General features: G+C 31.4%; 4 protein-coding genes, 1 non-coding gene and 1 pseudogene across 5 annotated transcripts; 3 read left to right on the plus strand and 3 right to left on the minus strand.

The window, feature by feature from the left end:
* Positions 1-30,759: 30,759 nt before the first annotated feature.
* LOC120084986 (uncharacterized) lies at positions 30,760-34,850 on the plus strand. The gene is made up of 4 exons (XM_039040800.2): positions 30,760-31,303; positions 33,481-33,638; positions 33,723-33,925; positions 34,484-34,850. The coding sequence occupies exons 1-4, from the start codon at positions 30,760-30,762 to the stop codon at positions 34,848-34,850; spliced, it is 1,272 nt and encodes a 423-aa protein (XP_038896728.2).
* Positions 34,851-37,729: 2,879 nt separating this feature from the next.
* On the plus strand, positions 37,730-38,133 carry LOC120084987 (uncharacterized). The gene is made up of 2 exons (XM_039040801.2): positions 37,730-37,921; positions 38,002-38,133. Exons 1-2 carry the CDS (start codon positions 37,730-37,732, stop codon positions 38,131-38,133), a joined length of 324 nt encoding a protein of 107 aa, XP_038896729.2.
* A 2,009-nt stretch (positions 38,134-40,142) lies between these two features.
* On the plus strand, positions 40,143-42,589 carry LOC120085366 (uncharacterized). Its single transcript, XM_039041313.2, has 3 exons — positions 40,143-40,349; positions 40,439-40,578; positions 42,268-42,589. The coding sequence occupies exons 1-2, from the start codon at positions 40,277-40,279 to the stop codon at positions 40,570-40,572; spliced, it is 207 nt and encodes a 68-aa protein (XP_038897241.1). The 5' UTR covers positions 40,143-40,276; the 3' UTR covers positions 40,573-40,578; positions 42,268-42,589.
* A 5,054-nt stretch (positions 42,590-47,643) lies between these two features.
* On the minus strand, positions 47,644-47,714 carry TRNAG-CCC (transfer RNA glycine (anticodon CCC)). The gene has a single exon. It is a non-coding gene; the product is annotated as a tRNA-Gly (tRNA).
* A 5,055-nt stretch (positions 47,715-52,769) lies between these two features.
* On the minus strand, positions 52,770-53,579 carry LOC120084988 (putative protein phosphatase 2C 55 pseudogene; annotated as a pseudogene).
* A 9,841-nt stretch (positions 53,580-63,420) lies between these two features.
* Positions 63,421-65,268, minus strand: LOC120084989 (transcription factor-like protein). The gene is made up of 2 exons (XM_039040804.2): positions 64,840-65,268; positions 63,421-63,796 (listed from the first exon to the last, which is right to left on the minus strand). Exons 1-2 carry the CDS (start codon positions 65,266-65,268, stop codon positions 63,515-63,517), a joined length of 711 nt encoding a protein of 236 aa, XP_038896732.1. The 3' UTR covers positions 63,421-63,514.
* Positions 65,269-72,089: the final 6,821 nt, after the last annotated feature.

Here is a 72,089-nt window from a genome sequence, read left to right on the forward strand (position 1 = left end):
AGTAGGATGCATCAATAAATAATGCGGGCAACAACGCAAATTTGGGGGTTGTATCCTTCCCTCACTTTATTCCAAATTTTGTTATCGCGCCATATTTTAATTTTGAAAGTTTTATCTCTGCATCCTCTTTGGTTACCGCAATCATTTAACATTAACCAATTTAGTAAGTCATCGCATTATTTCTCTTTGTCAATTATGATTTCAATGATGAAACACATGCTTCTATTTTTTCATATACACTAGAGTCAACTTAATTTTAGGACAGTCACCTCATGAAATATTTCTAGAAGTTGGTGGTTTGCTAGCTTTCTTTCAAACTGACCCTTTACCAAACTTCCTAAAAGCATCGCATGACTTCTTTCAATCTTTTGGCAATGAGGATATTGTCACATTTTAAATTTGGAGGTGCGGTATTTATTTTCGACCTTACTATTTTTAGCCTTGCAAAAAAAATCATAACGTTGCGATCGGATCCTACTCGTAGTTGGATGTCTGCATGAAACGTGTGGGGGCAAGCCAAAACGAAGGTAGAAATCGTGATCAACGCATAAAAAATGACCGCAACTTCGTTGCCAAATGGGTATGAGTTTAGTCTGAGAAAGAGCACCCTACTTGTAGTTGGATATCCGCATGACACACGTGGGAGCAAGCTAAAACGAAGGCGAGGCACTTGGATCTGCGTAAGTTCAGAGGAAAAAATAATAATGTCTAAAATAAGTAAGGATAAAAATCATTTAACACCCCAGTGAAAAAGTTTTTTTGAAAAAAATCATGCAATGTCCTGGAATCTAGTAAAGTCCTTTTTAAGGTTAAACTTACGGTCCCTAGATTTTAGAAATATTTTAAGAAGAGACCTGGATGAGAATTAAGGAAATTTTGGTGTATAGGATTTGAATAAGGCATTCTTGAGAAATCTAGGAAAAGAGATTGCGGTCAATTTTCTAAAGAAAATCTTTAGCTTAGGCTTGAGGACAAGCATTGTTTAAATTTGGAGGTGTGATAACGAGCAGAAATGCACGTTATTACAGTGCTAAGTTATTAAACAATGAAGGTTTGCGTTGATAAAATATATAAGATTGCGTCCAAAAAGCATTAAGTTCATAACATTGCGGTCGCATGCGTTCATCGCATGAAAAAAGTTCACTTTTGTATTTTTTGTTCAAAATATGCATTGATGCAAGGCAGAAAATGCGATCACAAGAAAGCAACAGTCGAGCGCAGCGTTATCGCAAGGCTTTGCGGTGATTTGTGTTTGCAAATATCTGCTTAAGAAGGATTGCCGCATAGAGCTGGTACAACTTGGTGGCGCATCTGGGTGAAAATCATAATAAATCACGATGGGACAGAAAGCTGATGACGGTCAATTCCAAATTAAGTTGATATACCGCTAACGAACTACTATAGGAAGTACACTCAACTTTTCGGTGGCAAATATTCAGCGCATCATACAGAGAATTAATGTCATCCCATCAGTGCAATCATAAGAGAGAAGAAGCATTTCATCCCGAAGCTCTATAAATACCAAAGGCAACCTTCAATGAAGGAGTTCAAATAGTTAGATAATTTTCCCTTAGATAGAAGTAGCCTTGTTCATAGTTTTTCTTTCAATTAGAAGGCAGAGCGACAAAAGGGAAAAGATGCCAGAAGATCGCTCTGGTCAGCTCGAGAGAGAACTCAGTGGCGTGGAAAAACAGAGAGAGGGCCAACTCTCGCGAGAGCGTGACTATCTTTTGAACAGAATAGAGAAGAACAGTGTAAAAGTCTTAGGAAGCAAGAGATTGTTACCAGGCTCTTTATTCTCATTTCGCATTGTTATTTTGTATTTCAATTCTATATCTATAAAATGGAACTTGCTTATCTACATCTGTTCACTCTCTTAAAAGCACACATGAGTAGCTAAATCTATCGAATGGGTTGAGAAGAACTAAGCTAACATGATTTAGGATCTTAATTACATGCGATTATCTTGTCTTATGTTACGCCCAACATCCTTTTAGACTACTCGAGAGAGAGTCTAAAGAAAGAACCTAAGACTTGAGAGAGCTAGGTTAGAATCTAGACTTGAGAGAGCAAGATTAGATCTGCATAAGCGAGAGATAGAGACTTAGAGATGAGCTCTATTTGCCAACGTGCATCGCATGCACCCTAGAGATAGGTTATGGTATTATGCAGTCGCCTTGTATGTGTGTATGTCATTTGTCATCACATAAACAAGAATAGAGGCTTATGTGTAGGTCCTATAGACTTTATCACATATATCGCATGCATTCTAAAACTAGAAGTCGTAGCATTTGCGTTGAGAGATGATTTGCTATTGTATGTGTGTTGCATGATCGCATAACATGAACGCAATCCTAGGAAGTGTTAGCTGAACCCCTTCTCAACCCGTTTCCCGCATATTCATCGTATCTTCCATAGTATTAACTCTTTTCTTAACTTCGCCGCATACATTTATTTTATACCGCAAACAAAAACCCAAAAACAACTCTTTGATTTATTGGTTACCGCAAAGTCTTCTTAAAAATTATCACCGCATACCGTTTTCCTTAGTCCCTGAGTTTGACCCTGGACTTGCTAGGAAACTCAGTAGGGTTTATACTTGAATTCTGCTGAAAAAACTGGTTGCACAATGCATTTCCATCACTGCAATTCCTTTCATTAATTTCACTGCATAAAATAACGCATCAACCTCCAGCACCTACGCGATCGGGCAACCAACGTTATGCAATAGAGTAAACGATTTACCCCATCGCTTAGCATTAGCTAAACGATTGTTTAGAAAATACTACACGATCATCTAGAAAAATCTAAACGGTCGCTTAGTTAAATCCCAACGATCGTTTACCTGAGGCTACACAACATGACCAAAGCTTGGTCTTCTTCTTCGTTGAGAACTACATCTCCATGCTTCGAAGCTTCATCACGAATGACTCGACTAACTCAAACATTTTGAATTACAGACTCAATTGCAAAGTTAATTATGCCCAAAAACACATGGGCCTTTACAAATTAACAATTTGTAATACAGAAAGTTTTAACTAAAAGGCAATTAAACCCGAAACATTCATCAACTTCACCACAAATGCAAAAAACGATTAACCACCATTGCAGAAATCTACCGCGACTGTAAAATGAGTTCAAAATAGAGTTTTAATTTGGAACATTAGAACAACCTGGCTCTGATACTAATTGAAGGAAATCAAACTCGAGATTTCCATGAGCAGCGGAAAAAAGATCACTCCAATTTACAATCATGAATGAACATTACAAATTACAGTCGTAAAAAAAACATACAATTATGCAATCAACACATAATTACAGCATGAATAACTACAAATGAACAAGGAGAAATCTCTATGAACATTTATAGACTCGTCTCCACGCTTCTTGCTCATAAACGCTCGAACACAGCAACCTCGAACGCTCGAACAACACGATCGCAACACTTCACAAACACTTCGCACTCGAACTCAGTGATCTCCTCAGTCATGAACACTCTAGCAAGAACACGAATGGCCTCCATAGGACCTCGACGGTGTCGAGTTGAGTAAGACACCACCAAGAAGCTTACCTTGGTATTCTCGGTGTGAGAATTCAGAGGGTGGGCTCTGTTCGGACTTGGAATGAGGCAGACGAAGGACGAATGAATAATCGTGTACACGATTGGGCAAGTGGGAGAAGACAGAAACCTATCGCATAGGTCAAGGCCCAATCGTTTAGCTAAAGCTAAGCAATCATCTAGCAAAACCTAAGCGATCGTCTAGCAAAAGCTAAGCGATCATTTAGCTCAGTGTCTATCGCCTACAAAACACTACACAATCGTTTACTTCGCTCAAGTTGTCGCTTAGTAAATTCGTATTTACTTGACAAGCTTCCATGACTTTCTTTTTTTTTTTTTTTTTTTTGAGAGAGAGAGAGAGAAAACTCAAAACAATTTCTCAAACTTTTGTAAAAACTTACTAAAAGTAGGAAAACAATTTTTTTTTAACTCACGGTTACCATGAACCACCAATAACCTCCCACTCAATTGGTTATTAGAGAAAAATAATTAATTATCCAATAATTAATATTATTATAAATATAAATGATAACCATCTTATCATACTATATTTATAACCTATAGTTTTAATATTTCATCTCATAAAACATATAAACCATAGTTCTTTTTCTATTCCATGGTACTTAATGTAAATCTTATTTACATCAATCCTCCACTAGATGTAACTCATACATCATACCGATTATATCATATATAATCAAAATACCTCTTGTCAATTTGAACTGTTCAAATCAACACCAAGAATTGATTCTCAACTGAATTCATTGAGCTACCAAGAGAACCTTATGAACCTGTATCTCGAAGCTCCAATGGTACGTGAATAACTGACTAAACTCTTTAGTCACAAGATCCACTATCCGTTAACTGTCAAGCACTCCACTAAAAACCGACAGCTGAACTCTTCTTACCATAGATATATTATGTGTCATCTTAACCAATCAGCAGTGCGATAACCATTTACAGATCGCTCGTAAGTACAGTTCGACCAATGACCGTTATGCCCTTGTAGTTACATCTAACTCCTTAAGTACCACTGATCCCTCTAATGAAAATAAGTCATAGTCTTACAATGACTGATTCTTCTCTTCTAAAGAGAAGTTGTGGCCACTATGTTCAAGCCCCGGAATCAGTCCTTCAGGGAGCAATCTCTCTACTTATCCTTGCTTCGAGAAAGAAGTGAATTCCATCTTGTGGATTGAGTTTCCAGCTCCCAGATCAGATAAGTCTCCAAAAAGGTAGGCATGTTGAGTTGGCAATCTGGCCACTCTCACCCATACTAATCAAAGGACCGCCCTCAAAAGCAGGAGTTCCTAAAACAATCAGGATTGAGATCATGTCACCTATAGTCGTTTAGGTGAGATGCAAGTCTCTAGTATCAATGGTGTTATATACAGAGTCTAGTCATCTCGTGGTCTAGGTCTTATACAAACTCTTTGTATAGGACACCCCCGCTTGCATGTCTCCACATGAATGGTCAAGATCTACCATCTGTAGTAGTTTACAACACTTGTAAACTTCTACAAAGCGAGCCGTATCCGTAGTGTCACTAGGATCAGGTATCTCACCTTAATTCTTATACTACAGACCTATTTAGGTTAGTTCAGTTTAATATATCATTTTTGATATTTATATATAAATATCATAGAAATCACACTTGGGAAGGGGGGACAATTAGCTAGAGCAGTAGGTCACTTGTATATCACATATACATGCTTAAGTTCACATAAGATAACCATGGAGTTTTGTCTATTGGATATGAGTAAATGTCAAATTAAATAACACTTTTTTTATTCATCAAACAATGTGTATCTTTACAAAACAATGAGACTCCGGGAGAATTAGGACACCAATCCCAATAGAAATCGTGCGAAATGGGAGTGTTCAGTTGATCAGCATTGCGACGATACTATCGCAGCGTTGCAATGTTGCCCTTAGCATTGCAACGCTTTGAGTTTGGATGGAGCGTGATGGCACGCGAGCAAGATGAGATCGGCTGCTGCTTTTAACCTAATTCTTATATGTAATTTTTTTTAATTGATTAAATTGATATATTAGTTATATTAATTTTAATCAATTAATTTTGTATTAGGGTGCCAAAATCAGTCCAATTCTTGCTGCTTAATTTAATTATGCATTGGATGTATGTTTTAAATTTTTTTTGAATTCATATTACATATTGTATGTCATATATATTCAAAAATACCCACTTTAGGAGAAACATATATATGCATCATAGTTAAATATAAATGATTATATTTTATAGATGCATGATCAAATTAGTATGCTCATATTGTCGGTGTTAACATTCAACATGCGGAAGCAAGTAAGATCTTAAGTACTCTAATTCCATCAATTTTAGCAATCAAGCAAGCATGTTCACAATAAAGAAAATAGGGTTTCAGAAATTTACCTTAGAAGAACTCTTCAAATCTTCAAAATCCAGCTCGAATTTCATCTCCAACAAGTTGTAGACCACCACTTGATCTTCCCTACTATTTTCTAAGCCCTTAAATCGGATTGTGGGATCCAAAATGAAGTTGAGTTTAAGGGATTTTTAGAGGAAAGCTGGTTTTTGTGTTCAAGTGTTGAAGAACGCTTCTTCGACCCAAAATTTCAAAAAATTCAGCCTTGCATGTCTCTCAATCTCAGCAAATTGACTTCAGTTTTGATTAGCCTTTAGCATGCATTCAAAATGCATGAATAAATGACACCAAAACAACTTAATTTTAGTAGAAATTTGGTGTCCAAAGTGGAAAAACCCACTATGGATTTTTCTATTTGAATTTCCAATAAAATTCAATAAATCAATTTTTTAATATTTAATTTAATTTTCCAAAATCAAATTAAAACAAAATTGATTTATATATTTGAATTTTCATAAAACTCAAATTTTTAATTTTAAATAAAATTAATTCAAACAATTAATTTTAAATAAAATTTATTTAAATAATTGAATTAATTGAATTAATTCAATATCAAATATTAAATTAATTAAATACCAATTCTTGAATCATGAATCCCTATTCATGTAATTAATATTTAAATCAAATTTAAATATTATCCAATTCTTCAATTTCGCTTAATTCAATAATTAAACGTATAATTATATCGTATATAATTACTGATTCCCTTAATTCAAATTTAAATGTTTCAAATTTACTCATCACGTTATTCTAAGATTTAATTTGTTTATGAGTTAGTAAGGGGATCTAATGGACCTACAGATCATGAGATCCAATGATCCAAGATTAATTGGTCAAACTCAGTAAACCAAATTAATCAACATTCGTTAACTACCGAATCAATCCACTAAAGCTCAGTAGTTGCATTCCCCTCACTGTAGATATATTTTTGTCTACTTGATATAACGATAATCAGAAGTCAATCCTTCACAAGTTGTTCGTAATAACGGTTGGGTCAAAAGTTGTTTTACTCCCGAGATTACATCTTGCTTCTTAAGTCCCATTAATCCTCTAATGAGCAAATTTTTTGTGATCCAATCAACAAACTGAGTCCTTCTCGGGCCAATGAGAGGGTGGAGCCCTTTGTTCAAAACCTGGAGTCAGTACTGAAGGGAACAAGCTCTCTATTATCCATAAAAAAGGGTAGGAATAAATTATGTCTTGCACCCTATATTCTCAGCTATCTATCCGATCTTACCCCTGAAATGGGGACTTAGAGTCGGCGCTATTAGGTCAACCCTCACCCATGAAAATCTAAGAATAATCCCGAATAAACAGAAGTTTATAGCTAGCTCAAGATTAAGGTCAAGTTACCTAGGTCATCATTTTGAAATAGGTTAATCATTTTAATTTGTTTAAAATTGACTTATGTAATTTCTAATGGGATTAGAAATAGGTTAATCTTTTTAATTTGTTTTAATAGGATTAAAATGAATTTCAATAAAAGATTACATTTATAAAATAATTGCCTATAAGGAACCTTTGTCTAAAGAAGATTAAGTTGACGGAAACGGAACATCTCCACTTGAGAACCGACCTGAAAGGTGAATTGGGCAAATATTTTATAAGTATTCAATAAACGATTGATTTTATTAAAAGAGTTTAATAAATGAAATTAAGTATTGTTAAATTATTCAATATAAATGTTATATTGAGAAAATGTAAAGGATTTAGATAAATTCATTAGTCGGCCTTTAACTAAGTATAATAAAATCCTAATAAAATATTAGAATACTTTAGTGGGAGGAAGTTGGTATATATGGTATACCAAATTTCAGCTCTCATGTCCCCAAGAGTTCACACAGTGAGATCCATGCTCCGTTTCATATTTCCCTGGATGCGACCTCCCTTCGAAAAGTGTTTGCATAGGTCAATAACAAGGTGAATGGGGAAGTGTTCATAGTAAGTAGGAGAGGGACACACATCAACATATCCTACGGTCTCTACCATTAGGTTGCACCTTGAGATTCCCATGGTCCGACTATGTGTTGTCCTAGAGCGATCATCTCTTCAGAGGGCCTCATCATAGGGATTGGAACAACGAAAACTCTGGCAATGGATAGGGTTTTTTAGATTAATCTTCAACAATTGTCTTTCCCTTCGGTAGCCTATTGAAGCATACCTCTGTGATCCGAAAATGGGAGGATCACACTTATAATAGGATGAATTATGTTAGTTAATGAATCCTTGATCGAAACAACGGTAGCTAAGAACTATAGGAATAAAAGTTATTCTGGTATTAATGATTGGCTGAGATTGTCTCAGTTTAGGGGAGGAGTAGTTGATCACCCTTCGATAGTTATTGCTCTAAACCTCTGAAGTATTGTTGCAAAAATTGAAATCAATAGTTTAATTAAGGTTCTATGATTACATGTATTTTTGCTAAATTGATTAAATAATTAAGTAATGAGTTATGACAAAGATAACTAATAAGGTCAATTGATTATTATATGTTTCAGTATGTCTTCCACAATCATATCTTTGCTTTAAATGAGAAATTAACCGGTAAAATCTATGCGACATGGAAATCTAACCTGAATACGATTCTAGTTGTTAATTAGGTTCTATGATTACATGTGTTTTTGCCACCTTGATTCCATGCCAATACAGGAGATCGACCGGATTAAACTAACGGGAAATTCTATTATTGAATAACATGTTTATGCGAGCTTAAGGTTTATATGATTTAATTACGTTAGGTACAAAAACATAGCTTAAGTGGGAGATTGTTAGATTTATTTAAATAATAGTATGTATAACTAAAGTATGGGCTATGTATGTAGATTAATATTTTATCACATTGGGTTGTTTTATTAGATTGGGTCCTATTATGTTATCTAGTTAATTAAGTCCCTAGATTCCTAATTGAGTATAGACTTAATGGTTAGAAACTCATTCCTAGTTAATTAGGATTTAATGGGAACTCTAATTGAACTAGTATATAAATACATCTTAGGGCTATGGTCCATTATATACCAAAACAATAAGTAATCAGTCTTTCTTGAATCCCATCTAGAAAGAGATCCCACTAAGGGCATTCGAAGTTTTAGTTGAGGAGGACAATAGTCACTTTATATCCATCATCAATTTTTTCAATGGAATCCAGTATATTATTCTTGACAATTTGGCATGAATGATCCCACACTTGACCTCTTAGCCATTTATTGAGAATATATCTCCTTTTTTACCACTGTACCAATCCATCATGGTTCAATCGAACAATTGTATATACAAAATTATATATGGACTAAATTAATTACAACAAATTTAAAAGTACAGAGATTAAATTGTTAGTTTAATAAAAGTATAACAATAAAAAAAAATATTTGGGAAAATCACCTTTCTAATCCATCAGTTTTTGTGAACATGTGCATTTGATATTTAAAGTTTTAATTTGGCCAATTTAGTCCCTCGATTTTGAAAAATAGGTTAAGAAGGTTCTTATTCTTATTTTTTTTAATTATATATTTATATTATTATTTTTAATATGGAAATGACAATAAATTTTAGAAAAAATAGTTTCTTAATCCTTTTAAACCTATTCTTCAAATTGAAGAGGGAAAGTATAAAGAAGAGTGAGAGATTATTTTTTTTATTTTTTATAACATAAAAATGTCTTCTAATATTTAAAATAATAAAAATTAGGTTTAAATGTTACTTTGGTCCTTGTATGGCTTTGTTCATTTTGGTTCCTATATTTTTTAAATGTTCATTTTGGTTCCTATACTTTCAAGTTTTGTTCATTTTAGTCCATGTAATTTTAAAATATTTATTTTGGACCTTGTGCTTTCAAAAAGTAATTATTTTGGTCTTTTCATTTACAGTTCTACTTCATTTTTAAAGGATCAGATGGTCACTTTTTGAAAGTTCAAGGACCAAAAGGAACTAAAGTTGAAATACAATAATCAAAATTAACATTTTGAAATTATAAGGACCAAAATGAACATTCTAAAAGTATCGGGAGCAAAACGAGCTAAAATGAAAAGTACAATAACCAAAATAATATTTAAACCTAAAAATTAAGGTAGAAAATAAGAACAGAGACATTTTAAACATGTTCGATAACTAAATTAGTCAAATTCAAACTTTAGTGACTTAAAAATGTATGTTTCCAAAAACTTAAGAAATCAAAAGGTAATTATTCGCACGAGGTTTCTAGAGAAACTTGTTTCGTGGAGTTAAACTTGTGTTTGTGTTGATTTGATATGATATGGTACGATGTCTAGTACTTGATGCTTTGATTCTCTCTTGGAAGAGTCTTCTGATTGTAGAGAATTCTCCCTAGACTCTATGTCCCCTACAAATGAAAAAAAACTCCTCTAACGAATGAAAAAAAACTCCTCTATTTATAGAATGCTTTGGTGGGTTTATAAAGTTCTTTGATGGACTTTGTGGGCTTGGGTTTGGTTAGTTTATTGACCTAGACCTTTGGACCCAATTGATTGGACTTGGATCTTATTTGACATTTTGATCAAATTAAGCCTATTTTTGACTCAATTGGATTTTAGCCCAAATAATAATATCAAATTAAAAAAATTATTTTATTCAATCCATCGGCACGTGATCGAAATTTTTCAATTTATATCTTCCATTTCAATTTAGGACACGTGCCAACCTTTAATTGGATTTAAATTAGATGATTTAGTAATTTTGCCATTAATTTGATAAATGATATGACAATTTGAGATTCGTCAAAAAAAAATTATTAAACAAATGCTCCCTTTTTGAGATTTACGCACATGTACAATGTGGATGAATCTCGAAAAAAATAAATATGGAATCAAAATACAAGTTATATGTTCTTGACCTTGACTCCAATTTGATTTGCCAATTTAATCAAACTATGAATTTTAGTACATATGTTTGATTTGAATTTTGTGAATATTTGACACGCTATTTTTTGTCAACTTATCAAAATTATAATTTAGATTAAATGATTTTTTTTACATAAATTTTGATTTGAATTTAATTAGAATTTATGATGTACTTAATTCAAAATTCAATTTGGAGTAAGATTTGGACTTCTACACAAGGTGTTTGGCTTGAACTTGGAATGAAGCTTAAAGATGAAATTTGAATTTCACTATATTTTATTTTGGGACAAAATTTTGGATTATATCCCTATTTAAATTTGAGATAAATTGAAGGTATTATTCATAATTTAATCTGACTTGAGGATAAAAGTTTAAAAACTCAAATTTGGAATAAAATTTAAAATATGACCAAATTCTGGTTTGAGATAAGTTTTAGGTTTTATCCTCAATTTGATTTTCTTTGATTTGAGAATAAATTTAGAAGATTTAGATTTAGGCTAAAATTTGGAATATAAACAAATTTTAATTTGAGATAAATTTGAGGATATTATGACTCGAGGATAAATGCCAAAATTTGACCAATAAATTTGAGGGAAAAATTGATAAAACAATTTCCATAACAATTTAACTCAAATCAAATTAAATTAAAATTTATTTCATGAATTTTAGATTTAAAGCCAACCCGATTTAGATTTGATAAAAGAGTGTTTTTCAACGAACTTATTTTTTTTAAAACATTTTTTATAAAGATAGATTAAAATACAGTTAAAAAACTATTTTAAATGATAAATCAAATACTTTAATTTCTTTACAAATGACTCAATTTTTTTTAGAAGTCAGAAACAAAATTTGTTTGAAGCAGATGCACCTTCTTCCATTTATTTTTTAGTTCAAGGTCTGTAGTGGCGTCAGTTCTTTTTTTAGACCTCAACAAATTGCATACCTCGTCAATGGTGGAACGCTGGTCATTGTCCACCGTCGAAGTTCTGTTCACCAGCGTGAAGAAGAAGACATCGAGCGTCGTGGGTCTGGTGGTTGCTACAATACTACTTCGGACGAGGAGCAAACTGTCGTCATTGGTGTAGATGCATCGTGGATTTCTGGTCGAAGCGACGATCCACGATTGATGGCAGTGGCTGGGTTGTCCGGTCAGCAGCTGCGATTTGGCGACGAACCTCTCAAGTATCCGTGGTGGCGTGAACGACGATGGGTTAAGTAGCCAAGAGAGAGAAAATTCAAGAGTATGGGACCGCTAGCGTGAGATTGAGAAAGAATGAGGGGAAATTAGGGCTTCTTCTTTTTTTTCTTTTTCAATTTTTTTCCTTTTGATTCTTTCTTCTTTTTTTTTTCTTTACTTCTTTTTTCATTTTTCTTTTTAATTTTTAATTTTTTTTCTTTTCTTTTTTCTCTCTTTTTTTCTTTTTTCTTTTTTTTTTTTTGCAAGCCCTCTTTTTTTTCTTTTTTTCCTTCCTTTTTTTTCTTTTTTTTCCTTCTTTTTTTTTAAAAATTTTTTCTTCTCCTTTTTTTACATTTACGTTTTTTTTTTCTTTTCCTTGTATATAATTCCAAATTACCTCTTTTCCTCCTCATCGGGAATTACAACTTTTTATTAACTTGCCCTCATTGTTTTTTTTTTTTTAGGAATTCAAGTTACAGACAACTTGCATTCAAGACATACTTTATAAAAGGTGTGTGGTTTTTGTTCTTTCTTTTTGTAGAAATGCTTCGATACTTGACACACATAGAGATGATCCCAAAAAAGTCTAAACAACCCTATCATATCTAGGAATGATGTCACACCCCCAGTTAAACTAACATCTTATTAACCTATTTTGCTTATGCTTCAACCTATGAACCTGTATATCAACAAATCCATCATAGAATATAATTCAATTCATCTCCATCATTACTCTATTAACTACCTTACCATTCAGAATGTAACCTAATGCAAACCAAGCCCTGACTCTACCTCGTAGAGCTTATTTAATTACAAACCAAACTCAGGTTAACACCTGACTAAGGAGTATTTTAAGAACTCTTCTATTACATGGGGGAAAACAAAAATATATGAAAGCATGAGATGGGATGTTCAGTGAATGATATGTTTAAAGAACATAATTTTTTACTTTGGAATTCCATTTTGCAAAGCAATATCATAAATCATTTAGCATGTTATTCAAGTTTTAACTTAGAAAACCTTTTGGAACATATAGTCAACATAACACATGGTTTTTGTAAAGCAACTTAGGGAAAAACTGAGATCACTTTTACATTAAATTATAGGGTTTCTCAAACCTATGCTCCAATAAAATAAGGAATATCATTTAACTAAACAAATCATAGTTAAAACCAAAGCTTTCGTTTATAAGCTTTTCATAACAAAGTCATAACATATCTTTAAACATCGTTTCATTAAAATCTAGGAAAACATACTTCAACTTTACAAGACTAAACCATTCATACTGAAACATGAGAATAATACTACATAATTTTCCAGTAAATCCAGAGCTTAAATACATTTATCCATATAAAACCAAAAAGACGACAGTCATCTAACAATACTTTCATAAATCCAGGGTTACACATCAAACTTAGCTTAAGCATATAAATTTAGCACTTCAAAATACGTCATTAACACATTGCAAACTATTTAAATAAAGCATAACTTTGGCAAATCTTATAGAACATTCATATTTTACTTTGTACTCTTTTACCTTAGTTGAGGTAGAGCCCTTTTTGCTCATACTCTCAACGTCGATAATCTTACCTAATGTAATGTAGTTGCAATACCATCAGCGTCGTATATAATCGTATGTGCACGTAGATATGCCCCAAAGGCAATTATAACACTTTCCTCGGTGTCAAGATCATTTTTGTTAGTTCAAGCTTAACCCAAAACAAATAAAATTTGTAAAACACATAAAAACAACTAATTTAACAAGTAATAATAGTGGAAGCATGAGGTCGATCCTCAGGAAACCTCTTTTTACTAGCAAATTTGACTCTTGAATTCCTAATTGTGGGAAGATTTTGTTGAATTTTTAGAAACAAAGTAAAAATAAAACTAGGATTGATATGAATTTTGTAAGAGACTAATATTAGAGAGCATAAAAGTACTCTTGCTAAGATTTCAATGTAAAAGATCTTGGGGAATTATGTTGGTTAGTCTAATTCAATCATTGGCTTAATTGTACTTATGCAATTTAATTGTTCCATAACTCATTGGAGAGATGTTCTAGTGTCCCAATTAGTTAATTAACCTAAAATTGTCAATTAACCCTAATTTAGTTCTAAGATGCTTCCTAAAGACATTCCACATCAAATTCCTAAATTGCATTAATTCTAGGGTTTTCTGGGCTATGACATGCTTGAAATACTATAGAGTCCATTCAAGAATGATTTATTTGAATGTTCTAAACTAGTCATACTTTCAAGAAAACAGGAAAAAGTCCAAATTTTCATTCAAGATTTCTAGCTCTTGCACCTTCATTACAATTATGCTATAGAGTCATGTAATTTTGCATATAAAAATCTAACAAATTTGAGGTGTCAACTCATTTCTATCAAATCTTATTGAATATTAAAATCAAGAACAATCAATTACACAAGATGAAAATACAAGAAAAACCCTCAATAATTTACTAACCTAACAATTTCCCCAAGAAATAAGATTACCTAGCCGTGAAGTGGTAGATTCTTGAAGAAATTCTTTGAATCTTAAAAGAAATTGATACAATGATTGAAGAAATTATAGAAATTTCTCTCAAAACCATAAAAACTGATCCCTCAATCATAAAAATGGATCCTTCATTCGTAAAAATGATTTTTCTGCGTGAAAATGGCTAAAAAACTGCTTTTATGTCAAGGTTAATTATAGTGTTGCGATAGTGATAAGAAGCGTTGGAACGTTCCCATGCGTAGGCACACGCGTTTTTTTATCTTTCTATCAGTATCCGTAGCATTGCAATGTTGTTTTTCAGCGTTGGGACGCTGCCCTATATATCAACATTCTACCTTAACCTTTTAATAGGATAAACAATGACAGACAGAAGAAATCTACTTTTAATGATGCACAAAAGATGTCGGTTGGCAAAGAATCTACACATATTCAATTTTTTTTTTTCCTTCTTTTCTTCTTTTCCTTTGATCCATTGCTCGGTTTTGACTTCTTTGGCCATATTTTTTGTACTTTTTGCTCCAATTTAGTCCAAATTTATTGCGATGATTCCAAAATTCCTTCAAGACTATTTTACCTATAAAATTGACATATTAAACAAATCAATAGTATAAAATTGAGAGAATTATGTACTAAAATATAGTTCTTTTCAAGACCGATCAAAATACCCATAACTTAGCTATTGATCGTCTCGAACAAGTAAAATTAGAAACATGCATTCAGTCAAACAATATATGAATCACTTATTTGTTCATTCATTTGTATTATTTATATGCTCACTTGACTTACACAAATTTTGTTTTCATCTCCTTTTTCAATAGTCAAAGAAGTAATAATGCAAACGAGCAAAAAAATTAAAATTTTACCAACAAACAATTGGAACTTATTTTTTAAAAGAAAATTATTTTACTAGCAAAATCATAAAAGAAAGGAGTGCAAAGCTTTAGTTTATTTAAGAGTCGTAAGCTAGTGGAAAGGTAATATCTAACACTTAATTCCTCTTCCCCTACACTAACGGTCTAAGATATACCTAAACTTGCAAAGTGTACCGTTATACTCACGCACACAAATCTTAATTGGTATGTCTTTTACCTAGAGGGATAGCTTTCACACTCACACCATTGGAAACCTATCTTTCTTTTCTTGTGGGCCCTAACTAGACACGATGGAGGTAGCTCTTTTCACCTCTATCCATACACACATACGTTAGTGAAAGTTATGTTATTTTGCAAGTTTGCTTTATTTATTATTATTTTTTTTTATGCTAGCAATACTAATTTGTTATCACTAGGCGCTTTTTATTCCTCTTTGTCTAGACTTGCTTCTAAAACAAATTAGTTATTTTCAAGAGCAAAAGTTGTCCTATCAGGGTGACAAAGAAAATCAAGTAGAAATGACATTTTTAAAAGTCTAAGATTCTAAATAAACATAAAAACAAAGCATTCGATTTTTTATGAAATTAAAAAGAAAAGAATTTTTATTTTGAAAAATGATTCCAAAATTTTGTTTGAAAATTTTAAACTTTTTAAAATTTGGCTTGTATCTTACTAAAAAAACTGCATCATCAAAATTTCATTGATAAGAAAGAAATGATTGTGTAAAAATCAATTGAGAATATAAAACAAAATGAATGTGATTTTTTTACTTTGTATTTCTATGCATTCAATCAATCATACATTTATTCATTTATAGCAAAATGAGTAAAGAGTCATTTTATACATCTAGAAGTCATGGAGTATCTAAAAGAAATCATTATGAATCATTCTTAATATGAAAGCCATATTTCATCAAGAAGTCAAAAATTCACAATCTCAAAATAACAAAGTCATCATCAAGATATTAGAGCCATAAACATATAGTCAATATATCAAAATATCAAAATAACAAAATTTAACTCTAACTTGAGCTCAGATGCTCAAGGGTTCCAGACATGCATTTATATCATTATTATAGAGAAAAAATTTTAATAGGCTCATTTTTTTATTCCAAAAATAATAATAATAAATATAAAAAACATGCAATGTTTCCCACCCCTAACTTAACAATTGAACATTATCTTCAATGTTTAAACTCTGCATATAAGTTCAAGAACAAAAAGTAAGGAATGTAGAGAGAAATTTCCCTGGTTTTTGTGATTGATTATTATTTTGCTTGAAAGAATTCTTTGTCTTTTTTCTTTGAAATTTTTTTTCCTTGAGTTTACCTGAAAAGAAAAAGAAAAATCAATTATTCTTTCATTCTTTTATTTATTGAAAAAGTTTGTTAAGAAATGCATAAATAAGAAAAAAAAAATGAAAGTGAAAAGAAAGAGAAAATTCATCCTATTTTGCAAATTGTTAGTGTCACTTGCTCGACGATGGTGAAGAGGGAGATCATATGTACAAGAGATTAGTCAAATACAAGTCCAATTGAACTTGGTTTACATACCCTTTGTCAGACTTTAAGCCTATGCCCTTTCACCTTGAAAATTTTTCCTATTTCAAAACATCAAAATTCTTGGTCTTTTTAGGCCCTTTCTTCTTGGGATTCTTGAAACAACTATCTAAGAATTTGCTTCTCAAGAGATGGGAGAGTCTTGGACTCAATTCCTTTTAACTGCATTTTAAAAATAGAGCAAAAGTTAAAGGCCTTATTTTTGTTTTTGTTATTACAAACAAATTTCGGTTTAGAATCATGAGTTGAAGGTTCTTCTTTCAAACAATCATTGTTTTGAGATTTTAAATCTATTTTTAAAGTATCAATATTTTGGCAAAAATTGTTCGAGGAATTCAAATTATCATCTATTGAAGATTTTTCATTTTGGCAATTTTTAAGAAAAGAATTGGTTTCTTCACAGAAGTTTAGAGAAACATAAGAAGAATTTTGAGAAATCCAATCAAAGTCATAATCTATAGAAGGAACTGTCAAACAATTAAAATTTTCATACAACATGTAATCAACAACATCATCTATCTCATCGTGCAAATCAATTGAGCAAAAAGACAAATACTCTTCCGGGAATTTCATGGCATCATAAATGTTGAATGATTTTACTTCTCTATCAAATTCTACTGACAAAGACCCTTTATCTACATCAATTCTAGTTTTTTCAATTTTCATGAAGGGTCTTCCTAGTAAAATAGTAGAAGAAGGCGGAATGTAAGCTTCATCCATTTTCAAAATATAGAAATCAATGGGAAAAATCAATTCACCTACTCTTAACAAGACATCTTCAATTATGCCTAGAGGTTATATGTATGACCTATCGGCAAGTTGTATGTAAACATTAGTCTTTTGTATGCCATTCAATTTTAGGTCTTCGTAAACATGGTAAAGCATAACATTTATTGAAGCTCCTAAATCTAGCATAGAATTTGAAATGATTCTTTCTCTTATTTTGTATGGCAAAGTAAACATCCCCAGATCCCTACATTTTTTAGGCATATCTTTCTTTAACAAAGCAGAAACATTCTTGCTAACGGTTACTCCCTCCTATTCTTTCCTTTTTCTTTTCTTAATGCATAAGTCTTTTAAGAATGTAGTGTACTTAGGTATTTGTTAAATAGAATTAAGCAAAGAAGTGTTAATTTGTATCTTTTTTAACATCTCAACAAGCTCTAAGTCGGTATCTTCTCCCTTAGGTCTTGATAATCTACTAGGGAATGGTGCTTTAGATATATTAGGTTCTACTTTAGGAGGAGAATAATCACATACCTCAGGAAAAATAGGAGTCTCCTTTGGTTCACTTACCTTGCTCTCTTGTTCATTTATTATCTTTTCTTACTTATTTGAACAGGATTGAACCAGGTTTTCATCTTGAGAGGAGGAGGAAGGAATCTCCTCTCCACTCCTAAGAGTTATGGCACTTACGTTCGCGTGCTCCGGTTGGGCGGGAAGCTTTCCGGAAGACTTGCTTTCTTGCTTGCTTACACAGTTGCTAGTTGGGTTATTTGAGTCCTTAAATTGGTGAAGTCTTGCCTTGTTTCTTATTGGAAAGATTTTGTCTCCTGTTGGAGTGATTTGGTCTCTTGTTTCAATTGAATGTTGTCTTTTTGAAGTTGATGTAGTTCCTATTGAAATTTCAAAAAGTGGTCAGCTAGTGATTTTACAACTTCTTCTAAAAGACATACTTGAGGAAGATGATAAGAAGGATTGATTTCGATTTTCAAATTGTCCTTTAGATCTTCACTTGAAGTTAGAGTGATCTCTCCACCCTTGATTGTAGGTTTGCCCATGCGGATCGTACTTCCTTTGATAGTCTCCTATTGCATTCACTTGAGCTTGTGGGCAAGCTTCGGAGTTATGTCCAGCCACTCCACATGCTCCACATGTCTTAACTTGAAGGAGACCGTCTTAAGCAACCTGTGTAAAAAGAGACACAAGATTAGAGACTTGAGTTCTAAGCTACTTACCTCTTTGGATTGAGCAATGTCATAGTCAAGAGTCCTTGATTTGAAATTATGAGAATTTTCCACCATGGTGGATATGAGTTAACTAGCTTCGGTGGACATCTTGTCAGCTAGAACCTCTCCGACGGCAGCATCAATGTTGCTCCTCTCCGATGGAAGTAACCCTGAATAGAAATACTGGATAAGATATTGTTCAGAAATTTGATGATGAGGAAATGAAGTACAAAGTTATTTGTATCTTTCCCAATATTCATAAAGTGACTCTCCTACAACTTACTTAATGTCATAGATTTCTTTTCTAATATTGTGTGCCTTAGATGCAGGAAATTTTTTTCCTAAAAACTTATTTTTCAACCCATTTCATGTAGTCACGGATCCTGCCAATAAATGGTACAACCAATCATTGACCACATCCTTCAAAGAGAAGAAAAGGCTCTAAGATTAAGTTGTTCTTGGGTTACCTCATATGGGTGCATTCCATCGCATACGAGATATTCACATGTTTGTGCGGAACCTCATCGGGTTGTCCTCTAAATGTAGGCAAGAGATGAACAAGTCCCAGTTTAAGTTTGAATGGAACGATAGTTCTGGGTACATTATACACAATGGTTGTTGGTTGTAATCCGGCTCTGCAAGCTCACACAAGGTTTACTCTCTTGTTTCTCCCATAATGTTCAATTGTGTTGGTTCTTCTTCTTCTTGTCTCAACTCTTCCAATTCTCCTTTGTCTCTTCTCATTCTTTTCCTTTGTAGTCGCCTCTCCTCGTGGTCAATATCTACACAATCAAATCACAAATTACACTCCAAGAGGAGTGAGTCATGAACAAAAAGAAATTTAATCACACTAACTATTTTTGGGTCTTATTATTTCTCCTATATATTTTTTTTATTTTTTTAAAGGAATTCACAATTCAAGTACGCCAATTGCACAACTTCCCGACAACAGCACCAATTTGCTCAGTATCAAGATCGATGTCGTTGGTTTAAGCTTAACTCAAAACAAATAAAATTTGTAAAAAAACACGTGCAACAACTAAAACTAATATGTAGTATGTAACGACCCGACCCCCTAGGACTTAGGTTAGATCGTTACTAAAATAAATGCATGCATAAAATTTAAAACAACCCTCAGTTATGTTGAAATAAATGTTAATTAAACAAGAGAAGTTCAAAATACATTTATTAAATGTAATTGTTAAAACAATAATAGGGTAACCATTCATAAAGACTATTAAAAGTATATAAAAGAAATAATCTTTAATAATAAGTTTAAGACAGTAAAACTAAACATTAAGAAAAAAAAAAATAAGGACTCTAAATGTCATGATGCGGAAGCGTAAAAACTAGTCCCAGTGGCACGATCACGAATTCCGCCGCGCCATCGCCGGTGCATCTCTACCCTTACCTGAAACGTTAACATAAGAAAGAATAAGCATGAAAATACTCAATAAGTAACCCTACCACTGGGGTCAGGCTAGGCATCTATGTTCTCTAGATACCCATCTATGGCACATAAGCACATAAAACAGACAAGAGACTGAGTCCTATCCTATTGTAGTTAAGTATGCCCACAAAACTGGTGAATCCCGAAGGAAACATAAAACTGGTGAATCCCGAAGGAAACACAAACTGGTGAATCCCGAAGAAAATACAAACTGGTGAATCCCGAAGTAAACACAAAACTAGTGAGCATCTAACTAATCAATGAGGATATTCACACAGTCTCAATGTTCTAAGAATCAACACCGTACAATTCTAAAATATACATGAAATCCTTAGTACCATTGCTCCATCACATACACATAATCCTCGACAACATATTACACAATATTCATGTAAACCTTACATCATAATTCTACAACATACAAGTATGCCTCAATACCAGCAGATCAGACGTCGACATATGAAAACACATACCATCACATACTAACGATTCTGTATTTAAACAATTCAGAACTCGTGCCAGAACATACTTTGATTCAGGTCATACTATCAATCAACATGCTAACAATTTACCATGACATACACTTACCATGCTAGCATACAACTAAAGCCTGGCTCGTGGACAATTCCAATGGTAAGATTATTTACCTTAATCGAAATTCCACAGATAAACTTCAACAACCAAACGATGACCGCAATTTGAAGTAACGACCCTACCATACGAATACAACCATAAAATTTCAGTCCAACAATAATTGTGAAACCTCATATTCAAAACCACAATACCCCAAAAGCTTACCCAAGGAACTTGATTAACAACCACTCCAAAATCTCCCTCTAACAAATTCTAATTCCAATGAGCGACAACTTAGAACCTTCAAAACATGAATTAAATGAATGTTAAATCCAGTAATCAATGGGTGTCAAGAATCCTTCAAGAAATCCATCTCATAACATTGACCTTACCTAAATCCAAGATCTGTTCAAAACCAAGAGTCAGAGGCGGAAACTAGAGTTGAATGACGGCCCCGTGACAGAAACTCGAGCAGCCCGTTGGACAAATCTATGGCAGCGGACCAGCGGCGTGGGGGTTTATAGGGCTGGACGAAGGAGTGGCACGTGGCTGCGAATGACGGCTCCTCCGGTTCGGGCTCGAAGCAGGCGGCGATGACTCGGACGAACGGATCCTCCGACTGGGCGAGATCGGTGCGACTCCGAATGGCTCTTCAGCTAGGCGAGATTTGTACAACTCAGACGGACAGAAAAATGAGGGTATGAGGGAGTCACACGGCGCGGTCTGTGGTGGCCGAAGGGAGAATCGGCAGCGCAACAGATGATTGGAGTTTGGGCAATGAGAGAGGCAGTGACGGAAGAGATAACAACGAGAGTGGAGGTTCCTTTTTGCGAGAGGAAGAAGAAGATGTTTGGTTTTTAAAAAAAAAAAAAAAAAAGGGAAGAAGAAGAAGAAGAATAACTAAAAAGGAAATAGTATAATTATATTTAATTCATTTCCTTATTCCATTTTATACTATTAAATTCCTTTCCTTTTCAAAAGAAAATTAATTCATGTCATTAATTTTCAAATTGAATTTTAAAATTGAATAATTTTTACGTCAACACTTAAATTCTCGCGCTTATACTTCAAATCCAAACTTCCAAACATGCTCAATTTCCAACTAATAAAGTTACTAAAAATTATATTATTATTAAATAAAATAAAATAAAATAACGTGGGATGTTACATAGTAATAGTGGAAGCACGAGGACGATCCCAAGGAACCTTTTTTCTCTAGCAAATTTAACTATTGAATTCCTAATTATGGGGGAGTTGAATTTTTAGAAACAAAGTAAAACTAAAACTAAAACTATGATTTATATGAATTTTGTAAGAAACTAATAGTAGAGAGCATAAAAGTACTCTTGCTAAGAGTTCAATGTAAAAGATCTTGAAAAATTATGTTGGGTAGTCTAATTTAATCATTGGCTTAATTATACTTATGCAATTTAATTATTCGATAACCCATTTGAGAGATGCTCTAATGTCTCAATTAGTTAATGAACCTAAAATTGTCAATTAACCCTAATTTAGTTCTAAGATACTTCCTAAAGATATTCTACATCAAATTCCTAAATTGCATTAATTCTAGGGTTTTCTAGGCTATGACATGCTTGAAATACTATAAAGTCCATTCAAGAATGATTTATTTGACTATTCTAAACTAGTCATACTTTCAAGAAAATAGGAAAAAGTCTAAATTTCCATTCAAGATTTCTAATTCTTGCAACTTCATTATAATTATGCTATAGAGCCATGTAATTTTGCATACCAAAATATAACAAATTTGAGGTGTCAATTCATTTCTATCAGATCTTATTGAAATTAAAATCAAGAACATTCAAGAACAATCAATTACACAAGATGAAAATACAAAAAAAAACCTCAAGAATTTACTAACCTAACAATTTCCCCAAGAAAGAAGATTACTTGGCCATGAAGTGGTAGATTCTTGAAGAAATCCATTGAATCTTACAAGAAATTGACACAAGAATTGAAGAAATTACAGAACTTTCTCTCAAAATCGTAAAAGTTGATCTCTTAATCGTAAAAATGGGTCTCTCGTTCATAAAAATGATTTTTCTGCGTGAAAATGGCTGAAAATTTTCTTTTATATCAAGGTTATAGTGATACAACGGTGGTAAGAAGTGTTAAAATGCTCCCTTGCATAGCCACATGTGTTTTTCATCTTTCCACCGGTATCCATAACGCTGTAACACTGTTTTTCAGCGTTGCCACGCTTCCCTATATGAGCATTTTGCCTAAACCTTTTAATGACGGGCAAACAATGTCAAACAGTAGAAATCTGCTTTTAAACGCACAAAAGATGTCGGTTGGCAAAAAAAATACTCATATCTTTCTTTTCTTCTCTTGCTTGATCCATTGCTCGATTTTGACTTCTTTGGCCATATTTTGGGTCCTCTTTGCTCTAATTTAATCCAAATTTATTACAATGACTCCAAAATGCTCCCTGGACTATTTTACCTATAAATTTGACATATTAAGTAAATCAATAGTATAAAATTGATGGAATTATGTACTAAAATATTGTTCTTTTCAAGACCTATCACATTTTTACAGTATATTCCAAAGATACCTTCATCTCCTTCAGTGTCAAGGTCTCGGATACCTTCATCTCCTTCAGTATTAGGTTTCATCATTAGAGTACTAAAACGTGCTTTAATACTAAACATATATAATACTTGATTCTTTAAAAAAAAAATCCTTAGAAAACTTTGACATTCTAGTAGATAACATTACATAAAATATAGCATGTTAGGAACGCTCATGCTAATCAATTCATGTATAAAACATTGCATAACTTATGGTTTATAAACTTTCCTTTAAAATCATTCATACTTTTTATATATACTTGAAAACATTAGAACTTTTAACTCAACTAAAAAACATTTGTACATAATCATACTTTGAAGATATTGAAGAACATAGCTCATGCAAGCTAACTCATTGTTTACTATACTTTGAAAACATCAAACTCATATAAACTCAGACCTTGCATTTGAGTAAAACATCTTTTAGCCGTGTTAAAAAATTCATACTTTAGCTTTCTTTTAGAACCTCGATGCTTTAGGTAAAATATGGATTCTAACACTTAGTTATCATGGGGTCTATTATGCGTCCACCTCTAAGTTTTTAAGAAAACTTAACATATTTGAGTAACTAAATTCATCTAAAGCTTGTTTTGAACTCATTTATAAAACATATTATAGTTATGCATCTTTCAAACATGCTTAACTTTTAAACTAGTAAAATCATATACTTTGAAATACTTTTCGAGTTAGAAGCCAATCACACTTAGTTAGCTCCCTTCCTAGCCCTTTAAGTCTTGGGAATCCCTTAAGCTAACTCACACTCCTTCATCACACCATAGTTGGCCGCATGATCTCCTTTTGAAAGAATTACGAACAAAATAGCGGAAGCAATTTGGATAAAAAAACACTTTAATTGCACTAATTTCATGGATTAAGCATGATAGCTCATAAAAAAAAATATGGGTTTTAAGAACAACAACCTTTGTAGCTCAAAATTCTCCCTATTCACTTGATGATTTTCATCACGAACATGTCGTGAACTACTGCAAGAGTCTTTCCCACTATTCTCCAACCTTAAAGTGGATGGTGGCATCCAAATATGTGATGAATTTTGAAGAATTTTGGAGTTTGGGTGTTCTTGGTTAAAAGAAATTTGAGAGGGAATTTTAGCATTAATTCATCAAGAAATTTACCTCAAATCTCATCTTCTTTTCTTCCATTTATAGAAGAAGCTATGAATGATAGGATTATCAACAAATTGACAACAAATTTGTCAATTTGTTTGATGAAAATTATGTGGCAAAGTGTGAGTTTAAAGCGTATTTAAGCAAGGAGGTTAGTCAAATCTCCAACCAAATCTACTAACTAATAAAAAGAATTTCTTAAATTCAATTTTTTAATTTGAATTTCCCAAACCCACTTTGAATTTTTTTAAAAAAATTAAAATTAAAATTAACTTAAATAATTAATTTTAAATAAAAAAATTTAAATATTTGATTTAACATTTTAGTTAATTTAAAATATTTAATTAAACCTTTTAATTAAATAATAATAAATTGAACATTTTAATTAATTAAAAAATAATTAAACATTTTAATTAATTTAATATCAAATATTAAATTAATATTTTCACACTTAATCCCAACTTATCTCAAAAACTATATTTAAATCGAATTTAAATATTTCCCATGTTTCTTTATTGTTTAATTCATAATTAAATGACTTTTGGTTTAAGTATATCATATATAACTAACCCTAATTTCTTTAATTGAATTTGAACGTTTCAAATTTACTCATCACACTACTTTAAGGATTAACCCGATATGAGCTAGCTGGAAAACCTAATGGACCTATAGATTATGAGCTCCAACGATCTAAGTTTAACCGGCTAAACTCATTAACCTAGTTAACCAACAATCGTTAAACTACCGAGACACTTGATAACGGGCAGAAATGCACATTATCATAGTGCTAAGTTCTTAAACAATGTTGGCTTGCGTTGATAGAACATGTTAAATTATGTCCATTAAGCATCAATTTTATAATATTACGGCCGCATGCGTTCATCACATAGGAACAATTGATTTTTATGTTTTTATACATAATATGCGTTGGCGCAAGGCGAAAATTGTAATCATAGGAAATCATTGGTCAAGCGCAGCATTACCACAAGGCTTTGCGGTGATCGTGTTTGCAAACATTCGCCAGAGAAAGATTGCCGCAACTTGGTTAGCGCAACATGGTGGACGAATCTGGTGAAAGGATAATTAGTCGTGAGGGGACAGAAAGCTGATGACAGTCGAATCTGAATTAAGTTGACAGCCGCTAAGGATACAAGTACATTTAGCTTTTTGGTGACAAATATTCGATGCATCAGTAAGGGGAATTAAAGTCATCCCATCTGTGCAATCATGAGAGAGAAGCCATCGTTCACCCTGGATGTTCTATAAATACTAAGGGCAACTTTCAGAAAGGGGTTCAGCAGTTCGAAATTTCATACTTCAGTTCGCACGTCTTTATTCATAGTTTTTCTTTCGTTTTAAGGCAGACGCGAGAGAGGAAGGTGGTGCTGATAGATCGTTTCGATAAGCTTGGGAGAGCGTTGGATGCTGCCAGAACAGAGGGAGGGTCGACGCCTGCGGAAGCAAGAATATCTTTGGAACCGAATAGAAATTGACAGTGTAAAAGCCTCGATCAGCAAGGAATTGCTACCAGGCTCTCTACCTTTACCTTCCATTGTTATTTTGTACTCAAACTCATTTACAAAAATGGAATTTCAATCGCTATATCTGTTCACTCTCTGTTATTTACGCATGAGTAGCTAAATCAGTTGAATGAGTTGAGAAGCATTTAGTTAGCACAACTAGAAAATCTTCATTCTATGCGATGTATGCTTCATTCGTCCATTAGAGATACTCGGAAGGGTAGTCTAAGGACAGAATCTAGGCTTGGGAAGGTCAGGTTAAAATATAGGCTCGAAAGAGTTAGATTAGAACGCATAATCAAGAGATAGGAGCTTAGGAATAAACACTATTTATTATCAACGCATCGCATGCATCCTAGAGATAGGATATGATTGTATGCGGTCACCTTGCCTTTATGCATTTTGCATCATCGCATAGGACAATAGTAGAGACTTAGGGATAAGCTCTATGGACACTTTTGCATTCAACACATGCGTCCTAGATTTTGGAGCATTGCATTTGCATTGGAAAATGACTTGCTGTGCATGGTTGTAGCATGATCGCATAGTTTGACACATTCCCAAGTAACGCTAGCTAAAGATCTTCCCAATCCGTTCATCCGCATACTCAGTGCATCTATCACACTTCTGACTTTTCTCAAATCCGCCGCATTAGTTTATTTTTCATTAACGCAATCAACAACAAACCCACAATTAATTGAGTTACCGGTTACCGCAAAGTTTTTATAAAAATTACCATCACAATCTATTTTCACAAGTCCCTGAGTTCAACCCTGGACTTACCAGAAAACTTAGTGGAATTTACACTTGGATTCCGCTGAGGAAACTTGAGTGCACAATGTAATTTCACCATCGCATATCATCCATAATTTCACTTCATAAAATCAAGCATCAACATTCTACTAAAGTCCAGTAGCTGCACTCTTCACTATAGATATATTTATGTCCATCCCTAATCAGTAAGTCAATCTTTCATAGGTCGTAATTACAGTTGGGTCAAAATTATTGTTTTACCCCTGTAATTACTTTTTGTTCCTTAAGGTTCACTACTCCTTTAATGAACAACTGGTTTGTGATCTATCCACCAAACTGAGTTCCTTTAAAGCCAGTGAGAGGGTGGGACCCTTTGTTTAAGACCCGGAGTCAGCACTTAATGGAACAACCTTTCTACTACCTCTAGAAGCATGTAAGAGTGAATTCCATCTCGCACCTATGTTCCAAACTATCTACCTAGTCTTATCCCTGAAATTGTGGGAGGAGGGGGGGGAGAGGGTGCTTATTGAGCGCCGAACTTAGTATTGGCATTGATGCCCTAAATCTTGTAGGGTTCTATAGTTTGTAATTGTATTGTACAAGCATTTTTTTTATTTAATAAAATACGAAATGTTTTATTTGATATTTTGTAGCATTGAACCCACAAACCAATAAGCTAACATCCAAGGTTATCATCTATAGCTTAAACATGCATATAGAGACATACAGGAGGATCATGTTTAAGTGATAACCTAAATGGTTTGTAGATGGATAAGGTTGGATACCTTATCCTTGTGACACTACGAGTACAACCTGCTTTGTATATGTTATAATTATTGTAAAGTGCTATAAATGATCTGATCCTGATCATTCATGTAGAGATATATGAGTGGGGGTATTCTATATAAAGGAGTTTGTATAAGACTAGACCATGAAATGACTAGTCTCGTTATATAACGCCGTTCATAATTGAGACTTACATTTCACTAGGATGACCATAGGCAACATGACCTAAATCCTAAGTGAGTTGTAACTCATGCCTATGAGGGTGGTTCTTTTATTTGTATAAGTGAGAGTGGCTAAATTGTCGACTCAACAAGCCTACTATTTTAGGGATTCGTCTGATTGGGGAGTTAAGAACACAGCTATACAAGACGAAATTCACTCCTTCCCCAATGTCGAGGTAAGTAGATCAATTTCTCCCTTAAGGGATGATTCCGGGGCTTGAACAATGTGGCACCACACCCTCTTCTGGCTCGAGAAAGGTTTGGTCATAATTGGACTATGACTTATTGTTCATTAGAGGGATTTGTGGTATTTAAGGAGTTAGATATAACTATAGGGCAAAATGGTAATTTTAGTCTAGTTGTACTTACGAGCAATTTGTGTTGGGTCATTGCACTATTGACTGGTTATATTCAATGGACACAAAAATATATCTATAGTGCGAAGAGTGCAACCATCGGTCTTTAGCAGAGTACCCAACAGTTAATGGATGTTGAATAATTTAATTAAATGAGTTTAATTACGTTTCAATCTACAGGTCCATAAGGTCCCCTCTGTAGCTCAACAGGGATTAAATGAGAATTAGTTTTGGATTAATTTGAATTGTTCAAATTTATTGAGGAAATTAATTATATGTGATATAATTAATTTAATTTAATTCTATATGATATAATTACTATAATGTATATGATACATTATAATATAAACTTTATTTGAGAGGAAATAAATATTTGAATATGATTCAAATATTAACTATGTGAATTGGGTTCATATGATTAAATTTAGTATAAGTAGAATTTATATTAAATACCATGCATTAATGAGAGAATGAAAAATATAGGTTATATTGTATTTGATACAGTCTATGAAGTATATATATTTCATGTGAGATAAAGAATCCGTATCAAACACATATTAGATACCAATACTTCCAGATACTTCCCAGATACGTATCTGAACACGCGATTTGACGTATTTATTTCTATGCGTACCTTTTTTTAAAGAAAAAAGACAAGCAACTCATCTAATCTTTCCCAATCTAAAACTAGGCAACCTATTTAAAAAGCTCACTACTCGAGTCCAAAACTAAAATGAAAAAAATAAATAAAAGACCAAACCCTAGAATCATATAATCTTCATCTTCACATTTGAGTCTCCACAAAGTCCACCAAAATATAAACCATTTGGATATCTTCAACAATTCAATGATTCTTCGTTTATCTTCATACTTCTCCATCTAATCTGCTTCTTCTTCTTTGTAATATGAGTCACTTTTCTATTGTATTTTATTAACTATTGTACTTCAACATCTTAGATGTTGCTTTTTTTTTATTGTATTTCAGTGTTTGTATTATATTTTGTGCTATTATTATTAACTTATATGCTAAATTTATCTATATCCTAGATTTAGATAAGAAAAAGAAAATATATCTTCAATGTATCAATATCCTCGTTTTTTAGAAATATATATATTTAAAAAAATACAAAAAAAAGGTGTATCCTTAAACGTATCCGTAACTTAGTTTTTTAGAAATTGACGAATTGGCGTATCCGATCGTATCCGTATCATGTAACCGTATCTGTGTCTATGCTTCATACTTCATAGGATAAAATATTCAACTATTATATGTTATATTTGATATAACAGAAAGTTTAATATATATTATATGATAAAGTGGTTATCATATAAATATATATTAATGTTTTATTAAAATAATTTTTTCTTTTATTTATTTTCAATTTTTTAAAAAAATAATTTTGGGAGGGAGTTGTAATTCACTCCCCTTTTTCTCTCTATTAAGTGCATGAGCGGGGAAGTACAATTTTGTAGTTTTCTTATTCCATCTTTTGAGTTTTACAGATATTCATAGAGAACTGGGTGAAAAACATTTTATTTTTGATAGAAAAACTCTAAGAAAAGTTCCTAAGATCTCACATCTCTTCCTCTCAATCTCTTTCCCTCTCTTCCAAAATACCAAAAGCCCATAACTCCTTGGATTCTCATGTTAGAGAATACAAAGGAAGCTTTCGTGGTGGTGGCCAATTAGGATTTCGAGCACATTGCAATTTTGGAGAAGGAATTACATGAAGAAGATTAGATCTTCAAGGGTGAGTTTCTCCTTATCTCTATTTTCTTAATTTCTATTAGCATGTTGTAATTTAAATTAAATGCATAATTCTTCTATATTTTTCTGTAAAATTCTTGTTCTGTAAAAATTGGGATTTAGGATCGATCCATGATTTCGCTTAAGGACCTTCACCGGTTCCTTCAATTGGTATCAAAGAGGAGCTTTTTGCCCAAATTTTTCCAATTTTTAATAATGATTTTTATAGTTTCTTTGTGAGATTTTATCATTCTATATATTTATGAATGTATAGAATGATTGTTTACAATTATGGATGTTTTTGGATTGGATATAGTCTTTACAACCTTTAATTTTATAAATTTGATTTGTAAGTGCCCATGTTTTGGGCATAATTCATGTTATAAAGTCTGTATTTACTAAGTCATTCACCATCGCAAGGTACGTCCCTTAAGAAAAGTATTTAGGATAATATACACCAGATTATGTAGTACTTATGACCATAATTGACATGTTTTACTGGTAACAAAAGTTGCTAAAAGCTGGTTGCAAACAATTGCCAGGAAATGGTACGTGTTAGGGGAAGAGGCAGTCACAAGATTACCAGAAGAGAGCACGTTCCTGAAAGGCAGAATCTTATGGTTCAAGATCAAAATCCAGTTTAGGATCAACACCCACATGGTGAGGATCTGCAAATTCAAGATTCGCAAGTTCAGGATCCTTCAGTACCAAAAGATCTCTTGCCGCCTAGAGCTTTTGCACTATGTGTTATGGGAACCAGTATGTGGGCCTTGAACAGAAGAATTCGAGTAGACCTCACCAACAACAAGGTTGTGTTTACTCAATAACCCTGCAGGAGGCTGAGAATTCAGGCACTGTTGTGATAGGTACACTCCCGATCTTGGGACACCATGCGTTGGTATTGTTTGATTCTGAATCATCTCGTTCATTTATATTATCAATATTTGATAAACATGCCATGTTGGAATTAGAGCTTTTGTGCTATGTGTTATCAGTATCCACTCCGTCTAGAGAAATTATTTTAGCAAAAGAAAAGATAAAAGTATGTCAGATTGAAGTAGCGAGTCTTACACTAAATGTGACTTTAATAGTCTTGGACATGCGTGATTTTGATGTGATTTTGGGCATGGATTGGCTAATTGATAATCATGCCAGTATAGACTGCTCTCGCAAGGAGGTTATTTCTAACCCTCCTGCAGAAGCCAGATTTAAGTTTAAAGGGGTTGGAACCGTGGTCCTGCCCAAAGTAATTTCAACTATGAAAACCAAAAGGTTGCTTAACCAAGGTACCTGGAGTATCTTGGCCAGTGTTGTTAACACTAGAGAGCTTTAAGTCTTCTTTGAAGAAAATCAAATACAAGGATTTCCATGAACAGCGGAATGATCTTTCCAAATTTCAATCGTATATGAACATTACAATTATAATAAAAAAGGGAAACATACGGCTATGCAAAATACAGAAATTATAACATGTTATACAAAAGATCAAGGACAAGAATCAACACACTTTTGTAGACTCATCTTCAAGATCCTTGATCATGAACGCTCAAACACCGCAACACAGCAACCCACGAACATTCGTCCAACACGACCACTATACTGCACGAACATCGTGCACTCGAACTAAGCGATCGCCAAGGTCACAAACATCCTGAACACCACGAACAACCTCCACAGAACCTTGATAGTGTCGAATTGAGTATGACACCACCAAGAAGGTTACTTTGGTATTCTCGGTTTTAGAATTCAGAGGATGGGCTCTGTGTGGACTTGGTTTGAGGCAAAAAACCGGAGGAATCACAATCGTGTAAACGATTGAACAAGTGGGAGATGGAACAACCTATCATATAGGTCAATGCCCAATCGTTTAGGAAAAGCTATGCGATCGTCTAGCAAAAGCTATGCAATCGTTTAGCTCATCACTTAGCTGTGTTTCTATCGCCTAAGAACACTCCATGATCATTTAGCTAATTCCAAGTTGTCACTTAGTAAATCTAATTTACTTGACAACTATCCATGAGAATTTTCCGAGATTGAAAATCTCAAAAAAAAAAATTTCAAAAATTTTCTCTTACCAAAATTAGGAAAACATTTTTCCTTTTATCTCACGGTTATCATGTAACCACCAATAACCTCCCACTCAATTGGTTATTAGAGAAAAAGAAATAATTATCCAATAATTAATATTATTATAGATATAAATGATAACTAACTTACCATAATATATTTATAACCTATAGTTTTCATATTTCATCTCATGAAACATACAAACCATAGCTCTTTTTCTATTTCATGGCACTTAATGTAAATCTCATTTACATTAATCCTCCATTAGATGTATCTCATACATCATACCGATCGTATCATATATAATCAAATTACCTCTTCAATTTGAACATTTAAAATCAACACCAAGAACTGATCCTCAACTTGAATCTATCGAGCTACCAAGGGGATCTTGTGGACCTGTAGCTCAAAGCTCTAACGGTACGTGAATAACTGACTAAACTCTTTAGTCACGGGATCCATCATCTGTTAACTGCCAGGCACTCCACTAAAGACTAACAGCTGAATTCTCCTTACCATAGATATATTATGTGTCCATCTTAATCAATCAGTAGTGCGACAACCCTTCATAGATCGCTCATAAGTATAACTCGACCAATAACCGTTATGTCCCTGTAGTTACATTTAACTCCTTAAGTACCACTGAATCTTCTAATGAACATAAGTCATAGTCCTACTATGACTGAGTCCTCTTTTCCAAAGAGAAGTTGTGGCCATTATGTTCAAGCCCTAAAATCAGCCCTTAAGGGAGCAATTTCTCTACTTACCCCTGCTTCGGGGAAGGAGTGAATTCCATCTTGTGTAATTGAGTTCCCAGCTCCTAGATCAGATAAGTCTCCAAAAAGGTAGGCATGTTAAATTTGGCCACTCTCGCCCATACTAATCAAAGAACCATCCTCAAAGGCAAGAGTTCTCAAAACACTCAGGATTGAGGTCGTGTCATCTATGGTTGTTTAGGTGAGATGTATGTCTCTAGTATCAACGACATTTTATACAGAGTCTAGTCATCTCATGGTCCGGTCTTATACAAACTCTTTGTATAGGACACCTCGCTCGCATGTCTCCACATGAAGGGTCAGAATCTTCCATCTGTAGTAGTTTACAACACTTGAACCTCTATAAAGCAGGCCATATCCATAGTGTCACCAGAATCAAGTATCCCATCTTAATCCTTATACTACATACGTATTTAGGTTATCACTTAAGGCATGATACATTTGTATATCTCATATACATGCTTAAGTTTACATAAGATAACCATGGAGCTTCTTTTATTGGACATGAATAAATGCCAGAATGAAATAACGGTTATTTTATTCATAAAAAAATGTGTATAATTACAAACAACGAAACTCCGAGAGAATTAAGACATCAATCCCAACATTCTTAACTTCAGAGCCAGTAGTGAGAGACTACTCAGATGTTTTTCCAAAGGATCTCCCAGGTTTGCCATCACATTGGAAGATAGATTTTGCTATCAAGTTGGAGTCAGGCACAACTCCTATCTCGAAAGCTTCGTACATAATGGCTCCATCAGAATTGAAGGAGCTCAAGGTTTAGTTGCAAGAGTTGTTGGATAAGGGTTTCATCCGCTCTAGTGTGTCACCGTGGGGTGCACCAGTACTTTTTGTGAAAAAGAAAGATGGATATTTGCGTCTTTGCATTGACTACAGGGAGTTGAATATGGTGACTATAAAAAATAAGTATCCATTCCCCAGGATTGACGACTTGTTTGACCAGTTGCAAGGAGCTACAGTGTTTTCCAAGATTGATCTTTGGTCAGGTTATCATCAGTTGAGGATAAAGGATAGTGATATTCCTAAGACAGCTTTTCGTTTGAGGTATGGGCATTATGAGTTTATCGAGATGTCGTTTGGTTTAATTAATGCTTCTGCAGTATTTATGGACCTGATGAATAGGATGTTCAATGAATTCCTTGACACCTTTATGATAGTTTTCATAGATGATATTTTGGTTTATTCCAAGACAGAGACAGAACATGAGAAGCATTTATGAAAGGTTTTAGAGACTGAGGGTGCAAAATTTATATGCTAAGTTTTCCAATTGTGAGTTTTGGTTGGGAAAAGTGTCCTTTCTAGGGCATGTGGTGTCAAAGAAAGGTGTATCTGTTGACCCCACAAAAATTGAGGCAGTTACGAGTTGGTCTCGCCCTACCATAGTCAGTTAGGTGCGCAGTTTCTTGGGGTTGACGGGCTACTATCATCGTTTTGTGATGGATTTTTCTCGCATAGCCACTCCTCTGACTCAGTTGACTCGAAAAGGAGCTTCCTTTCTTTGGAGTAAGGCTTGTGAAGATAGTTTTCAGGATCTCAAGTAGAAGTTGGTTACTGCTCCAATTCTCACCGTACCGGATGGAACGGGTGGTTTGTTATTTATAGTGACGCCTCCAAGAAAAGGTTGGGGTGTGTGCTTATGCAGCAAGGTAAGGTAGTTGCTTATGCCTCTCATCAGGTAAAGAACCATGAACGAAACTACCCCATACATGATTTGGAATTGGCAGTAGTGGTTTTTGCCTTAAAAATCTGGAGAAATTACTTGTATGGAGAGAAGATACAGATTTTCGCCGACCATAAAACTTTAAAGTACTTCTTCACTCAGAAGGAGTTAAACATGAGACATCGTAGGTGGTTAGAGTTGGTGAAGGATTATGATTGTGAGATTCTGTACCACCCAGGAAAGGCAAATGTAGTGGCAGATGCTCTAAGTAGGAAAGTAGCCCATTTAGCGGCCCTTATTACAAAATAGACTCAGTTATGCAAGGACCTTGGTGTTGGGTTTATGTCCCAAAAACTCGCAGTTTGTAAAATGATAAACATTTTCTATTATCAATATACTTGTTTTGATCTCATAAATTGTATGAAAGTCTAAATCCAATAAACTAAGACCCATGACTATTATATGAGTACTTGAACTTTATGTGGAGACTAAGAGTGGATCGGGTTCGAGTAAATAGTCAAAATGATCTATGGTACATGAATGAGGTTGGGTACCTTATTTTGGTAACACCATTGGATGTGGCCTACTCTATAGTTGTTACAAAGAGTTGTAAAGTGCTACATACGATGTGATTCTAATTCGTACATGTTATGACATGAGGAGTGGGAGCGTCCTATGCAATGAGTTTACATAAGATCAGGACCAAGAAATAAGTCACTCTTACTTTATAACGTTGTTTACTATTTAAGACTGACTATTTCACCTAGATGGCCTAGGTAACTCGATCTTAATCCTAAGCTAACTATGAACTCCTGTTTATTTGGGATTGCCCTTAAATTTGCATAGTTGAAGGTTGTCTCAACAGCGCCAACTCAATAAGATTCCCATTTCAGGAGTAAGACTGGATAGATAGTTGACAACATAGGGTGCAAAATGAAGTTCACGCCTACCCGATTTAGGGATAGGAGAAAGGTTATTCTCTCAAGTACTGAATCTAGGTCTTGAACAAGGGGTCTCACCCTCTCAGTGGGCTGAAAGAGTTTGGTTTAGTGATTGGATCACAAACTAATTATTCATTAGAGGATCAGTAGGGACTTAAGGAATAAGACGTAATCTCGGGGGTAAAACAGATATTTGACCCAGTCGTTATTACGAATAACCTGTGAAGGGTCGGCTTGCTTATTATGGATAAATCATGTGGACATAATATATCTACAGTGAGGGGAGTGCAACTATGGGCTTTAGTGGAGTGACCCATTAGTTAACGAATAGAGATTAATTTGGTCTAATGAGTTTAACCAATTTATCTCGGATCATTGGAGTCCATGATCTGTAGGTCCACGAAGTCCCCCTACTAGCTCATAACAGACTAGCTCTAGAATAGCGTGATAAGTTAACTTGCAACGTTCAAATTAGAATTAAGGGAATTAGTAATTATATGAGATAAAATTACATGTTTAATTTAAGAATTAAACGGAATAGGAGAATTTATATATTTAAATATGATTTAAATATATAAAGATGGATATGTGTTAAAATTAATTTAATATTTGATATTAAATTAATTAAGTTTTATTTAATAATTAGTTTATGAAATTAATTAAATTTTCATTTTTAAAATCAAAATAGATTTTATAAAATCAAATTTTGATTTTTGAGATAATATTGAAAAGGAAAAGACAAAACACACAAAATGGAAAAAGAGGTTTTTCCATTATCCATCTTTGAAGTAACTCACACAAAATGCAGTTTCCTTGCCTTGTCTTCTCCAAGCATGAGCTGCAACTCATGCAAGTCTCTCCTTTGCATGTTTATCTGCAATATAATGAAGATATTGGAGTGAAAATCAGGCATGCAATCTATAGAGATTTTGAAAGAAAATTGGTTTGAAGAAAGAGTTCTTCAGCTAGTTTTCTACAGTGGGCATTTCTTCTTCTACCCTTGATTCAAGTTTGTTTTGAGTCTCACAACTCAATCGAGAACACCAAAAGAGTAGTGGGGAAAATTTTAAGGTGGTCTACAACAATATTTGGAGAAAATAGCAGCTGGTGAAGGAGCTTTAAAGAAGTTCTACAAGAGGTATGTCTTGAAACTCACTTGTTTCTGCAAAACCATGCTTTATATTTTGCCAAAATTAGTGAATTTGAGTGCTTAGATGATCCTTGTGCTTTCGCTATTACTGATACAATCTTACACTTGAATGGGCTGAGATTGCATTAGTAGTGGGGGGAAATCACTGCACAATTGGCACAGTTATTGGTGCAACCGAGTATGAGACAGAGAATTATTAATGCTCAGCGAAGTGATCCTTACCTGGTTGAAAAAGTGAAAAAGGTGGATTTAGGACAGGGTGGTGAGTGCTCCATGTCTGCAGATAATGGTCTTCTTTATCGAAGACGCCTATGCATACCAGCAGACAGTGACCTCAAGAACAATCTGTTGTTGGAAGCTCATAGTTCCCCATTTTCAATACATCCTGCCAGTACCAAGATGTACCAGAACTTGAAACGTTGTTACTGGTGGAATGACATGAAAAGGAAGGTAGCAGAGCAGGCTTGTTGCAACATTTGGATGTACTGTAGTGGAAATGGGAGAGTGTGTCTATGGACTTCATTAAAGGCTTGTCGTGAACAGCAAGGGGTTTTACAGCGATTTGGGTTGTAGTAGACAGACTCACTAAGTTAGCTCATTTTCTTCCATAGAAGTCTACTTTTTCGGTGAGTAAATGGGCGCAGTTATACATGAAAGAGGTAGTGAGGTTGCATGGCGTACCTGTATCCATTGTGTCAGATAGAGACCCTCGTTTTACATCTAGTTTTTGGAAGAGTCTCCAATCAACGTTGAATACTCGATTGGATTTTAGTACAGCCTTTCACCCATAGACAGATGGTCAGACAGAGCGTTTAAACTAGACACTGGAGGATATGTTGCACGCTTGTACGTTAGAGTTTTCAAGAAGTTGGGACTCCCACCTGCATTTGATGGAGTTCACATATAATAATAGATACCAGGCTACTATTGGCATGTCTCCGTTTGAAGGCCCTTTATGGGAAGAGTTGTAGGTCTTCTATATGCTGGGATGAGGTTGGTAAACGAAAATTGCTAGGACCTAAGCTAGTACAGACCCTGAATGAGGCAATACAAAAGATTAGGGCACATATGCAAGCAGCCCAGAGCAGAGAAAAGTTATGTTGATATTGGGCATAAAGACAGAGTTTGAAACTAGTGACAAAGGGTTCTTGAAGGTGGTTACCATGAAAGGTGTTCTGAGGTTTGGAAGAAAGGGAAAGCTAAGTCCACGGTTTATTAGGCCTTACGAGATCTTGGAGCGAATTGGCCCTGTGGCTTATCGGTTAACAACGCCACCGTCTCTTTCTACAGTTCATAATATTTTTCATGTCTCCCTATTAAGAAATATGTAGTAGATCAGTCTCATGTAATAGATTATGAACCATTGCAGTTGAATGAGAACTTAAGTTATGAAGAAAGGCCTACTCGAATTCTCGCCAGAGAGATGAAGACTTTACGCAATAGGGATATAGCACTTGTGAAGATTTCGTGGCAAAATCACCAGTTCAAGGAGGCTACATAGGAGTGAGAGGAGGAGATGAGAGTTCAGTACCTCGAGCTTTTCCAAGAATGAACTTTGGAGGACAAAAGTTCTTTGAGGAGGGTAGAATGTGACATTCCAAATTTGTTCATCATTAAATTCAGTATTTTGTAGTAATTGAGAATATTTTGGATTTTGGAGGTTAAATTGAATTACTATAAAAGGATGATTCAATTTAAATTCTTGCTTAGGGAAGAATTTTGGAATTTAATTTTGATTAAAGGAAAAAATTGGGATTTATGTGTAATTGTTTAAATTTTAATTTAATTTGAGAAAATTGAATTAGAATTTGGAGTTTTGAGTTTTGAGTTCTTTTTGTACTTTCTAGACAAGATAATTAAATTAAATCGATTAATTGTGATAATTAGTTTAAAGTATTCTTCCCAAATAGGATTTGGATATCTGGATTTTTTAGAAGGAAAAGGAAAGGGTTTAAGTTGCTTTAAATAGGTGAGTTGGGTTAAGATTTATTTATGAGTTTTTTTTTAAAAAAAAAAAAGAGAGAGAGATTCACTTCACGTGCACCAGATCCCCCCTTCTCATTTTTTGTCCTTTTTCTGTGCGCGTGCCCTAGCCACCTGAAGTCGCTGTCGGGCTTCAATTGAATGCCACCACCACCGAGCGTCATGGTCGCCATTGCATCCCAGACCGCCGCAGTTCGCTCGCAACGATCACCTGTCAACTTCGCAATGCGTTTTCATTCAAGCCAAGTGCAGTCTCATCTATCGTCGTCGCCTATTAGTTCGATCGTCCGGCTGTTGGGAATGATGCCTTAAACTCTTGTATCCTGTAGTTTGTAAACACGATTTTGAACAAACACTTGTGATGTATAATATATGATATTTTCTTCATTTATTGTCTATGAACATTTGATGTTTTATTGGCTTTACCATAAACCAATAAACTAAAATCCTTGGTTGTCGTTTGTAACTTAAGCACGTATGTGGAGACATACAAATGGATCATGTCTTAAGTGAAAACTAAAATGGTCTGTAGTATATGGATATAGGAGCGAAACTTTATTCTGGTAAAGTTACAAATGCGGCCCACTTTGTAGAATAGTTACAAGTATTGTGACTTGCTATAGATGATCTGATCCTGATCATTCATGTAGAGACATGCAAGCAGGGGCATCCTATACAAAGGAATTTGTATAAGACCAGACCATGAAGTGTTATATTCTCGTTATATAACGTCATTCATGACAGAGACTTCACTTCACTAGGATGACCATAGGTAACATAACCTCAATCCTGAGTGAGTTGGGAACTTCTGCCTTTGAGGGCGGTCCTTTGTTTTGCATGGGTGCGAGTGGCCAGATCGCTGACTAATACCTACCACTTTGGGGATTCGTCTGATTTCGGAGCTGGGAACTCAACTACACAAGATGGCACTCCTTCCCTGAAGTAGGGGTAATTAGATAGATTGCTCCCTTAAGGGCTGATTCCGGGCTTGAACGATATGGCGCCACACACCTTCTCATGACCTGAGAGGTGTCCACACATAGTAAGACTATGTTGTATTGTTCATTAGAGGGATCAGTGGTACTTAAGAAGTTAGATATAACTACAGGGGCAAAACGGTAAATTCATCCAGGTGTACTTACAAGCATCATTGAAAGGTTATCGTACTGTTGATTGGTTATATCTGATGGACACAGAAATATATCTATGGTGAGAAGAGTTCAGCTCTCGGTCTTTAATGGAATGTCTCGCAGTTAATGGATGGTAGTCCAAATTATTGGAATCTTAAGTAGAAATTTGGATAAAATCAACATTTTTTTTTCCTTTTTTTGGTAGTCCAAATTTTCTTATTTTCAAAGTAAACATTTATGCATGCATATAGTAACGACTCTATTAGTTGTCTTAGAAAATTAGATCGTTATAGTTACTTTCATCTAATTTTGAGTTTGTGAAATATTTAATTAAATTAAATCAATGCTAACATTACATATTATTATTATTATTATTATTATTACCAATTTCCGTCGGTCATTATCCTAAAAATAAGAACGTCGTTTCTTTCCCCTAATTTTGGGAAGCTGAAATATCTGAAATTTTGACCTTTCCAGTTTTCTGTGCACAGAAATCGCTGGGTTACGGCGACGGGCTGAAGGAAGAAGCTCATGGCGGGAGAAGAGGTTGCTGGTCCGGCAGGCCCTAAGGTTCTCCGTCTCCTCTATTTCGCCGGCGCCGGATGTAATTCTTCGATTCACCTCTTTTATTTTCTGTTTTCGATTATGTGTTCTCCTATTCAGTTTATCATTCCATTCCATTATGTTATTCAGTCATTTTCACCATCGCGATAAACAAGTGGCGGGAGATCGAGCGTAATTCTCTGTTGGAACAACAGCAGAAGCAGCGGTTGAATCATCAATTGTCGGAATCTCGTAATGATTCGGTGCAGAAAGTCGTCGAGTGATCTTAGGTTAGTTTGTTATATTCTTGAATTTCTCAGGTTACATCGCTATTACGATATTAGGATAATGTTGTTGGATTCATAATTGATCATCCTGTGATTATAACTCTGGTGTGAGGTCTACCCCTTTTCTACGGATCACGACTCTGCTTACTTTCTGTAGCAATAATGAAAGCGGCAAACCCTTTTGATGATGTAGCTTTATCAACTATCGCCTATTAGAAGAGAAAGGTGTAGTGATTACACTAATTGAGTGCAAACATATTGAAAGTGTCATTGATGACTGAGGGGAAAACAAGGGGGAAGAAACAAACCTCTTTGAGATTAGAATTGTAAAGAAGAAGTAAGTGGGCCGTAACCAAAAAAGAATGGATAAAAATGGTTACCTATCTTTGACTTCTGTCTTATGAATTGTGATTGAGGTGTGCAATATGTATTGTCTTTTGTGATACAGTAGAGAAAAGGGAAACACAAACATATTGAGGAAGAGAATAAGCTCTCAGTCTGGCACACTAAGGCCGAATATTTCATATATATAGCTAGGTTTAAATGGTTACAAGATAGTTGTAAATCAAGACTAAACAAATAAATAATAAACCAAATTCAGATCATCTAAGCAGAATATAAAAAGGGCTTGATTGATAATTTAGTCTAGCTAACATCTTTACAATTTAACATGCGTATTGGCACCTTGAATTGTGGGATTCTGGCCCTTACACAGAGTGGTTCAGGCTTGTATCTGTTGTTGACTTGAAAAATGCTGTTGTAATTACACAACCAAGTGCAGCGCAGCATGATAAGCATGTTCTTTTATGCAGACTAGGCTAGCAGTAGTATTTGTTTTTTTCTGTCTTGTTCTTGATTTCCGTCTTTATCATATTGAGGATGAGCCAGAGAGGACATTATTTGAAAGAGAAAAAATAGTTGAAGTAATTAACTTAAGAATACAGCAGAAGTTATTGACTTTCTAGCTAGTAAACGAGGGATTTTTCTTTTGTGCAAGAGATTGGGCAAGTTTTGGACTTCTAGTTCATTCATTTGATGTATACCCCTTGGATTCAAATACCGTATTGTCTCATCTCAAAACAAAAGGGTGTGTAGTTGACTTTTTTGAGTGGCTATCCTGTCCCTTAGTTCTAATAATTTCCTTCAATTTTAAGATAATGCTTTCAAAAATGAGGCCTTAAGCATTTTCGTAGACTTTGTTGCGATAGCAACTAAAGTTTGTATAATGAAAGACTAGCTTATCCAAATTACTGTTCTAGAATATTTTATACTTCACCAAAACATCCTTCTAGGCACATCTGCATTAGTATGTCCTTTTCAATTCAAAAAGTGTCATGATAATTATTTTTATAATCAAAGCTTTAATGCTTTTGTGCTTGATGTGGATATCTTTCGGTGACAGTCATTTTATGGTCATTTGCTTAGTTCCATTACAAAGCTACATCTGCCAGAAATCCTTTGGACTTACATATTTAATTATAATTCATTTCTAGTGGAGGAATTATTGTTCTACACTCTAAATTTTATCACTAATATAACTTATTTTCTTTAAAATAAAAGAAATGGAAGGTATCCCAGAACCTACAAAGGACAGTTAATGTTCTCCTGTTTTATGCAAAATACGTAGATTTAATACTTAATTCAAGGCCCTTATTTTCCCTTTTAAGCTAATCCTTAGTGTTTACATGTCAGGGGTGCTGCTCAAGGATCTTAAGATGCTTTCAGCTCATCAGTTAAGTCCCTCACTTTCCACAAGATTTATCGTCATTGTTAAAACTTAAAAGTACATGTAGGATTTATCTATGTTTTTTAGCTGTGCTGCTGGGTAGATTTGAGCCAACACCAAGGAAATGATGTCTCTGTTAATAGTACTGTGTTTTCCTTCGTCCCTAATCCAGCCATCTCTTCTGTCTCTAATCTCTTTTATATGTACAAGTTCATCATGCTCTAAAGGAAACATCATTTTCAACTTGTACTACCAAAAGCGTTTCTAGTATTAATTTCTCCTTTGCTACCTGTTGGCCAGTTTTGAAGTTCATTTCTAATTGTCGTCTATGTTCTTTTTTTCTTGGGGAAAAAGGAACAATTCATTGATATTTTTTAAATCATTCATCCATATTTTAAAACAAGTTTCAAATTTTAACTTTCTTTTAATACCCAGAAAGAGTAGTAAATTTTCTAACATTGTTTTAGATTACATGAATTAATTCTCACGTGTCAGAAGATGAATCTCATATGTTCTTAGAAAGTAGTAAAAAACATGATACTGTGGTTCTGAATAACAATTAAGTCTTTGTTTTGCATAATTCTTGAAAGTTATTCTAAAAAAAATGTCATCTATTAAACTTCCATATGCATGTTGAATAGTGTTTGATTTGGAGCAAGAGTGGATTTAGTATGAGTCCGGGGGGCTTGAGCCACTCCTCAACTCTATGTTCTTTATAATATATACAACAAAACTAACACGGTATTATAACCACTAGTTAGTCCAGTGGTAAATTTGTCTTCCAACTCCCTTTAGATCTAGGTTAAAGTTTCACTCATTACGTTTATTTTTGCTAAATAATATAGTCTCCCATCAACCAAATTTCTGGATTTGGATTTAAGTGATTAATATAAGTTCACTTTTTGAAGAAGGATATGTCTGTATTATTGTCCATCACCCCCCCCCCCTCCCGAGGCAGATGCATCTGTATCGTTTGCTTTGAAAAAAAAGACCTTTTTCTTGAATGATGGTGAATTTTGGAGATTTATTGATGTTAATTAAGCAATCAATATTAAACTATGCAAAGACATGCACTAGTCTTAAAATCCCTATAAATTCTGAATTGAAACATGATAGGACATCAACATTATTATTTTTATTTTATTTAATAATTTTGTGTAATTTTGTTGTTTTAAAATTTCATTCTTTTTATCACGTATTAAGTAGAGCATATTTGTAATTTTGTTATGATTGATAATGCGGCATTAGAGTTTCACTCGAATGTTATCTAAAGTATTATTGTGGATTACGATGATTAAGTTTTAGTCTTTTAGCTTTTTCTTTCAAGTTTTGGCAAGAGTTTAATTTTTTGCAATTCATGTGTTGATTTGTATGCCAAAAATATTTAAATAGTATCATGTGAAGTGTCTGAAATCTTGAGCGAAGGAATATGTTATTGTCTCAAGGACTTTGATCTCAAAGCAATTTCATGTCTTAACCCAAGAAATTGAATCGATATACATATCAAACCACCTCTCATGATACTTAGATTTTAAGTCTAAGATTTGGATAACCTAAATTGAAGATTAGATGAAATAATCTCCATAAACTTCTGTGTGCTTACAACAATCCCTCAAGTGTAAAAAATCTAGCTACTCATAATCAAAACATAATCAAAAAGTCGCGAAATTTTCCATAAAAAATAACTCTTAAATAGGGAAGGGAAAGAAGAAGATATATATGTTTTCATGTTGATTTTTAAGACCAGCTCAATCACCATGAACCTGAGCCAAGCATCATCTATTTTCTAATATAGTTTTGAATTGAAAAGACATTTAATGACAATTACTATTCAGTCCAAACTTATCCCAAAGACATGATTTGTGAATGTCCCAACCAATCTAAAAAAAACCGATATTCGAAGTCTCGTTATAGAACCCACAACAAAAATTATCTAAATTTATTCTTTGCAAGATCCTCCCTTGATTACTTTTACTAGAATTTTGGTTAATTTTTTTATAGCAAATATCAATTTATACCCCTGAATTTTTTAGGTATGTCAATTTTACTAAATAAACTAATAATTGTATCAATTTAAATTTTGAATTTGGGGGTTATATCAAGAACTTCGAGAGTTGTATCAATTTAAATCACAAACTAATAATTGTATCAATTTAAACATAATAGAGTTTAAATTGATATAATTATGAAAATTCATGACATAAATAGATGCACTTATAAAAGTTCAAAGTTTAAATTGATATAACTCTCAAGTTTAGGGGTATAATATTGATTTCAATATTTTTTCAATATCTTCTACAACTTACCAATATGTGGGTGGGGATTGAAATTTTTAACCACTTGAACAATAGTTCGTATTCTTATGCCAGTTGAGTTATGTTTTCGTTGGTTTGTACATCAATCTTTTAGCTTTAATTTCAATTTTCTTAGGTCTCCTTTACATACAAGTGAAATGAGGAATAGTTGTAACAGAAAAAACAATAAGGAAACAAAATAGCAACTGAAATGAAAATTGATCAAAATAAAATCAATTAGAATGAGAATGTTACTCTTAGGATGATTATTTACTAATCTCTCACATCTCATATATAATTTCGGTTTAACCTTTTTCTAAGACTATAACTTGCAAGTATTGGTCATACTGATTTTTTTCCTCTCTTTTTTCTCTTTTAATTTAGGAATTGGTTCTAAAATTTAAAAATTAAAAAAAAAAAAATCTGATAGAAAAAATGTGAAACTATTTACCGAAATAACAAAAAAAATCACTATAAAGTCTATCAACATTTATCAGTGACTTCTATCAGTTTCTATCATGATAGACACAGATAGACTTCTATTAGTTTCTATCCAAGGAAATTAAAATTTTGTTATTTTGTATAAATAATTTTCCTTACTTTTCTATTTTTGAAAATTCTCAAAAAATATATATATATATATATATATTAACATCCAACTCACATTAATCTTATTTCATATATAGTGACTTTAATATCTTTCAATCGTACATACATAATCAGAATAAAGAGCGATTAGAATGAAATCAATCAGAATAAAGTCAATTGGAACAAAATCGATCATACTTCATAATGAGAATCTTATTCTGATGTAATTTACTTGGAGTTTAATAAGATCGGAACTAAAAAATCATTCATAAAGTTAGACTATGAAACATATATATATATATATTGTCAGAAATAAATATATTATAATTACTTAAAGGTTACGTCATTGACACATTAAATCATTATTAAATGATATCTCGTAGAACTTTTTATTTTATTTTCTCCTACAAAAATTTAATTTTATTTAATATTAACAAATAATAATTAACTAGAAAAAGAATTGCATCAACTAAAATGGTAAAAACAAAATTTTTGTAGATCAGTTTTGTTTTATCTGTATCTTATCTAATGCAAATATTATATTTTAATTAGTCGTATAATTGAAAATCAAATATAGTTTTTATAGAGGCAGATGCAAAATATCAATAAAACCTATAGTATTGACATATATAAATAATTTGTAAATATAACAAAATTTAAATTCAACAATCAAAGTCTATTTCAATCGCTAATAGAAGTCTATTAGTGATAGAATCCTTTAATGAAAGATTTTGTTATATTTATAATTTTTTAAAAATATTGATATACGTTTTAACCTAAAAGTACTATCCATTATCTAATTGTTTAAAAAAAAAAAAAAAAATTAAACAATTTGTGCCCTGAAAGATATTTTGATATCCTATAGGAGTAAAATCGTAAAAGTAAAAAAAAAAAAGGTTAAAAGAACTTACAAAATAAGGAATGCGAATAAAGGATGCAATTCAGATATTTTTTTTTATAAAAGAGAAATGAGATTTTTTTTCAGTGTTAAAAAAAAACAGACAACCAAATAGACAACCATCCCGAACAAAACTACATTTTTGAAGATCGGAAGACTCTTGGTTCTCCATTTTTTTTTAATCAATTGATTCTCCAAAGCTTTATGCTCTATAGCGTGCGCCAACGCATTTTATTTGCGATGAATATGAGAGAAGAAGATAATTCTCATTTCAATATCTCGAGCCTTTATCATATCAATAAAGAAAGAGACTTAAAAAATATCAAGTGGGCCATCTTTCAAAAGTTTCATAACCTCCAAACAATCATATTCAACTAAGATATTCGAAATATTAAGTGATGAAATACTTTCACATCCGAGACATATGGTCATTGCTTCAAAAATCTTCATTTCACTATAACAAGGAATGAACTTCATACCAGCAAGAATAAATGACCTAGATGATCTCGAAGCACCCATCTTAGATTGCTTAACTTGGTGACGGGACTCCCAACAGCATTAGTATTTAGCTTCTATAACAACATGTAGGAGGATACGACCTAATTAGAGCACGATTTCCTGTGGGACACTAAAGAAAAAGAACAACTCTTTGACATAATATAACAAAATTGACAATTTAAATGCGGATAAATATTTTGGGGAAGATTTCAATTTATACCCCTAAATTTTAGGAATGGTATCAATTTAAACCATAAACTAATAATTGTATCCCTTTAAATCATAAACTTTGGCAAATGTATCAATTTACGTCATCTATGTTTTGCTTGGGAAATCAACGTGAGAAATTTACAATCATATCAATTAAAGCCTCAAACTTTCATAAATAAATTAATTTAGAGTTTTATTCATAATTTTCATTGAGAATCATCCATACATTTATTTTAATCGTCCATTTTGTGAAACCGACATTTGAAAAAATCTATACACATTTGAGAATCAATACATGGATGATTTTGAAACGTAGTTGTAATGAAAAATTTGAGTTGATTGACATATGAAAAGTTATGAGTTTGATTGACTCAAATCATAAGTTCCACACAATATTAGATCAAAATCTAGAAGATGATGTAAATTTAATTTATTTATAAAGGTTTAGAATTTAAAGTGATACAATTATTAGAACTTTAAATTGATTAAAAAAAATCTTCAAAATTTAGGAATATAAATAGATATTTATTCAATATTCTATGATCTGAAAAGTAGAAAACTTTAAATAAAAAAAAGACTGTGGAACTCAATAAAGAATACAAATAATGGATGTGATTTGTGAATGAGATTGTTGAAGATTTTTTTTTTTTTTCTATTTTTCAGAAAAGGAAATGAGATTGTCAATAGAGCGATATTAAATATTTATAAATAAAAATATTGTCAAATTGATTAAAAACTGAATATCTTTTCGATCACTTTTGGAGAGGAGGAAAAAAAAAACCCGAATCTCTTTAAATAATTCAAATGTAAATAAAGATACAAATTTTAAAAAGAAAAAAAAATCCGTTAAAAAATGCGCATCCGGGGAATCGAACCCCGGTCAGTACCGTGGGAGGGTACTATGATACCACTACACTAGATGCGCCTTCGGTGTTCAAGGGCATGGGTACTTGATTTATAGTTTTTAATACTTCTTTAGGTTTTTTAAATAATTTTTTAAAAAAATTCTCCTTTTTTAATATTTAAAAATCTATCAATACCATATAAAAAAGCTTACAGAGGAGAAACATTTTATGTTCTCTTTTTTCCACTTTAATTGAGAATCATTAGGATATCTTACCTAATTTCACATTTAAATCGTTAAAAAAATCATATTTTATTCTCTAATCTCAAATTCACGAAGAATATGTTACAAAAATCATATTTTGTTTTACTAATCTCTACACTTTATTTAAAGGGATTTTAAAAATAAATCACATTTTATTCTCTAATCTCTTTTTCATGCTTGTTTTTAGAAAAAATTATACTCTATTTTACATTAAATAAAGGGAATTTTTTAAAAAATAAATAAATTAAATTAAATTATGACTTAGATATAATTTTTTTCTATAAATAACTAATTTCAACATCTCATTTTGCATGAAGTATCTCATCTCTATTATTATTATTTTTTTTTTAATTTTGTTAATGGACTTCTTTGTTTTCTTTTTTTATATATATATATATATTTTTTATTGTAGCCTTTTTTTTTATTTTGTTAATAGTAACATCTTTACCAATGTTTATTCTCCTTAAGGAATTTAATTTCTCTGTTCAAGTATTTCTTCTATGTTGATATCACTTCTCTATCTTTTCTTGTTTATCGCATGTCATTTTTTTTTCAATTTTGTTCACTTTTAATTTTGTAAAAACTTGTTGAGTGATTTAATATAACACTTTTTTATATGCTTTTGTAATATTTTCTATATGTCCAACAAATTTATCTACTAATTCTCACATATTAAAGAAAGTGGAGAAAATACCTCGTTTTTTTAGGTTCAAGAAATTTCTCAAAGTTCAAGTAATCTAGAGACTGACAAAGTAACATAGAAGAGAGTAATTGTTTTAATGCTTTTTTAATTTTTTTTTCACGTTTTAATTTTTAAAAATGTATAACGATGAATTTAGGGGTTTATAATATTTTTTTTATTATCTTTACATGCTCTTTTGTTCTTTTTCTTTTCTCTTTTTATATTTGTCGTAATTGCACACCAATTCATACAAAAACTGAAATAGAGATTAAAATCAAGAAGAATAACGTTGCAAATCAAAAGATATTAAGTTCTTTGGGTTTTGTTTGCATACAAAAAAAATTATATTTTTGTTGAAATTTAAGTTTTTTAAAAGTTGAAATTATGAGGATAATCAAATCATCTTTTTCTTTCAACTAAAAAATAATTATTATGAAAATTAATACAATAATAGAAAAAAATAATATTTTATTTTAATTAAAGTTTCAAATTAAAAGAATAATCACATTATCCAAATCAATATAGATAAGATTATAATGAAAAATAACAAAAATAATTTTGTTTAAATTAAGGTTTAAAATTAAGAGAATAACCAAATTATCCGATCAAAATAAATAAAAAATAGAAATATATTTTGGTGTAATTTAAAGTTTAGAATTAGGAGGCTAAATCATCCAATAAATAAACTATTAAATAAGAATAAATTATCACAGTATTTTTTTAAAAAGAAAATCTTGATTTAAATAAAAGTTTGAAATTAACAAAGATAATCAAATCATTAAAATATAATTTAAAAAAAAACTAACAAAGAGATTATTATCACGAATTTTTTTAAAAAAATAAAAATAATTATTTTGATTTAATTTAAAGGTTAAAAATAAGAGGGTAATCAAATAATCCAATAAAAAAAAGTCTAAAAATAATAAGAAATGATTATCATGAGACTAAAAAAAATATAGTTTAAATTAAAGTTTGAAATTAAGAAGATAATCAAATCATAAAAGTTAGAATTATAAAAATTAGCTAAGAGATAATTATCACGAAATTTAAGAAAAAGTAGTAGAAAATTTATAATCAAATAATCCAAATCCAAATATCAAATATCAAATTCTTTTTTATTTAATTGATCACGAATTTTAAAATAATAATAATAATAGTAATGACATTTTTGTTCATATTGAAATTCAAAATTAAGAAGATAATCAAATCATTTCTAAATTAAAATAAAATAGAATTTTTTACATGATAATTATCCGAATTTTAAAAAAAACAATAGTACTAGTACTAGTACAAAATATATTAGTTTATATATTTTTTTTATACATGTTTAATTTATATACTATTTTATAATACATTTCATATTCAATTAAAATAAATATTATTTTTTCTTATTCGACTTCTAAAATTTGATTAAATATATTTTCATTACTTATTTAAAAAATAAATTTATTTTATTCATAAATTATAGTTGTATTATTAAAATTTTAGAACTTCATGCAATACAATACACTTAGGGCCTGTTTGGAGGCCTCAATATGAGATGGTACATTTCCACATCTTATATCATTTGAGTGTTTGAAAGCTCATTATCCTATCTCACGATTTTAATGTTTGTGGGCTCATTTTCGAAACATGTTTCGTATATCACCGTCATTTTTATTTTATGTATCATATATCATCTCAGTGTTTGATCATACTCGATCATAGTTGAACATACTCGATCATGCTTGAACATACTCGATCATACTTGATCATATTCAATCGTTCATGCTCGATCATTCATACTCGGTCGTGGTTGATCATATTTGATCATACTCGATCATGCTTGAACATACTCAATCTACTCGCGTATGTCGCACGTTTTCAATATTATGCATTATTAGTTACCTCATTTATTAAATTGTCCACCAACTTTAGTGATGATTGTTCTGATTGTTTGCTGGTTTTATTAATGATTGTTCTAATTGTTTACTGATTTTATTCTACTCGCGTATCTCCACTACCCATTCAACCACTTCATTAATGATTCAACCAATTTATTATTTGGATTTGAGTTCATTCATGATGTAAACTTAATATTCAAAGGTTGGTCACACTTTTTTTTTTTTTTAATATTTGTTGGGACTGTTATTAATGTTCAACAACCACCCCTCTCTCTACTTTTCCTATATTCAACATTGGTCATTCTCTATTTGAAGAGAGCCTCTACTGTCTAAGATTTATTTTATCAATCCGGTGAGTTGTTTAACTTTAGGTTCTCCTTCTTTACTTTTTAATGTTTGGTTTTGTTATTTTCATATTATTAAGTTTCTAACTTTTGATTGTTTGATGGGTGATAGGGTGCCTCATTATGTTTTGATCCGAACCCGGACTCCATCCATATTGTACTTCATAGAAGTAACATAGGTATTTTTCTATTCAAACTAGTTCTCTTCCTATATTATAAGTAGTTCTAGATTTTTTTAACTTCTTTTTATTGTTTTGTTATGCAGCCCAAATTAATACGAATATTCAATTAGTTTGAGGTTGGTGTATTACGTTTTTTGTATTTCTCTATATTCAATTTCAGTTGTATTTTTGGGTGTTATTAATTTTGGTGTGTTACTTATACAATGGATATATTACATAGACGGTTTGACATTTTTTGGTGTTATTACTTTTGATGTTATTAATTTTTTTTTTTTTTTTTATGAGTATTTGTATTGTCTTTATTTATTTCTAATGTTTACATGCTTCTTAATATTAAAGTTACATAAGTTACCTTACAAAAGTGTGAGATTTTTATTTATTGAGGATTAAAGAATAAAATATAGCTTAATTAATTAATAAATATAAATATATTACTTAGACTTAATAAATTTTAGTAATTAATATAATTATTTTAATATAAATTATCAATGTAATCAATATTTTATTTCAAATAGGATGGATACAAGATTATAAGATTTTTTTTTTATATAAAAAAAATAATAGTGTTAAGACATCAGAATTTCTATAACATCCCAACGCCCCTTAGTATCACAGTAGGTCTACTTAATTTTTAACTGAAAGTTCAGATTTTATTTGGCTTTGTGTTCGAAGAATAATTATGAAAGAGAAATAATTACGAAGGAAAATAGAAGAGAGAAAAGCGTTATTATGGAAAAAGATTTTGCGCATCCGGGGAATCAAACCCCGGTCAGTACCGTGGGAGGGTACTAAGGGCATATCGGTTGAAGTAGATTCTTCTTTTTGATCAATCAAAACCCCTTCCCAAACTGTACAAGCTTCTTCCAAAGCATACGGCTTTCTGGATGTGCGCCTCTGCATCTAGCATTGGGTAGACCTCATACAATAATACCTACGGCTTCTCCCAATTCGACCAGGTCCCCGTCAAAATTAACCAAATTTGCCTGATGTAGAGGCAATCAAGAAAGCCGCAAAGGTTTCCTCGGGCCAGACGGAGATTGGCCCTCGAGCATGGAAAACCCTTTTCGCTCCGCTTAGCCCTATCCCCCTCTAGGGGAACCTGGATACCATGAGGCGGGCCTTGGAAAGTTTTAATATAAGCAGTAGGGATGGGGAAGAATCCGCACGAATCGGATTTTTTGAGGAACATATCGAGCCAGAGAAATTCTCCCGTTTGTGCCTCATAAAAAGAACTAGCACAGAGGATCTTGAAAACAATTCAAAATTCAGAAGAACTCCGTGGTGAGAAGCTTCTGGTCCAGTCGGCCCGTAAAACTCACTCGGATACCATTACACTAGATGCGCGTAATTCATTCACTAATTTGTTGTTTCTAAAAAAAAGCTTGGTACATGTTAATTTTCAATTTTCTTTTACATAGTTAATTAAACTTTTAACTTCTTTATTTTATAGTATTTTAATCTTTGATTTTGGCATTAAAGTTATTCTTTCATTGGGCAATTTCTCTCTAATTTTTTTTTTGTTTTTCTTGTCTGAATTTGGCACATCCAATAAATTATTCCAAACTAAATAAATACATCCATCAAAATTTTCTCATATAACCATTATATATCGTATCATATGTTTACATATTTCATGTAGACAACTTCATCATAAATGAAATTACTAAGAAGATGAAGTCAAAATTCTAAAATATATTTTTTAAGGAAAAAAAAAAAGAACTCTTTATTTTTAGTAATAAACAATTAACAAAAACCTACAAAATCGTATAAGTTGGTTTCATTCAGAAACGCTTTACTTTGCCTTCTTGAACGTGTCCAACAATCACCGTAATATCATCAATCTTGCCTCCGTCGCACGAGAACCCCGCCCTTCTAGCCGCAGCCGAAAACGGCGTTGTTCTACACTTATCAAACGAGTTCCTCAATGCTAACCCAGCCAATCGCCAAGCCAATTTTCCCGGGTCAACTCGTTCCTCCTCTTTCAGAACCTTCTCGATCTCGCTCGCGAAAACATTGTCCAATAACCCATCTGTACCGACGACGACGATATCTCCGGCCGAAACTTCAACTCTACACTCCCAAGGCTGTATCGGCAATCCAAGATCAAATCCAGCCATCAATTGAAAAGGACAGTTGAATTGGTGTTGTTGCGATACCGATACAAAAACGAGTTTCTTCTTTCTGAAGATCATGAATCCGCTATCGCCTATGTTCGCCGCCTTCAACGCATTACCTCTCAGAGCGATTATACAGGCGGTTGAAGATCCGAGAATCCTCGTTGTTTTCATGTAACCTTTCGTTAGAATCCTCTTCGGATCTCCGTCTACGTCCGCCGCTGCTGCGGCGGCGCAGTTCGCCATCAATGCTCTGGCATACTCGCCGGAGTCGATCCCTTCCTCCGCCCAAGCACCGACGCCGTCCGCCACTCCAAAGACTTTGTCCGGTGTGGAGATGAAGTGAGCATCCTCTCCTTGTGGTCCGAGCGAGTTTTGCTTCGGAATGTAGAAGGATCCGAAGCCGATTCTCAAGTCCGGAGCGGAAGGCACGGCGATGGGAGCGGCGGCCGCGAAAGGATTAAAAGAATGATTCATAGAGTGATATTTAATTTAATAAAGGAAAAATAAATCGGAAATTGTAATTTCTCTAATTCGAAAAGTGGCAGAGAAAATTGCGATAATCGGAGGTCTTTTATAGTGTGAAATTGTGGATAATTTTGATTCGATTGTTTCCTTTCAGGAGAAGTAAGCCTTAAAGATACATATCTTTTTTAAAATATAAATACATATATGGATCCCAAAACTCATAGCAATTTAAATTACATTTTTCAATATATCATTGTACACGTTTTTAAGATTTAATTCGAAAAAACTTATAATTTGTATCTTTATAAGCGAATTAATTTAGTATTTAAAAATAATAATTAATTTAAACTCTTTATTATCATTAGATTTGAAAATCATTCATGTATATATAATCACACATGTATAAGCTTATTCAAATATTAGTTTCAAAAAATTGGCTATTAAAATTGATGATAAAATCTTGATTGAGAATTTAAATTGATACAATTCTAAATTTTAATTGATTTTTTAATAACAAAGTATTGTAAGAGTGTAAATCATACACATACAATAATTAAAAGTTTTAATTAATATAACCTTCTAAATTTAGGAATATAAATTGATATTATTCGAAATTCGATTTTAAAGAAAAGGGAATGATGATAGGAAAGTTACTTTTTATCTCATGAGGTTTTTTTAGAATAAGTTCAAATGGTTCTAATTGATTTTTTTTTATTATTATTTTAAATGTTGACATGACATTTTATATTAAAAATAATAGTTGCAAAAACAATATCTTTTCCCTCTACCCTCATTCTATATTCTTCTATAATTTATAACGTCATGTCAACATTTAAAATATATATATATATATATTAAAAGATATTCAACCGTCTTTTAAACCTACTTTTAAGAATTCGAGTAAAGAGTTACATTTTAAAATCTTAGAAATAAAAAACATATGTTACTTTAAAACTCAATGACTAGAAAGTAATTTTTCGTTTTTTTAAAATATATTTAAATTTAGTTGAAATTATAAGTGCAGTCATCAATTTTAGATTGTGATCTCTAAACCTTTAAATGTATATTGGTTGGCTTTCAATTTTATGTTTAATAGTTTATTATATTTTAGAAAATGTCTAAAAACTAATTGTCTTTTTATATGTGTGCGCAATATGTTTTTGACATTTTATTTTATATCTAATAGATCCTCGAGTTGTTCGAGAACTTTTTGAACTCATAGATTTATTTAGATACAAAATTAAGAATAAAACTTTAACCGACAAAATTAAACTTTTGAATTCTTGACTATATTAGAAACTTATTAAACACATAATTGAAAATTCATAAACATAGTATATATTCTTAAATTTTGGATTTATTAAACACAAACGATTTTAAAATGTTAGGGATCAAATAAATATAAATTTTAAAATTTAGTGGCTAAATTTGTAAGGATTACACTATGCGAGTTGAATTAAATCTGTGGATACGAATACTATACTAGTTAAATTATGTTTATTCTGAGAAAGAAGAAGAGAAATTTGAATAAAAGTAAAAGTGGACGAGTTTAAATATTGGACCAGAGCATGTGTGACCTTTCATATAACAAAGAGTCTCAAAAACATTTTTTTTAAAAATAAAACGAGCCCATTTTTTAAAAAATTAAAAACTCCAAGTGGCCCAATTTTATCCATTTTCCTTTCCCCAAATTAGCAAAAAATCCTAAAATTCGAGACAGCGTATTTTATTTTTTATTCCCTCCCCGTCAATCCATATCTAGCAAATAAAATATTTTCGTTTTAATTAAGTTTATTTGCTTTATAAAAAAAAAAGTTTATTTGAAAGTATTTGCATCATTTAATAATTAAAAATAACAAATAATCTGGTTTATTAATTTATCCAAAATTTAACTTTAAAATGTATTTTAATGCTATTTAAGGTATAGTTTAAGAAATATATTTTAGTGCATTTCGTTTTTGCCACTTGTTCATTTGTCAAGTCACAACTTATCTCTGGATTTTTTTTTTCCTAAAAAATAGTTTTACATTTTTTTAGTCGTGTAATTAAAGAATGAATTTAAAAAATGGGTGTAACTAATAATCAACTCTATTTCAAATGATAAAACTGTTGAAAATATTTATAAGATATAACAAAATTTTAAAACTATCAAGGATAGACGTTCATAGACACTGATATCAATGTCACTGATAGGCACTGATGGAAGTCTATTAGTATCTATTAGCATCTATCATTGATATTCTAAAATTTTGCTATCTTTTATAAATATTTTTATTCATTTTTCTATATTTAAAAACAATCCCTTTAAAATTTTAGAAATTGCAAAGGAAAAAGTAGTGAAGAATTTTATCAAAAAGATTCCACGACTGACACAAAAATCCTTTGAGATTGAGGATATGGCAAGGACGACATTAGATAGAGATGGGAAAAACATTTCTAGGATAGTGTCACTCGATTGTCTTTATAAAATTTCAACACACTTATGCTATGTTTAATAGCTATTTTGATATTTAATTTTTTAAAATTAAATTTATAAACACGATAATTTCCAATATTAATATTGTATTTTTTAAAACCTAATTATTAATGTACTATGGTTTTCAAATTTATTATTTCAATATTTAGTTTTTAATATCATCTCTTGACATCTTTCCATCCATTCCCGGTTTAAAATTAAAAGAAATAATACAAATTGAAGCCCATTTACACTCGTGTTTTTTTACTCCTTTTTTCTCTCTCGCTTTTTTCTCTTTTTATTTTAATTTTGTACTTTTTCTTTTGCACTTTAAAATAACGTAAGTGTAGTTTTTAAGCTAATCGAATATTATAATTTTTTATTTTTATTTTTTTTAAATATTATATTGCAACTTATTTAATATCTTAAACACTATAAATTTAATTATAAATTTAGTTTCTAAACATTTGAAAATATAAAATTAAAATGTAAAACTTTTTTCTGTTTCCACTCTTTTTTATCATTTTTCGTTAATCATCTATCTATTATTTTTAAATAACAATAAGAATGATCTTTAACTTTAAATAATGTTACTAAAAATATTACTAAAAATGATCTTAATAAGAAAAATTGACTTAATAAGAAAGAAGATAATCAAGAAACAAGAACGGTTAACACTGATCTATAATTTTAAATAATGTTACTAAAAATGATCTTCAAGTTGAATAAAACATAAACGAATTGATAATGAAAAGTTAATTATATAATGCAAAAATATTTGTCATCTAATAATAAAGATTTAAAATGCGAAATTAGAAAATGATTCAAAAGATAAAGATATATAATTCTACGTGGCTTTACTTTTAAAAAAAATATAAAAATGATAACATCCTTACAATTTTAATATACATTATTTTATTTGCTTATATCATTTAATAAGGTTATATAACTATATGTTTACATAAAACCCTATAATTTGGCTAATAATATACATCAAGGGATCTATCTCACCGTAAAGTGGATAGAACCCTAATTCATTGGCTAATAATATACCTTCAAATAATATCATCGCTTCGTAACTTTTAATTGTCTGGCTAATAAATCTTTAAATGTTGAAATTTGTGAAGTATCAAATAAATCATGTTATATTTTTTTTTTTTTTAAAAAAAAAACTGTTTTATATAAATTTGAACATCAAAATTTGATTTTATATTCGTCAAAAAGTGCAAACTTAAAAAGAATTAGAGCACGTTTAGAAAAAAAAAAAACTTTTAAAAGATTCATTTTTATTTAAACACTTTTAATAAAAATTGATTAAAATACACTTAAAAAGCTATTTTAGTGGTTGTCAACACTCCAATTTATTTCAAAATAAATTATTAATTAAATTAAACCGTTAAAATGGATTTCAAATACATATTTAATATTAAAGATCACAATATAAAATTAAAAACGCAGTTAGACATAAAATTAAAATTAGAAAATTTAAACTCATCAGACATTTTAAGTTAAAAAGCTTATTATCCATGTTAATGGCCTTGAAATAAAGTTGACATGAATTGTTCAGGGACTAACTAAACTTGTAATGTAACTATGTAAGCGCTTCTATTTGATAATGTTGATTATTTTTATTATTATTATTTTTGAAAAACGAGTACTTAGGCTTCTTTTGGAATCAAGGGTAATGACTAAGATAATCTGAACTACCTTTCTTATTTTGTAAAATGAATTATTTAAATTTTGTTGGATAACTATTTCGTTTTTTTATTTTTAGTTTTTGAAAGTTAAGTTTATTTCTTCTCATCTTTTTATAATGATCTGTAGTTATCTTTTAAATATAAGAATTAAATTTTTAATCGAATTTTAAAAAACTAAAAACGAGTTAAACTATTAAATTTGATTTGGTATTCGAAAACATTGGAATTTAAAGGTGAAAGGAGTATGTAGGCTTCATTTTTAAAAACAAAAAACAAAAAACCAAATGGTTGCCAAACCGACCTTATTAATTTATTTTAATCACCTTTTTTTTAGCTCATGTGTAAAAACTGATACATACTAACCTTTAGATTTGGTTGCAAATATTACCCAAACTATTATCAAATATAACATAAAATTACAAATTACAAATATGACAAAATCTAGATAGTCTATCAGTGACGGACTATGTTGCTGGTAAGAATCTATCCACATAAAAGTTTATTTTTGATAGACTTGGCTATCTTTGTAGTTTTTTTAAAAAATATTGTTAATACATTTTATTATTGTTCCTATAAATACCGTCCATTACAATCACTCCTTAGATTTAGCTTCCTAAAAATTTGTTAATTTGTTAATGGTTTGAATAAATACATTATAATAATATCTTTTCATATTAATATATTTTATCGTATCTACTTTCAAATTTTAATTGAATCGTTTTTTAGAAAAATTACTTTGAATAAATAAATTTAGCTAAAATTTAAATATTTATTAATTATCCATACAAAAATAATTGAAACAATAAATCTAATTTAATTCATATAACTAAATTCTACTAATTTAATATTAAATACAGGAATTAATATTTTCTAATTTAAAATTAAAATTTACCAAAGCCAATTCTTTTCAAAGACAACTTCCAATTAGAGATGTTCAATTTTTCCGTGGTCCCCGTCCCGTTCCCCTCTCGATTAGCTTTTACATATTTATTTAGTATAGTTATCTAATGTTATGTTATTATTATTATTATATAAATATTACATTTAAATTTCAAATTTGATTATTTATTGGGAAAGATAATGAATATGTTTAAATTGAATGTTTAAATTTAGATTATATATGTGAATAATTCGATTTATATTTATTTATTTCTATTAAAAAATTAATTAGCTTTTTTAGGCCAAAATTTGAGTAATTTATCTTTAAATTCAAATTGTCATATAAAACTAATCATAATAAAAATGGTGCAGGGATAGAGAATGGCATCCTCGACCCCATCTGATTCGGTGGACATCTCTACTTCCAACCATTATTTTATAAGCTCAATCAAATCCTTAATTAATTTGAAACAAAAAATTAGAATTCCATTCTTTTGCTTGAAAATCTAAAACCATTCTCGGAATGGAGATAAAAATAATAAAAATAATAAAAAATAATAAAAATAGTTTTTTTTATAAGATTATTATTTTTTTAAAAAAAAATGGTGACTGCTCTAAACAAAAGTTTGTGTGGAAAGATAAGCATACAAGTATCTGACGACAGCATGATTACCGCGTCATGACACGTGGATAAAATCAACGGCTGCATGCTCGAAACGTTTCATCTCAACATTATTCTTACTTTTAGATATTATTTCCCAAACACAAAAGTTCGACGGTTAAAAAAAAGGTAAAATTGGAATTATATGGTAGTTTTTAAAAATATTCATGACAATGTGTTACTTTAAAAATGTTTAGAAAAATAGTATAGTTTTGCAATAATTACATTGTCTCTATTCTCTTTTCTTCCGATTTTCAATAATCTCCACTCATGACTTACATTTTTTTTCTCGTCCTCTTTCTTAAACCATTAGGTTAATTCAAAAAATTTAAATTGAACTATTTCACACACACATATATATATAAAGATAACTTATATTTCAATAATTACTAACTACTAATTTAAATTGGTAACATTTATACACATAAAAACTCAAATTAGTAATATTACAATTTTATACTTGATTTGAGTTTTGTTTCCATTTGGTCCATAGACTAAATGATTTACATTTTTAATCACAATTAATCTAAAATTCAATTTTAAAAGTGATGAAAAATAGTGAAACTTAATTAATTATAATTCGTTTAATTAATTTAAATTTATTAGCGTACATTAACACTAAAGACAAAAAATGAGTATGGAATGAAAATTGAATGTTAAAAATATAAATTTTGAAATCTAGGGACCAAATTAAAAGAAAACTCAAATGTCAAAGGTAAAATTGTAATATTTTAAAACCTATGGACTTATTTATTTATTTTGATTTCAATAAATTTTCAAACTTTAATTTTAACCAAAATATCATTATTTACTTTCAATGATAAAACAAAGTATTTAATATGGTATTTTTTTTTAAAAAAAAATATTTAATAGTTTAAATGTGAAATTACCTACGATCTCCCTATATTCATCGTCAACTAAAAGGGGTTAGAGAGGAAATCAAATGAATGGTAATCCTATAATCAATCACTAAAATAGGCTAAAAGGGAAATCAAATGTTTCTTCTCCATGGTCCCTTTAGATAGCATAGATAGATAGAATAGATTATTATTATTATTATTTCCTATAGAATTAGAAAAGAAATACAATGTTAATTAAAATGTATTATCAATACAATAACTTAATGTTTCCCATTGGTTCGGGTTGGTTCGGGTTATTTGAACTAAACCCATAAAGTTTTCATCTAATATAATTAATAATTTAATTTAAATCATATTTAAATGAACATCTCTCACATAACTTATAGTTTTAATTCAATTAAATCAAATTAATTAATAATTAATTAAATATCACAATTTAATTTAACCTACATGCGAGTCATATTAAATTATATTTACCTCTGTATCTTTATGTATTAGTGGTCCTCTTATGAACAACCTTTTATGGCACTACAAGAAAAAATGACTCTCCCGACACCTAAAACAATTGTTGGAATATCAGTCGTTGATAAAGAGACCATTTCCTGATAAAGTAAGAAGGTCGGGAGTTCAGACTAATTCCCGACGGGCATAGTTAAGCATCGGGAGTTCTTTAGGACTCTCAACGCGTACTTTTGACTCGTCGGGAGTTCTACGAATTATTTAATGTGTATGGGAGACCATCGGGAGTTCCCAATTAAATTCCAACCCCTCGTCTTTTTCCCTAAATTTGCTCATTATCTCCCTTTTAAATCCTCTCGGGCCAGTGAGAGGGTAGGGGCTTTTGATCAATTTTCGACGATTTCTAGAGTCGGAAAATGGGTGTTTTCTTGGAGTATGGTCAAACTATTAAACAGAAACCCTCTCGGACCAGTGATAGGGTAGGGCCCCTTTGTTCAAGTCTCAGAGACACCGCTTAAGGGAACAATCATCTACTTACCCTAAAGTCGAGAATGAATGAAATCCATCTTGTATTATTATGTTCCTAACTCCCCACTTGATCTTATTCCAAAATGGTATACATATAGACTCTTTAGGCACCCCGTATGATAAATATAGATGTAAAAAATATAGAGTGAAATCCAAAATGATAAACACAGAAGTGTATGCGTAAAAAATACTATATACATTTTAAACACACTAAAAAAAAGGCTTATTAAACACAAAAGTGAAATTGTATAAATTCTTAGATACTTTACAAAATGTTAAAAAACACTTTTGATCCCTAAACTTTCATGAAAGTAACAATTTATTCTCTAAACTTTGGTTTATAATGATTGAGCCCTATACTTTTATTTTTGTAATAATTTAACCCTTTAATTTAATATGTAATAATTTGATTCTTGTATTTTCAAATTTGTAACAACTTAGTCCCTCACATAGAAAAATTCATCAAAATTAGATGTCAAATTTTATTAATTTATTATGTAGATATTTTAGTATATAAAAACATCGAGTCTTTAATTTGTTCATCGGTTTATTTATGCAAAAAATCTTATTAAATCTTAACACTAATTTCTACGATAGGGACTAAATTATTACAAAATTTAATACACAGGAAACTAAATTATTACATAATATAGTTTATGACAAACCAAAGTTATTGACTAAATTATTACTTTTATCAGAATTTATAAATTAAAAGTGATTTTTAACCTTTTATAAAATTTGGAGATCTATTAAATATGAACCTTTAACTGCTTTATGCATTTATTTGATACAAATATAAGAATGGAGTGTGTAATATATATTGCTTGAAACCAAAAATTAATTACAGTTTTGGATGGTTGAAATTAAGTTGAAATATAATTATCATAAACGATAAAGAAAATTCAAACGAAGAAAATAAGGGTATTTAGGTTATTTCGTTCATGAAAGGTTGCTCCACATGAACTCCATCCAAAAATCCAATTAGGAAAAAAAGAAGAAGAAGAAGAAGAAGAAGAAGGCGAACTTGCGACCTATTTCATGCACAACTTTACCATCTGCCACAAAATCGACAGGTCTGACACGGCAGCCAATTTTTTTTTTCCTCTTATCTCTCTTCTCAAGAAAACAACCATATTTCCATGAATATTTTGTAAACAACTATACTTTTCTAAATATTTTTTTGAAATTCGTTAAAAAAATGCTGGTTCTTTTAAAGCAAAATAATAAACATGAATTTTCTATTTATAAAATAAACTTATTTAATTAAAAAAATATATAATCAATTTAATATTTCAAGCACATTTTCCAAAATTTAATTTAATTAACAAATAAAACAGTTAATTTAATTTGTATATTTTAAAGCATTTTCTAACCGTCCTCAAGTTCATTTTTCATATTTTTTATGCATCATTTTTGTAAGATATTCGTAAATAATTTTCTGGCTATTACAAACATAATTTTCTAACTTCTTTTTTTAATTTCACAAACATATAGCGGTTAAAAACTAAAAAACTAACAGAAATAATTCTAAAGAAAACCGATAAATAATTTAAACATAGCTCTGGAAGAAAAAAAAAATATTCAAATAAATAAATAAATAAAATAATTAACAAAATTAAAATACTTGATAACCAACAAGCCACAACAAGCATAGCTTGTTTGTGTTCAAATCAACATCCCTACATGTTAATTAATGATCACGAGGGTACACATAAATTGTGTTAAAAAGATACTTTTTAGATCAATTCAAAAATTGATTAAATTGACAACCCAGAAGACTCAAATAAAATTTTATTCTTAAAATTCAAGTTAGATTGGATTGCCTGCTTATATTTACTTTTACTTTTTAATTAAAACAAAGACAAATATCATAAAAATTTTAAAAAATATATATATTAAAACTTCACAAATTATACAACAAAATTATCAAACTTTAAACAGAAAACTATATATATAATCAAATTTTGATTAAATTTTTTTTAACCAACCCATGACTCAACCCAATCAATAAGGAAAAAAAAAAACTTAACCCAACCTAATCCAAAAACAAAACTAACTCAATTCAACCCTTATATTTTAGATTGGATAATCTGGTAATTAGAAAAGAAAAGAAAGACTAAACCCTAATTAAGCTAAATTAATAACTAAATGATATCTAATAATTCTTCTCTCAGGAAGCATTAAGTAAATGTTTAAGAGATTTCAAAGTTTATGTCCGCCACCAGAAGAACTAGTTCTATATCATATTAGATTATAGGGTATTGTTTTTCAAAAAAAAAAAAAAAAAAATCTAAAAATAGGATGTTGAATACAAAGCACTAAAAGTTGGGAGAGACCTTTTTTTTTTAACCCATATATCAAAATAGTTGCACACACAATGGACTAAGTTTAGCTTATTCTCTGTATTATTGGTCTGGATCATGGCCACGACGACGGTCCTGATCGAGTCCCCATCCCCGAACACCGAACTGGAGCTCGGTGGCAGCTATGAGGAACTCGATGGCCTGCTTGGGCGTGAGAAACTCCACCACTTTCTGCACTGTCCTAAGGCGGAGATCGTCGGCTTTCTTTATAATGCTGACCAGACCTTCAACCCTCCCCGTCATCTCCGCCCTAGCTCCGATCAGCTCGCTCACGTCGTCCTGCCACTCCGATAGCTCTTCTGTTATCGCATTCTCCTCCTCCACCTACATCACACATCATCCATTGCCCCTAAAATACACCCCCAAATTTTCTTTGACAAATATTCATAACCTCAGATTTTAACCAAACAAAACAAAATAACATCATACAATCTAACTCACAATTTAATCCATAAATTTTGATTTATAACAATAAAGTTTCTATATTTTGATTTTGTATCAGTTTGGATTCATCAAAATTAAATGTCGAATTTTTACTATTTAATAAAAATTGGTTAAAATATAATTTTGATCCCAGTTCAATTTCAATTCATATGCTTTCAAATATGTAATTTTAGTCTAAATTTAGTGCTAATATTAGTTTATTTTCATTATTTTTTACTTTTTATTAACATTTTTACTCTTAAATTTTAAAAATATATTAAAATATTATGTTTCTTTGCATGAAAATTATTCATGATTATCAATTTTGATCAAAATTAAAATTATTTAAAATTTAGTAAATTTAAGCTAAAATTGGGCCTTGATCAAAATTAAAATTATTTAAAATTTAGTAAATTTAAGCTAAAATTGGACATTTGAAGGCTCACTAAAGTTCAACAAAATTTAATGTACAAAATCAAAAAATATTTAACAAAAAAAAAAAGACTGCAACTCATTATTCTTAAAAATAAGATCTATTCATATGGAGGGAGCTAAAACTTTTGTGATCTTTTAATTTTTCCGACATGAGTTTCTAAACAGATGTGAAATTTTAATTATCTAAAACTGACCATTTAATCCTAAACTGTGATTTATAATCTTATAGTCATTGTATTTTTTTAATAAATTTTAATTAAATTTTGTACTTTACATGAAGATTAAATGTCAATTTTTTATTATTTAAAATATTTAGACAAAGAACTTTCAATCTTAAGCATAATTTTTAAAAGCTGAGCGATTAAATTATTATAAAATTAAAAATCGAAATAGTTACCGGGCCTAAGTTATTGTTACTTTATAGTGAAGACGATGATATTAAAAATATAATAGAGGTAAATATAAAAGAAGTGATTAAAAAACAAAATAGTTATGAGATGGAGATTTACGGTTTGACATTGGAGCTCGCTAACACGGCGAAACTGGGAAGGGGAGAGATCGCCGAGGTCACCGGTGCGAAGACCGCGGAGAATATCGACGATGCGTGATTCAAAGAGGATGGAGGATTCAGAATAGATAAGATGAAAAGTAGTAGTAGGGCGCCATCCAGCGATCCAGTGAAGGGATCGTTCGAGAGAGGTAGCCCACGGCGCGGAGAACACGGAAAGAGGGTCACGCTCCGCCGCAATCGACTTCACCCGGTAGTAATCAGAGTAGTGGGACATCACGGTCTCCACAAGGCGGAGGTGATCGGCGGTAGAGGCGGCGTTGTGTTGGTTGTCTTTGGTGGTGGTGGAGAGCTGGTCGATGAGGCGGTGGAGGTGGTCGAACCAGGTGGCGTAAAAGCTCGGGAAGTCGAATCCGCTGCTGGTGCTCATTTGGGTATACCACATTATTATTCTACTCACATCTCGACTATTTGGAAGAGTTGAGTGAATATTAGGTACAAGTACAACAAAATTATATAACCAAAAAAAAAAAAAAAAGTCTATATATATATATATATATATATATATTTATATATAGCTTTTCAGTTTAATTGCCACGTGGACTGCTTACGTGGAAGAAGGATTGCTAAGCGTGTCCCCTTGGCCGCAATGTTTAATTTTTCAAACTCCCATCATTTTCGGTCCTTGTCTATTTCCGCTACTTTTACCACTTTTTCGCCTCTTTATATTTATTTTTATTTTTATTTTTTACTTTTTTTTTAGATATTACATGACCACAATAAAATATCTAATAACAAGATGGTTGGTGATGACCAATGATGATGGGAGAGCATTGAAGTTTTTGTTGACATGGTGATATTTCTACACTTCTATATGTTTGATATTGATTTGAGATATTATTTTTATTACATCGTACAAAAGTTCACGAAACATAAAAAAAAATAAAAATAAACGACAAATATAAATATAATATAAATAATAGATATGTTAACTTATTTTTCATTCGCATCTATAATTTAAACCTTGTTAATATATTTCGTTCTATAACTAGATATTATGTTAATTTTTATAACAACAAATGGTATTTAAATTTTTTTATGGTATCAAATTTATAATTTTATTAACGATGGGCTTTGAATTTGGTAGAATCAATAGACCTTGAGTCGATTATTTGAAATTCGAGTGTCACTTCTTCCGATTTGTTAGTATATACATCACTATTGAAGATGGTCTTTGAGTGGGCCCCTTCTCCCCTTGTTCCTTCAAGATGAATGTAGATATGTCTGTCATTGATAGTGATGTAAATTTTGAGGCTATTGTTCGTGACTCTTGTGGTAATATACTACTTTCTATGAAAGATTAGATACTTTTGGTTGGTTCTGTTGAACTTACTAAAGCTATATCTTTCCATCAAGGTAATTCTAAATCCCTTGAAGTAGACAACGTCTTCCCTCTCTACGCAGAAATATATCCTTGTTGAAATGCATTGAATCTGTTTGTTGGTGCTTTGAACAACCAAGACCGGGGTTCAGGGGCGGGGCGCCCTGATGGGGATTTGGGGGCAACGCCCCCAAAACCTTTTTCAGAATTCGTATTCTCTCTAATAATATCGTTCTCCCTCTGCCTATGGATGTAGCTAACACACTGTTAGTGAACCACGTATATCTGTGTGTCGATTTTCTCTATTTCAACGTTCCTTTTTGTGTTCTTTCATTGTCGATTTCGTAACAATTCTCTCATAGTTTGGAGTCTCTTAGCAAGAAAAACTTGCTATGCTAATGAGGCACAATCTTTTGTTGATTTCAATTGTGATTTGTTACATCGTAGTTCAATCCAAGACTTCCTATTTGCCAATCACAAATGCAGTCACTCACGTTTTGGCTTCTTACATGCTCGTAGCGTTATGTTCTCATTGATTTAAAGACCATTCTTCATGTGTGGATTTTGTTATTCATTCGCATAGTTTTGTTCCTTAATTTCAATTTCCCTAAACTTTCCTTATTACTTAAAGAAAAATAATGATAAATTCTATATATTTATGAGACATTAATTAAAAAACACTTCAACAAATAGATCTAAATTAATTTTATCATAATAATTTTAAAAAAATTAATCAATGGATCATAATAGCTGTATAATTTATAATTTAATAAATAATTACAATAAGTTATATTTAATTTATTAATAGTTTCATTAAATACATAATTACATTAATCTAGTATTTTTCATTAAAATAAATTAATTTTTATATACAAAATATATCAATTTTTACTCTAAATTTTTTATTTCAGTTAATATTAAAATTTTTACAATTGATTCGTTTTTCACTAATTTTAACCCAAAAAAAAAAAAAAAAAATGCAAGAGCTCCATAAACTTACTAGTTTTAATAGTATCAAGTTTTTTTAAAAGAAAAAAATCTATTAATCCACCCATTAACCGATAAATAACGCTATCGGATCTCACTAATTTTAATAAAACGTAGATCTAATGTTTTTTTTGGTTCAATTTCGTACCATACAAACATTTCATAATTCAGTGAAAGCATATCATAATTATTTTTTTATAACGAATCTTCAAAATAAAATTTATTGAAGTATAGAAATTGTAACACTTTTGTTTTTTTTTGAATCAACTTCTCTTCGAGCCAAATGCTCTAAATAGGAAAGGAGTCACATTGCACCAACATAATTGTCTACTTTTAGCAACACTATCAGCAAACAAATTCTTAGTCCTTGGAATATGAACAAAAGATAGAATGACAAGATAAATAATAAATTTTAAAATTTCGTCTAGAAAAATAGTAAAAAAATTTTAAAATCATAAAAATGGTAAAATAATTTTTAAAAATAAAATACTAATTAGCAAATATCCAAACTACTCCTACACACTAAAATTGATAAAAACAAACATCACAAACTAAAACAAATTAAAAGAAAAACTAAATTAACGCAAATATATATTGTATTTAGGTTAACATTCATCTCAAATTCTAAATCAATCCTTAAATCAAGCCGCCAAGCCATATCACAAAAAAAATTAAAACTTTAACAAAAACCACAAAATAGCCCTCGATACTCACCTTAATTCCTCTTTCGACCACACGGTCGTAGTAGAAACAATGAATGGTAAACAAAGGTGGAAAAGGGATTTGAGAGAGTGAAAATGAGAAGGAGAAGAATGAATGAGAGAGAGGAAGATTTATGGCACCTACGGGTACTATCCTCCATGATGGCGGCAGTCTGAGAATGCTGGCAACAATCTCGACATGGATGACGACGTACGGTAGATTGCACTTGGAGGCAGCTGAATCTTGAAACACACTATTGATACAAAAAATTGTACCAACAGTAAATTTATATTTGCTTTCAAGGAGAATAATTTGATATCGTGCAAAAGTGTGAGTAAAGCTAACACTGCTGTGGTGCTGAGTCAAATTCACTCTGACACTCAAGTTAGAATCGAGTTTGAATTTAATTCAACTGATAAAAACTAGTATGAATTGAAATTCATACTCCTATTTGATCGTGCCCCCGAATTATATAGCTCGTCCAATTAATAATTGAACTTAGCTTGCCCTTCCAAGTTATCACCAATAATTAATTAGTCCTTTTCCATCTAAATCATCATTGTTTAGGCCGTTACACATCTCAGCCGTTAATGAGCTTAACCCTTGGGTAGAACCATGACTCTTATTTACCAATTATCAAATAAATGTGATTATATCTTCTTAATTAATTACTTTGACAAATAATTGAGTTATACAAAACAAAAAATGGATAATTTAATAGTCTTCAAGAAATAATTACTTTGATAAATTCATTTTAATGTAACGCATGACTCTTGCATGTCTAGATCATATTAAGAATTTCTTTTACAACACTTAACATAGCATTTGCATGATCAATCCATAAAAAATTCTATTAATAAACACACACACACTATATATATATATTGCAAATTTAAAGGGTGGAGTCAACAAGTTGCCAACCCCTCTTCTTCTGTCAAAAGACATGAGGTCAGCCAAGTTTGGCAGCTCGGCTGCCTTGTAGGCGGCGTAACATACTGCCAGCCCCTCATCCCATTACTTATTTTTATTTTTAATTTCTTGTTTTTTTAACACATATATATATATATATATATATATATATATAATTTTGCTTGGCCAAGAAGCATACTTCACAACATTGCTCTTAAATGGCCAAAAACCATCCAAATTAGCATGGCTTCCTAGCTCGAGCTTGATTTGCTTTTCTTAGCTTAATCTTTCAGCTCGACTCACTCTCTTAATTCGACGTACATTCTTAGCTCAAATGGGTTAAGTTAATTAAAACATTTTCTCAACTTACCTTTGATTTAATCAGGTTAACTAGGTTTAATTTCACTCTTCACACATATTGTTGCTGGTTGTCCCACACAAAGGTGGGGTAGAAGGTTGAGGGCTTGTGTGGCATTGATAGTTTTTTTTTTTTTTTTTTTTTTTTTTTTTTTTTTAATAATAATTTTTAATTTTTAAATTTGAATTTGAACTCCCAAAGCTTATATATATATATATATATATATAGATAGATAGATAGATAGATAAATAGATAGAAAGGAAAAAAATACACTTTTGGTCCCTAAGGTTTGAAGTAAGTGTCTATTTGGTCTTAGAGGTTTCAAAATGGGTAATTTCAGTCCCTCAAGTTTGAATAATGATATTAGTGGTTCCTAGCCTCGTTAGTTGACCTAACTGATTGTGAGTGGATGGTTAAATGATGAGGTTGACTTACTTATATGTCTATTTTTACCTAAATTAAAAAATTGTTAGATTAAATTTAAATTTAGAAAAATTATTTTAAATGTCAAAACTGCTGAAAATATTTACAAGTAATAGTAGAACATCACAGTCTATCTGCGATAGATTACAATATACTACTATTTGTGCCTATCATGATGATACAGATAGACACAAATAGTAGTCTATTGCAGTCTATCGTAGATAGACAATAAAATTTTGTTATATTTTAAAATATTTATGAAAACAACCCTTTAAATTTAATTTAAAGGGTAAGAAGAGAATTCTTTTATTTTCGAGAATCTAGACCAACAAAATGTTCGTTTCCTTCCATCATGTCAATTTGAAAAATAGCTCAAAGATTTATTATTATTATCATTATTATTTTTTGTTTTTCTTCTGGTGATGGTCAAGCTTGCAGCAACAAATTTTGGTGATGGCTAGACCCACACTACAACTAAGTTTTTATCCACTTACTTTTTCTAAATGATTTGCAAAAATTTTATCTTCCATGGCTAGTTTCATATTTTTCTTTTAAACTTTTGTTGAGCAGTTTTTACTATAATATGATAATGCAATTAATAAAAAGAAAAAAAAAATTCATTTGACAATTTTTTTTAAGATATTACTACATTTTCATGAATTTGTCTGTATCAAGTTAAGCCCACATCATAAAAATTTATCACACCACCGCTAAATCTAAGGATCAGAAGAGGTTGCAAACCACGACCGACGACAATTTTTTCTTTGAAAAGTTGAGATTTTTAAGAGGGATACGAAAAAAAGAAATTGTTGGTTTGGATTCTCGAAAAAATAAAAGTTGTTTTTTCTTCTTTTTCCTTTTTTAAACTTTTAAATATTTTAAACTTAACCTAAAATTTTTCTTAAAAAAAAAGGTAAGTAAATCCACCTAATCATCACTCCATTAAATGAATTAACGGCAAAATGGGTTCAGAGATCATTTAGAATATTTATTCAAACTTTAGGGTCAAAATTGTCCATTTTGAAGCCTCATGGACCAAAAATATATTTTGCCCTTGTATGATATTGGCAGGTGAATAAACTTAGGTTTTGCTTTTTTTTTTTTGTTCCTTTTGTTTTTTAACTCACAAAATATTTTTATATCTACCCTTGACCTAAATTAAATGTTGACCCAAGTCAAACTTCTATTTTCTATCCCGAAATCTTCTACGTGTCTTTCATAAAACAATTATCTTCTCCAATAAATTCAATTTTTGTTTTAAAAATTCAAAATTAAAAGAAATGCAATAAACTCCCAAAATTATAAACTCGAAACTTACATTAAAAATCTTATCCCAAAATTTGAAAACTAAAATAATTTAAATAAATCTATTGTAGATTTAATTTATTAGATTTCAAACATCCATTTGAAAGCCAAATTAAGCCAAAATTTGATTTCATCAAACCCGTAGCTTATTCCCAAAATAAATAACAAAAGCATAATCTAGAAAAATGGGGGTGTTGCAAAAATCTCAAAACTTCACATTACAATTACACTCTATGTGTAAATGTAGATTAGTTAAATCTCATAGCTTCATATTACTATTAGATTGTATGTGTAAATGTATATTAGTTAATTACCAAAACATACCAATATTGGTGAAGAAAAATCAAGCTTCATATTACTATTACACTGAATGTGTAAATGTATATTAGTTAATTAACAGAACATATTGATATTAGTGGAGAAAATCATGAAGATGCAATATTATGTTATAACCAGGAATCACTACAAGAAAATATAATTTTAACGATAAATTTTTAGTGACGCAAGAAATTTTTGTTCGTAAAAAGTGACTTATAGCAACGCGTTAAAGATGTATCACAAAATATCATTATCAGCGACACATTTTTAAGCTACGTCACTAAAAGAATTTGCAACACGTCAATTAGCACCACTAAATATTAGATACTCTTAGCAACATATTAAAATATTGCTAAGTTTGGAACCAAATTATTTCCCTCCCACTTTCCCCCCCCCTTAATTTTACATTTCCCTTTTATTTTTTACTCACTTTTCCCTTTTCCCCCTCTTAATTTTACTTTCCCTTTTGTTTTGCCTCTAAAAAATGTTGAAGCACTCCCTCCACGCAAATGTTGAAGCCCTCCTACACAGTCCATGCGAACGTCGACACTTCTCCATGCAAACGCCAGGCACTCTACTCAAACACCAAGCACTCCAAGCAAACACCAGGCACTCCACGCAAACGCCGACCTCTTCTCCCGAACGTTAGTCATTCCACTGGTCACGCATGATTTCACTGCTCTCGAATGCCGACATCCTCAGATTGGACGCAAATGATTTCACTGCTCCCAAACGTCGATCATTGTTAGGTGATCAAGCCTTTAAAGATATGACTCTTATACAATCTCTCTATCTTTATTTTTCCCTCATTACTTCTTAATAGACATCGTTACTCTTCTGAATATGACCTAATTGTCTTAGCAATAGA

This window comes from Benincasa hispida, chromosome 9, assembly GCF_027475165.1.
Source record: "Benincasa hispida cultivar pf3 chromosome 9, pf3_genome.v1.1, whole genome shotgun sequence".
Classification (NCBI taxonomy): domain Eukaryota; kingdom Viridiplantae; phylum Streptophyta; class Magnoliopsida; order Cucurbitales; family Cucurbitaceae; genus Benincasa; species Benincasa hispida.

Bases quoted from the DNA above. Each gene is read 5' to 3' on its own strand.
- LOC120084986 (XM_039040800.2), top strand. From the start codon at position 30,760: ATGTGTTATGGGAACCAGTATGTGGGCCTTGAACAGAAGAATTCGAGT. The intron at 31,304-33,480 runs GTACCTGGAGTA...TCTTAACTTCAG, and splicing joins CAAAAGGTTGCTTAACCAAG to AGCCAGTAGTGAGAGACTAC. The intron at 33,639-33,722 runs GTTTAGTTGCAA...TTTGTGAAAAAG, and splicing joins CAGAATTGAAGGAGCTCAAG to AAAGATGGATATTTGCGTCT.
- LOC120084987 (XM_039040801.2), top strand. From the start codon at position 37,730: ATGTTGATATTGGGCATAAAGACAGAGTTTGAAACTAGTGACAAAGGG. The intron at 37,922-38,001 runs GTTCATAATATT...GAACCATTGCAG, and splicing joins CGCCACCGTCTCTTTCTACA to TTGAATGAGAACTTAAGTTA.
- LOC120085366 (XM_039041313.2), top strand. From the start codon at position 40,277: ATGGCGGGAGAAGAGGTTGCTGGTCCGGCAGGCCCTAAGGTTCTCCGT. The intron at 40,350-40,438 runs GTAATTCTTCGA...TATGTTATTCAG, and splicing joins CTATTTCGCCGGCGCCGGAT to TCATTTTCACCATCGCGATA.
- LOC120084989 (XM_039040804.2), bottom strand. From the start codon at position 65,268: ATGAGCACCAGCAGCGGATTCGACTTCCCGAGCTTTTACGCCACCTGG. The intron at 63,797-64,839 runs GTAAATCTCCAT...TGTGTGATGTAG, and splicing joins GCGAGCTCCAATGTCAAACC to GTGGAGGAGGAGAATGCGAT.